Source organism: Rhinoderma darwinii, chromosome 4 (genome assembly GCF_050947455.1).
Source record: "Rhinoderma darwinii isolate aRhiDar2 chromosome 4, aRhiDar2.hap1, whole genome shotgun sequence".
NCBI lineage: Eukaryota > Metazoa > Chordata > Amphibia > Anura > Rhinodermatidae > Rhinoderma > Rhinoderma darwinii.
Genome location: NC_134690.1, coordinates 8,293,745 through 8,363,414, shown reverse-complemented (window position 1 = coordinate 8,363,414; position 69,670 = coordinate 8,293,745). Strand labels below are relative to the sequence as shown.

The following is a 69,670-nucleotide window of genomic DNA, read 5'->3' as shown; positions in this document are numbered from 1 at the left end:
TCTAACTGCACTCATGGTGGGGGGGGTCTCTGGCTGCACTCATTGTGGGGGTCTCTAGCTGCACTCATAGTGGGGGGGTCTGGCTGCACTCATGGAAGGGGGTCTCTGGCTGCACTCATAGAAGGGGGTCTCTGGCTGCACTCATGGATGGGGGTCTCTGGCTGCACTCATGGAGGGGGGGGGGTCTCTGGCTGCACTCATGGAGGGGGTCTCTAGCTGCACTCATGGAGGGGGGGGTCTCTAGCTGCACTCATGGTGGGCGGTCTCTAGCTGCATTCATGGTGGGGGTGTCTCTAGTTACAATCCTGGAGGGGGGTCTCTGGCTGCACTCATGGTGGGGGGGTCTCTAGCTGCACTCATGGAGGGGGGTCTCTGGCTGCACTCATGGAGGGGGGTCTCTAGCTGCACTCATGGATTGGGGTCTCTAGCTGCACTCATGGTGGGGGGGTCTCTGGCTGCACTCATGGAGGGGGGGGGTCTCTAGATGCACTCCTGGTGGGGGGGTCTCTGGCTGCACTCATGGTGGGGGGTCTCTGGCTGCACTCCTGGAGGGAGTCTCTGGCTGCACTCCTGGAGGGGGGTCTCTAGCTGCACTCATGGTGGGGGGTCTCTGGCTGCACTCATGGAGGGGGTCTCTAGCTGCACTCATGGTGGGGGGGTCTCTGGCTCCACTCCTGGAGGGGGGTCTCTGGCTGCAATCATGGTGGGGGGTCTCTGGCTGCACTCCTGGAGGGAGTCTCTGGCTGCACTCATGGAGGGGGGTCTCTAGCTGCACTCATGGTGGGGGGGGTCTCTGGCTGCACTCATGGAGGGGGTCTCTAGCTGCACTCATGGTGGGGGGGGTCTCTGGCTGCACTCCTGGAGGGGGGTCTCTGGCTGCACTCATGGGGGGGGTCTCTAGCTGCACTCATGGTGGGGGGGTCTCTGGCTGCACTCATGGAGGGGGTCTCTGGCTGCACTCATGGAGGGGGGTCTCTGACTGCACTCATGAAGGGGGGTCTCTAGCTGCACTCATGGAGGGGGGTCTCTGGCTGCACTCATGGAGGGGGGTCTCTGGCTGCACTCATGGAGGGGGGTCTCTAGCTGCACTCATGGATTGGGGTCTCTAGCTGCACTCATGGTGGGGGGGACTCTGGCTGCACTCATGGAGGGGGGGGTCTCTAGATGCACTCCTAGTGGGGGGGTCTCTGGCTGCACTCATGGTGGGGGGTCTCTGGCTGCACTCCTGGAGGGAGTCTCTGGCTGCACTCCTGGAGGGGGGTCTCTAGCTGCACTCATGGTGGGGGGTCTCTGGCTGCACTCATGGTGGGGGGTCTCTGGCTGCACTCATGGTGGGGGGGTCTCTGGCTGCACTCCTGGAGGGGGGTCTCTGGCTGCAATCATGGTGGGGGGTCTCTGGCTGCACTCCTGGAGGGAGTCTCTGGCTGCACTCATGGAGGGGGGTCTCTAGCTGCACTCATGGTGGGGGGGTCTCTGGCTGCACTCCTGGAGGGGGGTCTCTGGCTGCACTCCTGGAGGGGGGTCTCTGGCTGCACTCCTGGAGGGGGGTCTCTGGCTGCACTCCTGGAGGGGGGTCTCTGGCTGCACTCATGGTGGGGGGGTCTCTGGCTGCACTCCTGGAGGGGGGTCTCTGGCTGCACTCATGGAGGGGGGTCTCTAGCTGCACTCATGGTGGGGGGGTCTCTGGCTGCACTCATGGAGGGGGTCTCTAGCTGCACTCATGGAGGGGGGTCTCTGGCTGCACTCATGGAGGGGGGTCTCTGACTGCACTCATGGAGGGGGGGTCTCTAGCTGCACTCATAGAGGGGGGTCTCTGGCTGCACTCATGGAGGGGGGTCTCTAGCTGCACTCATGGTGGGGGGCTCTCTGGCTGCACTCATGGAGGGGGTCTCTAGCTGCACTCATGGAGGGGGGTCTCTGGCTGCACTCATGGAGGGGGGTCTCTGACTGCACTCATGGAGGGGGGTCTATAGCTGCACTCATGGAGGGGGGTCTCTGGCTGCACTCATGGAGGGGGGTCTCTAGCTGCACTCATGGTGGGGGTCTCTAGCTGCACTCATGGAGGGGGGTCTCTGGCTGCACTCATGGAGGGGGGGTCTCTGGCTGCACTCATGGAGGGGGTGTCTCTATCTGCACTCATGGAGGGGGGTCTCTATCTGCACTCATGGAGGGGGTCTCTAGCTGCACTCATGGAGGGGGTTCTCTGGCTGCACTCATGGAGGGGGTCTCTAGCTGCACTCATGGAGGGGGGGTCTCTGGCTGCACTCATGGGGGGGGTCTCTGGCTGCACTCATGGAGGGGGGTCTCTGGCTGAACTCATGGAGGGGGGTCTCTATCTGCACTCATGGAGGGGGTCTCTAGCTGCACTCATGGAGGGGGGTCTCTGGCTGCACTCATGGAGGGGGGTCTCTAGCTGCACACAGGAGAGGTTGGTCTCTGGCTGCACTCCTGGAGGGGGGTCTCTGGCTGCACTCATGGAGGGGGGTCTCTAGCTGCACTCATGGAGGGGGGTCTCTAGCTGCACTCATGGAGGGGGGTCTCTAGCTGCACTCATGGAGGGGGGTCTCTAGCTGCACTCATGGAGGGGGGTCTCTGGCTACACTCATGGAGAGGGGTCTCTGGCTGCACTCATGGAGGGGGGTCTCTAGCTGCACTCATGGAGGGGGGTCTCTAGCTGCACTCATGGTGGGGGTCTCTAGCTGCACTCATGGAGGGGGGTCTCTAGCTGCACAAAGGAGAGGTTGGTCTCTGGCTGCACTCCTGGTGGGGGTCTCTAGCTGCACTCATGGTGGGGGGGGTCTCTGGCTGCACTCATGGAGGGGGTCTCTAGCTGCACTCATGGAGGGGGGGTCTCTGGCTGCACTCATGGAGGGGGGTCTCTAGCTGCACTCATGGAGGGGGATCTCTAGCTGCACTCATGGAGGGGGGTCTCTAGCTGCACTCATGGAGCGGGGTCTCTAGCTGCACTCATGGAGGGGGGTCTCTAGCTGCACTCATGGTGGGGGGGTCTCTGGTTGCACTCATGGTGGGGGGGTCTCTGGCTACACTCATGGAGGGGGGTCTCTGGCTACACTCATGGAGGGGGGTCTCTGGCTGCACTCATGGAGGGGGGTCTCTGGCTGCACTCATGGAGGGGGGTCTCTGGCTGCACTCATGGAGGGGGGTCTCTGGCTGCACTCATGGAGGGGGGTCTCTGGCTGCACTCATGGAGGGAGGTCTCTGGCTGCACTCATGGAGGGGGGTCTCTGGCTGCACTCATGGTGGGGGTGTCTCTAGTTACAATCCTGCAGGGGGTCTCTGGCTGCACTCATGGAGGGGGGCCTCTGGCTGTACTTAGGGGAGAGGGGTCTCTGGCTGTACTCAGGGGAGGGGGGTCTCTGGCTGCACTCAGGGGAGGGGGGTCTCTGGCTGCACTCATGGAGGGGCGTCTCTGGCTGCACTCATGGTGGGGGAGTCTCTAGTTGCACTCATGGAGGGGGGTCTCTAGCTGCACTCATGGTGGGGGGGTCTCTAGTTGCACTCATGGAGGGGGGTCTCTAGCTGCACTCATGGAGGGGGGTCTCTAGCTGCACTCATGGAGGGGGGTCTCTAGCTGCACTCATGGAGGGGGGTCTCTAGCTGCACTCATGGAGGGGGGTCTCTAGCTGCACTCATGGTGGGGGGGGGTCTCTGGTTGCACTCATGGTGGGGGGTCTCTGGCTGCACTCCTGGAGGGAGTCTCTGGCTGCACTCCTGGAGGGGGGTCTCTGGCTGCACTCATGGAGGGGGGTCTCTAGCTGCACTCATGGTGGGGGGTCTCTGGCTGCACTCATGGAGGGGGTCTCTAGCTGCACTCATAGTGGGGGGGGTCTCTGGCTGCACTCATGGAGGGGGGTCTCTGGCTGCACTCATGGAGGGGGGTCTCTAGCTGCACTCATGGTGGGGGGGTCTCTGGCAGCACTCATGGAGGGGGGTTTCTGGCTGCACTCATGGAGAGGGTCTCTAACTGCACTCATGGTGGGGGGGGGAAACTCTGGCTGCACTCATGGTGGGGGGTCTCTGGCTGCACTCATGGAGTGGGTCTCTAGCTGCACTCATGGTGGGGGGGTCTGACTGCACTCATGGAAGGGGGTCTCTGGCTGCACTCATGGAAGGGGATCTCTGGCTGCAATCATGGATGGGGGGTCTCTGGCTGCACTCATGGAGGGGGGTCTCTAGCTGCAAACAGGGGAGGGGGGTCTCTGGCTGCACTCATGGAGGGGGTCTCTAGCTGCACTCATAGTGGGGGGGGGGGTCTCTGGCTGCACTCCTGGAGGGGGCCTCTGGCTGCACTCATGGAGGGGGGTCTCTAGCTGCACTCATGGTGGGGGGGTCTCTGGCTGCACTCATGGAGGGGGGTTTCTGGCTGCACTCATGGAGGGGGTCTCTAACTGCACTCATGGTGGGGGGGTCTCTGGCTGCACTCATTGTGGGGGGTCTCTGGCTGCACTCATGGAGTGGGTCTTTAGCTGCACTCATGGTGGGGGGGTCTGGCTGCACTCATGGAAGGGGGTCTCTGGCTGCACTCATGGAAGGGGATCTCTGGCTGCACTCATGGATGGGGGGTCTCTGGCTGCACTCATGGAGGGGGGTCTCTAGCTGCAAACAGGGGAGGGGGGTCTCTGGCTGCACTCATGGAGGGGGTCTCTAGCTGCACTCATAGTGGGGGGGGTCTCTGGCTGCACTCCTGGAGGGGGTCTCTGGCTGCACTCATGGAGGGGGGTCTCTAGCTGCACTCATGGTGGGGGGGTCTCTGGCTGCACTCATGGAGGGGGGTTTCTGGCTGCACTCATGGAGGGGGTCTCTAACTGCACTCATTGGGGGGGGTCTCTGGCTGCACTCATTGTGGGGGGTCTCTGGCTGCACTCATGGAGTGGGTCTCTAGCTGCACTCATGGTGCATGGTGGGGGGGTCTGGCTGCACTCATGGAAGGGGGTCTCTGGCTGCACTCATGGAAGGGGGTCTCTGGCTGCACTCATGGATGGGGGTCTCTGGCTGCACTAATGGAGGGGGGGGGTCTCTGGCTGCACTCATGGAGGGGGTCTCTAGCTGCACTCATGGAGGGGGGTCTCTAGCTGCAAACAGGGGAGGGGGGTCTCTGGCTGCACTCATGGAGGGGGTCTCTAGCTGCACTCATGGAGGGGGGGGTCTCTAGCTGCACTCATGGTGGGCGGTCTCTAGCTGCATTCATGGTGGGGATGTCTCTAGTTACAATCCTGGAGGGGGGTCTCTGGCTGCACTCATGGTGGGGGGGGGTCTCTAGCTGCACTCATGGAGGGGGGTCTCTGGCTGCACTCATGGAGGGGGGTCTCTAGCTGCACTCATGGATTGGGGTCTCTAGCTGCACTCATGGTGGGGGGTCTCTGGCTGCACTCATGGAGGGGGGGGGTCTCTAGATGCACTCCTGGTGGGGGGGTCTCTGGCTGCACTCATGGTGGGGGGGTCTCTGGCTGCACTCCTGGAGGGAGTCTCTGGCTGCACTCATGGAGGGGGGTCTCTAGCTGCACTCATGGTGGGGGGTCTCTGGCTGCACTCATGGAGGGGGTCTCTAGCTGCACTCATGGTGGGGGGGTCTCTGGCTGCACTCCTGGAGGGGGGTCTCTGGCTGCAATCATGGTGGGGGGTCTCTGGCTGCACTCCTGGAGGGAGTCTCTGGCTGCACTCATGGAGGGGGGTCTCTAGCTGCACTCATGGTGGGGGGGTCTCTGGCTGCACTCATGGAGGGGGTCTCTAGCTGCACTCATGGTGGGGGGGGGTCTCTGGCTGCACTCCTGGAGGGGGGTCTCTGGCTGCACTCATGGGGGGGGGTCTCTAGCTGCACTCATGATGGGGGGGTCTCTGGCTGCACTCATGGAGGGGGTCTCTAGCTGCACTCATGGAGGGGGGTCTCTGGCTGCACTCATGGAGGGGGGTCTCTGACTGCACTCATGAAGGGGGGTCTCTAGCTGCACTCATGGAGGGGGGTCTCTGGCTGCACTCATGGAGGGGGGTCTCTGGCTGCACTCATGGAGGGGGTCTCTAGCTGCACTCATGGATTGGGGTCTCTAGCTGCACTCATGGTGGGCGGGGCTCTGGCTGCACTCATGGAGGGGGGGTCTCTAGATGCACTCCTGGTGGGGGGGTCTCTGGCTGCACTCCTGGAGGGAGTCTCTGGCTGCACTCCTGGAGGGGGGTCTCTGGCTGCGCTCATGGAGGGGGGTCTCTAGCTGCACTCATGGTGGGGGGTCTCTGGCTGCACTCATGGAGGGGGTCTCTAGCTGCACTCCTGGAGGGGGGTCTCTGGCTGCACTCCTGGAGGGGGGTCTCTGGCTGCACTCATGGTGGGGGGTCTCTGGCTGCACTCATGGAGTGGGTCTCTAGCTGCACTCATGGAGTGGGTCTCTAGCTGCACTCATGGTGGGGGGGTCTGGCTGCACTCATGGAAGGGGGTCTCTGGCTGCACTCATGGAAGGGGATCTCTGGCTGCACTCATGGATGGGGGTCTCTGGCTGCACTCATGGAGGGGGGGGTCTCTGGCTGCACTCATGGAGGGGGGTCTCTAGCTGCAAACAGGGGAGGGGGGTCTCTGGCTGCACTCATGGAGGGGGTCTCTAGCTGCACTCATAGTGGGGGGGGGGTCTCTGGCTGCACTCCTGGAGGGGGGTCTCTGGCTGCACTCATGGAGGGGGGTCTCTAGCTGCACTCATGGTGGGGGGGTCTCTGGCTGCACTCATGGAGGGGGTTTTCTGGCTGCACTCATGGAGGGGGTCTCTAACTGCACTCATGGTGGGGGGGTCTCTGGCTGCACTCATTGTGGGGGTCTCTAGCTGCACTCATAGTGGGGGGGTCTGGCTGCACTCATGGAAGGGGGTCTCTGGCTGCACTCATAGAAGGGGGTCTCTGGCTGCACTCATGGATGGGGGTCTCTGGCTGCACTCATGGAGGGGGGGGGTCTCTGGCTGCACTCATGGAGGGGGTCTCTAGCTGCACTCATGGAGGGGGGTCTCTAGCTGCAAACAGGGGAGGGGGGTCTCTGGCTGCACTCATGGAGGGGGTCTCTAGCTGCACTCATGGAGGGGGGGGTCTCTAGCTGCACTCATGGTGGGCGGTCTCTAGCTGCATTCATGGTGGGGGTGTCTCTAGTTACAATCCTGGAGGGGGGTCTCTGGCTGCACTCATGGTGGGGGGGGTCTCTAGCTGCACTCATGGAGGGGGGTCTCTGGCTGCACTCATGGAGGGGGGTCTCTAGCTGCACTCATGGATTGGGGTCTCTAGCTGCACTCATGGTGGGGGGGGTCTCTGGCTGCACTCATGGAGGGGGGGGTCTCTAGATGCACTCCTGGTGGGGGGGTCTCTGGCTGCACTCATGGTGGGGGGTCTCTGGCTGCACTCCTGGAGGGAGTCTCTGGCTGCACTCCTGGAGGGGGGTCTCTAGCTGCACTCATGGTGGGGGGTCTCTGGCTGCACTCATGGAGGGGGTCTCTAGCTGCACTCATGGTGGGGGGGTCTCTGGCTGCACTCCTGGAGGGGGGTTTCTGGCTGCAATCATGGTGGGGGGTCTCTGGCTGCACTCCTGGAGGGAGTCTCTGGCTGCACTCATGGAGGGGGGTCTCTAGCTGCACTCATGGTGGGGGGGTCTCTGGCTGCACTCATGGAGGGGGTCTCTAGCTGCACTCATGGTGGGGGGGGTCTCTGGTGCACTCCTGGAGGGGGGTCTCTGGCTGCACTCATGGGGGGGTGTCTCTAGCTGCACTCATGGTGGGGGGGTCTCTGGCTGCACTCATGGAGGGGGTCTCTAGCTGCACTCATGGAGGGGGGTCTCTGGCTGCACTCATGGAGGGGGGTCTCTGACTGCACTCATGAAGGGGGGTCTCTAGCTGCACTCATGGAGGGGGGTCTCTGGCTGCACTCATGGAGGGGGGTCTCTGGCTGCACTCATGGAGGGGGGTCTCTGGCTGCACTCATGGAGGGGGGTCTCTAGCTGCACTCATGGATTGGGGTCTCTAGCTGCACTCATGGTGGGGGGGTCTCTGGCTGCACTCATGGAGGGGGGGTCTCTAGATGCACTCCTGGTGGGGGGGTCTCTGGCTGCACTCATGGTGGGGGGTCTCTGGCTGCACTCCTGGAGGGAGTCTCTGGCTGCACTCCTGGAGGGGGGTCTCTAGCTGCACTCATGGTGGGGGGTCTCTGGCTGCACTCATGGTGGGGGGTCTCTGGCTGCACTCATGGAGGGGGTCTCTAGCTGCACTCATGGTGGGGGGGTCTCTGGCTGCATTCCTGGAGGGGGGTCTCTGGCTGCAATCATGGTGGGGGGTCTCTGGCTGCACTCCTGGAGGGAGTCTCTGGCTGCACTCATGGAGGGGGGTCTCTAGCTGCACTCATGGTGGGGGGGGTCTCTGGCTGCACTCATGGAGGGGGTCTCTAGCTGCACTCATGGTGGGGGGGGTCTCTGGCTGCACTCCTGGAGGGGGTCTCTGGCTGCACTCATGGGGGGGTCTCTAGCTGCACTCATGGTGGGGGGGTCTCTGGCTGCACTCATGGAGGGGGTCTCTAGCTGCACTCATGGAGGGGGGTCTCTGGCTGCACTCATGGAGGGGGGTCTCTGACTGCACTCATGGAGGGGAGTCTCTGACTGCACTCATGGTGGGGGGGTCTCTGGCTGCACTCATGGAGGGGGTCTCTAGCTGCACTCATGGAGGGGGGGTCTCTAGCTGCACTCATGGTGGGCGGTCTCTAGCTGCATTCATGGTGGGGGTGTCTCTAGTTACAATCCTGGAGGGGGGTCTCTAGCTGCACTCATGGTGGGGTGGTCTCTAGCTGCACTCATGGAGGGGGTCTCTGGCTGCACTAATTGAGGGGGGTCTCTAGCTGCACTCATGGATTGGGGTCTCTAGCTGCACTCATGGTGGGGGGGTCTCTGGCTGCACTCATGGTGGGGGGTCTCTAGCTGCACTCATGGTGGGGGGTCTCTGGCTGCACTCATTGAGGGGTCTCTAGCTGCACTCATGGTGGGGGGGTCTCTGGCTGCACTCCTGGAGGGGGGTCTCTGGCTGCAATCATGGTGGGGGGTCTCTGGCTGCACTCCTGGAGGGAGTCTCTGGCTGCACTCATGGAGGGGGGTCTCTAGCTGCACTCATGGTGGGGGGGTCTCTGCTGCACTCATGGAGGGGGTCTCTAGCTGCACTCATGGTGGGGGGGGTCTCTGGCTGCTCTCCTGGAGGGGGGTCTCTGGCTGCACTCATGGAGGGGGGTCTCTAGCTGCACTCATGGTGGGGGGGTCTCTGGCTGCACTCATGGAGGGGGTCTCTAGCTGCACTCATGGAGCGGGGTCTCTGGCTGCACTCATGGAGGGGGGTCTCTGACTGCACTCATGGAGGGGGGTCTCTAGCTGCACTCATGGTGGGGGGGTCTCTGGCTGCACTCATGGAGGGGGTCTCTAGCTGCACTCATGGAGGGGGGTCTCTGGCTGCACTCATGGAGGGGGGTCTCTGGCTGCACTCCTGGAGGGGGTCTCTAGCTGCACTCATGGTGGGGGGTCTCTGGCTGCACTCATGGAGGGGTCTCTAGCTGCACTCATGGAGGGGGGTCTCTGGCTGCACAAATGGAGGGGGTCTCTAGCTGCACTCATGGTGGGGGGGTCTCTGGCTGCACTCATGGAGGGGGTGTCTCTGGCTGCACTCATGGAGGGGGTGTCTCTGGCTGCACTCATAAAGGGGGGTCTCTATCTGCACTCATGGAGGGGGTCTCTAGCTGCACTCATGGAGGGGGTTCTCTGGCTGCGCTCATGGAGGGGGTCTCTAGCTGCACTCATGGAGGGGGGTCTCTGGCTGCACTCATGGGGGGGTCTCTGGCTGCACTCATGGAGGGGGTTTTTGGCTGCACTCATGGAGGGGGGTCTCTATCTGCACTCATGGAGGGGGGTCTCTGGCTGCACTCATGGAGGGGGGTCTCTGGCTGCACTCATGGAGGGGGGTCTCTAGCTGCACACAGGAGAGGTTGGTCTCTGGCTGCACTCCTGGAGGGGGGTCTCTGGCTGCACTCCTGGAGGGGGGTCTCTGGCTGCACTACTGGAGGGGGTCTCTGGCTGAACTCATGGAGGGGTCTCTAGCTGCACTCATGGTGGGGGAGTCTCTAGTTGCACTCATGGTGGGGGTCTCTAGCTGCACTCATGGTGGGGGGGGTCTCTAGTTGCACTCATGGAGGGGGGTCTCTAGCTGCACTCATGGAGGGGATCTCTAGCTGCACTCATGGAGGGGGGTCTCTAGCTGCACTTATGGGAGTGGGGTCTCTAGCTGCACTTATGGAGTGGGGTCTCTAGCTGCACTCATGGAGGGGGTCTCTAGCTGCACTCATGGAGGGGGGGTCTCTGGCTACACTCATGGAGTGGGGTCTCTGGCTGCACTCATGGAGGGGAGTCTCTGGCTGCACTCATGGAGGGCGGTCTCTGGCTGCACTCATGGAGGGGGGTCTCTGGCTGCACTCATGGAGGGGGGTCTCTGGCTGCACTCATGGAGGGGGGGTCTCTGGCTGCACTCATGGAGGGGGGTCTCTGGCTGCACTCATGGAGGGGGGTCTCTGGCTGCACTCATGGAGGGGGGTCTCTGGCTGCACTCATGGAGGGGGGTCTCTGGCTGCACTCATGGAGGGGGGTCTCTGGCTGCACTCATGGAGGGGGGTCTCTGGCTGCACTCCTGGTGGGGGTGTCTCTAGTTACACTCCTGCAGGGGGTCTCTGGCTGCACTCATGGAGGGGGGGTCTCTGACTGTACTCAGGGGAGGGGGGTCTCTGGCTGGACTCAGGGGAGGGGGGTCTCTGGCTGCACTCATGGAGGGGCGTCTCGGGCTGCACTCATGGTGGGGGAGTCTCGGGCTGCACTCATGGTGGGGGAGTCTCTAGTTGCACTCATGGAGGGGGGTCTCTAGCTGCACTCATGGTGGGGGGGTCTCTAGTTGCTTTCATGGAGGGGGGTCTCTAGCTGCACTCATGGAGGGGGATCTCTAGCTGCACTCATGGAGGGGGGTCTCTAGCTGCACTCATGGAGGGGGGTCTCTAGCTGCACTCATGGAGGGGGGTCTCTAGCTGCACTCATGGAGGGGGGTCTCTAGCTGCACTCATGGAGGGGGGTCTCTGGCTGCACTCCTGGAGCGGGGTCTCTAGCTGCACTCATGGTGGGGGGGTCTCTGGCTGCACTCATGGTGGGGGGGGTCTCTGGCTGCACTCATGGAGGGGGTCTCTAGCTGCACTCATGGAGGGGGGTCTCTGGCTGCACTCAAGGAGGGGGGTCTCTGGCTGCACTCATGGAGGGGGGTCTCTGGCTGCACTCATGGAGGGGGGTCTCTGGCTGCACTCATGGAGGGGGGTCTCTAGCTGCACTCATGGAGGGGGGTCTCTAGCTGCACTCATGGTGGGGGGGGTCTCAGGCTGCACTCATGGTGGGGGGTCTCTGGCTGCACTCATGGAGGGGGACTCTAGCTGCACTCATGGTGGGGGTGTCTCTGGCTGCACTCATGGAGGGGGGTCTCTGGCTGCACTCATGGAGGGGGGTCTCTGGCTGCACTCATGGAGGGGGGTCTCTAGCTGCACTCATGGTGGGGGGGTCTCTGGCTGCACTTATGGAGGGGGGGTCTCTAGCTGCACTCATGGTGGGGGGTCTCTAGCTGTACTCATGGAGGGGGGTCTCTAACTGCACTCATGGTGGGGGGTCTTTAGTTACACTCCTGGAGGGGGGTCTCTGGCTGCACTCATGTTGGGAGGGGGGTCTCCGGCTGCACTCATGTTGGGAGGGGGGTCTCCGGCTGCACTCATGGAGGGGGTCTCTGGCTGCACTCATGGTGGGGGGTCTCTGGCTGCACTCATGGAGGGGGGTCTCTGGCTGCACTCATGGAGGGGGTCTCTAGTTACACTCATGGAGGGGGGTCTCTGGCTGCACTCATGGAGGGGGTCTCTAGTTGCACTCATGGTGGGGGTCTCTAGTTGCACTCATGGAGGGGGTCTCTAGTTGCACTCATGGAGGGGGGTCTCTGGCTGCACTCCTGGAGGGGGGTCTCTGGCTGCACTCATGGAGGGGGGTCTCTAGCTGCACTTATGGTGGGGGGGGGGTCTCTGGCTGCACTCATGGTGGGGGGTCTCTGGCTGTACACATGGAGGGGGTCTCTAGCTGCACTCATGGTGGGGGGGGTCTCTGGCTGCACTCATGAAGTGGGGTCTCTGGCTGCACTCATGGTGGGTGGGTCTCTGGCTGCAGTTATGGAGGGGTGGTCTCTAGCTGCACTCATGGTGGGGGGGTCTCTAGCTGTAGTCATGGTGGGGGGGGTCTCTGGCTGCACTCATGGAGGGGGGGTCTCTGGCTGCACTCATGGAGGGGGGTCTCTAGCTGCACTCATGGTGGGGGGGTCTCTGGCTGCACTCATGGAGGGGGTCTCTAGCTGCACTCATGGATGAGGGTCTCTGGCTGCACTCATGGAGGGGGGGTCTCTGGCTGCACTCATGGAGGGGGGTCTCTGGCTGCACTCATGGAGGGGGGTCTCTGGCTGCACTCATGGAGGGGGTCTCTAGCTGCACTCATGGAGGGCGGTCTCTAGCTGCACACAGGGGAGGGGGGTCTCTGGCTGCACTCATGGAGGGGGTCTCTAGCTGCACTCATGGAGGGGGGGTCTCTAGCTGCACTCATGGTGGGCGGTCTCTAGCTGCACTCATGGTGGGGGTGTCTCTAGTTACAATCCTGGAGGGGGGTCTCTGGCTGCACTCATGGTGGGGGGGTATCTAGCTGCACTAATGGAGGGGGGTCTCTGGCTGCACTCATGGTGGGGGGGGTCTCTGGCTGCACTCATGGAGGGGAGTCTCTAGCTGCACTAATGGAGGGGGGTCTCTAGCTGCACTCATGGTGGTGGGGTCTCTGGCTGCACTCATGTTGGGGGGTCTCTGGCTGCCCTCCTGGAGGGACTCTCTGGCTGCACTCATGGTGGGGGGTCTCTGGCTGCACTCATGGAGGGGGTCTCTAGCTGCACTCATGGTGGGAAGGTCTCTGGCTGCACTCCTGGAGGGAGTCTCTGGCTGCACTCCTGGAGGTGGGTCTCTGGCTGCACTCCTGGAGGGGGGTCTCTAGCTGCACTCATGGTGGGGGGTCTCTGGCTGCACTCATGGAGGTGGTCTCTAGCTGTACTCATGGAGGGGGGGGTCTCTAGATGCACTCCTGGTGGGGGGGGTCTCTGGCTGAACTCATGGTGGGGGGGTCTCTGGCTGCACTCATGTAGGGGGGTCTCTAGCTGCACTCATGGAGTGGGGTTTCTGGCTGCACTCATGGAGGGGGTCTCTAACTGCACTCATGGTGGGGGGGGTCTCTGGCTGCACTCATGGTGGGGGGTCTCTGGCTGCACTCATGGAGTGGGTCTCTAGCTGCACTCATGGTGGGGGGGTCTGGCTGCACTCATGGAAGGGGGTCTCTGGCTGCACTCATGGAAGGGGGTCTCTGGCTGCACTCATGGAGGGGGGTCTCTAGCTGCACACAGGGGAGGGGGGTCTCTGGCTGCACTCATGGAGGGGGTCTCTAGCTGCACTCATGGAGGGGGGGTCTCTAGCTGCACTCATGGTGGGCGGTCTCTAGCTGCATTCATGGTGGGGGTGTCTCTAGTTACAATCCTGGAGGGGGGTCTCTGGCTGCACTCATGGTGGGGGGGTCTCTAGCTGCACTCATGGAGGGGGGTCTCTAGCTGCACTCCTGGTGGGGGGTCTCTGGCTGCACTCATGGAGGGGGGGTCTCTAGATGCACTCCTGGTGGGGGGGTCTCTGGCTGCACTCATGGTGGGGGGTCTCTGGCTGCACTCCTGGAGGGAATCTCTGGCTGCACTCCTGGAGGGGGGTCTCTAGCTGCACTCATGGTGGGGGGTCTCTGGCTGCACTCATGGAGGGGGTCTCTAGCTGCACTCATGGTGGGGGGGGTCTCTGGCTGCACTCCTGGAGGGGGGTCTCTGGCTGCAATCATGGTGGGGGGTCTCTGGCTGCACTCCTGGAGGGAGTCTCTGGCTGCACTCATGGAGGGGGGTCTCTAGCTGCACTCATGGTGGGGGGGGGTCTCTGACTGCACTCATGGAGGGGGTCTCTAGCTGCACTCATGGTGAGGGGGGTCTCTGGCTGCACTCCTGGAGGGGGGTCTCTGGCTGCACTCATGGAGGGGGGTCTCTAGCTGCACTCATGGTGGGGGGGTCTCTGGCTGCACTCATGGAGGGGGTCTCTAGCTGCACTCATGGAGGGGGGTCTCTGGCTGCACTCATGGAGGGGGGTCTCTGACTGCACTCATGGAGGGGGGGTCTCTAGCTGCACTCATGGAGGGGGGTCTCTGGCTGCACTCATGGAGGGGGGTCTCTAGCTGCACTCATGGTGGGGGGCTCTCTGGCTGCACTCATGGAGGGGGTCTCTAGCTGCACTCATGGAGGGGGGGTCTCTGGCAGCACTCATGGAGGGGGGTCTCTGGCTGCACTCATGGAGGGGGGTCTCTAGCTGCACTCATGGTGGGGGTCTCTGGCTGCACTCATGGAGGGGGGGTCTCTGGCTGCACTCATGGAGGGGGGGTCTCTGGCTGCACTCATGGAGGGGGTGTCTCTATCTGCACTCATGGAGGGGGGTCTCTATCTGCACTCATGGAGGGGGGTCTCTATCTGCACTCATGGAGGGGGTCTCTAGCTGCACTCATGGAGGGGGTTCTCTGGCTGCACTCATGGAGGGGGTCTCTAGCTGCACTCATGGAGGGGGGGTCTCTAGCTGCACTCATGGAGGGGGGGTCTCTGGCTGCACTCATGGGGGGGGTCTCTGGCTGCACTCATGGAGGGGGGTCTCTGGCTGCACTCATGGAGGGGGGTCTCTATCTGCACTCATGGAGGGGGTCTCTAGCTGCACTCATGGAGTGGGGTCTCTGGCTGCACTCATGGAGGGGGGTCTCTAGCTGCACACAGGAGAGGTTGGTCTCTGGCTGCACTCCTGGAGGGGGGTCTCTGGCTGCACTCCTGGAGGGGGGTCTCTGGCTGCACTCCTGGAGGGGGGTCTCTGGCTGCACTACTGGAGGGGGGTCTCTGGCTGCACTACTGGAGGGGGGTCTCTAGCTGCACTCATGGTGGGGGAGTCTCTAGTTGCACTCATGGAGGGGGGTCTCTAGCTGCACTCATGGTGGGGGGGGTCTCTGGCTGCACTCATGGTGGGGGGTCTCTGGCTGCACTCCTGGAGGGAATCTCTGGCTGCACTCCTGGAGGGGGGTCTCTAGCTGCACTCATGGTGGGGGGTCTCTGGCTGCACTCATGGAGGGGGTCTCTAGCTGCACTCATGGTGGGGGGGGTCTCTGGCTGCACTCCTGGAGGGGGGTCTCTGGCTGCACTCATGGAGGGGGTGTCTCTATCTGCACTCATGGAGGGGGTGTCTCTATCTGCACTCATGGAGGGGGTCTCTAGCTGCACTCATGGAGGGGGTTCTCTGGCTGCACTCATGGAGGGGGTCTCTAGCTGCACTCATGGAGGGGGGGTCTCTGGCTGCACTCATGGGGGGGTCTCTGGCTGCACTCATGGAGGGGGGTCTCTGGCTGCACTCATGGAGGGGGGTCTCTAGCTGCACTCATGGAGTGGGGTCTCTAGCTGCACTCATGGAGTGGGGTCTCTAGCTGCACTCATGGAGTGGGGTCTCTAGCTGCACACAGGAGAGGTTGGTCTCTGGCTGCACTCATGGAGGGGGGTCTCTGGCTGCACTCCTGGAGGGGGGTCTCTGGCTGCACTCCTGGAGGGGGGTCTCTGGCTGCACTACTGGAGGGGGGTCTCTGGCTGCACTACTGGAGGGGGGTCTCTGGCTGCACTACTGGAGGGGGGTCTCTGGCTGCACTACTGGAGGGGGGTCTCTGGCTGCACTACTGGAGGGGGGTCTCTAGCTGCACTCATGGTGGGGGAGTCTCTAGTTGCACTCATGGAGGGGGGTCTCTAGCTGCACTCATGGTGGGGGGGTCTCAAGCTGCACTCATGGAGGGGGATCTCTAGCTGCACTCATGGAGGGGGGTCTCTAGCTGCACTCATGGAGGGGGGTCTCTAGCTGCACTCATGGAGGGGGGTCTCTAGCTGCACTCATGGAGGGGGTCTCTAGCTGCACTCATGGAGGGGGTCTCTAGCTGCACTCATGGAGGGGGGTCTTTGGCTACACATGGAGAGGGGTCTCTGGCTGCACTCATGGAGGGGGTCTCTAGCTGCACTCATGGAGGGGGGTCTCTGGCTACACTCATGGAGAGGGGTCTCTGGCTGCACTCATGGAGGGGGGGTCTCTGGCTGCACTCATGGAGGGGGGGTCTCTGGCTGCACTCATGGAGGGGGGGTCTCTGGCTGCACTCATGGAGGGGGTCTCTAGCTGCACTCATGGAGGGGGGTCTCTGGCTGCACTCATGGAGGGGGTCTCTAGCTGCACTCATGGAGGGGGGTTCTCTAGCTGCACTCATGGTGGGCGGTCTCTAGCTGCACTCATGGTGGGGGTGTCTCTAGTTACAATCCTGGAGGGGGGTCTCTGGCTGCACTCATGGTGGGGGGGTATCTAGCTGCACTCATGGAGGGGGGTCTTTAGCTGCACACAGGGGAGGGGGGTCTCTAGCTGCACTCATGGAGAGGGTTCTGGCTGCACTCATGGTGCGGGGGTCTCTAGCTGCACTCATGGAGGGGGGTCTCTTGCTGCACTCATGGAGGGGGGTCGCTAGCTGCACTCATGGTGGGGGGTCTCTAGCTGCACTCATGGAAGGGGGTCTCTAGCTGCACTCATGGTGGGGGGGTCTCTGGCTGCACTCATGGAGGGGGGACTCTGGCTGCACTTATGGAGGGGGGTCTCTGGCTGCACTCATGGAGGGGGGTCTCTAGCTGCACTCATGGAGGGGGATCTCTAGCTGCACTCATGGTGGTGGGGTCTCTGGCTGCACTCATGTTGGGGGGTCTCTGGCTGCACTCCTGGAGGGAGTCTCTGGCTGCACTCATGGTGGGGGGTCTCTGGCTGCACTCATGGAGGGGGTCTCTAGCTGCACTCATGGTGGGGGGGTCTCTGGCTGCACTCCTGGAGGGAGTCTCTGGCTGCACTCCTGGAGGTGGGTCTCTGGCTGCACTCCTGGAGGGGGGTCTCAAGCTGCACTCATGGTGGGGGGTCTCTGGCTGCACTCATGGAGGTGGTCTCTAGCTGTACTCATGGAGGGGCTCTCTAGCTGCACTCACGGAGGGGGGTCTCTAGTTGCCCTCATGGAGGAGAGTCTCTGGCTGCACTCATGGAGGGGGGTCTCTGGCTGCACTCATGGAGGGGGGTCTCTAGTTTCACTCACGGAGGGGGGTCTCTGGCTGCACTCATGGAGGGGGGTCTCTGGCTGCACTCCTGGAGGGAATCTCTGGCTGCACTCCTGGAGGGGGGTCTCTAGCTGCACTCATGGTGGGGGGTCTCTGGCTGCACTCATGGAGGGGGTCTCTAGCTGCACTCATGGTGGGGGGGGTCTCTGGCTGCACTCCTGGAGGGGGGTCTCTGGCTGCACTCATGGAGGGGGTGTCTCTATCTGCACTCATGGAGGGGGTGTCTCTATCTGCACTCATGGAGGGGGTCTCTAGCTGCACTCATGGAGGGGGTTCTCTGGCTGCACTCATGGAGGGGGTCTCTAGCTGCACTCATGGAGGGGGGGTCTCTGGCTGCACTCATGGGGGGGTCTCTGGCTGCACTCATGGAGGGGGGGTCTCTGGCTGCACTCATGGAGGGGGGTCTCTAGCTGCACTCATGGAGTGGGGTCTCTAGCTGCACTCATGGAGTGGGGTCTCTAGCTGCACTCATGGAGTGGGGTCTCTAGCTGCACACAGGAGAGGTTGGTCTCTGGCTGCACTCCTGGAGGGGGGGTCTCTGGCTGCACTCCTGGAGGGGGGTCTCTGGCTGCACTCCTGGAGGGGGGTCTCTGGCTGCACTCCTGGAGGGGGGTCTCTGGCTGCACTACTGGAGGGGGGTCTCTGGCTGCACTACTGGAGGGGGGTCTCTGGCTGCACTACTGGAGGGGGGTCTCTGGCTGCACTACTGGAGGGGGGTCTCTGGCTGCACTACTGGAGGGGGGTCTCTAGCTGCACTCATGGTGGGGGAGTCTCTAGTTGCACTCATGGAGGGGGGTCTCTAGCTGCACTCATGGTGGGGGGGTCTCAAGCTGCACTCATGGAGGGGGATCTCTAGCTGCACTCATGGAGGGGGGTCTCTAGCTGCACTCATGGAGGGGGGTCTCTAGCTGCACTCATGGAGGGGGTCTCTAGCTGCACTCATGGAGGGGGTCTCTAGCTGCACTCATGGAGGGGGGTCTTTGGCTACACATGGAGAGGGGTCTCTGGCTGCACTCATGGAGGGGGTCTCTAGCTGCACTCATGGAGGGGGGTCTCTGGCTACACTCATGGAGAGGGGTCTCTGGCTGCACTCATGGAGGGGGGGTCTCTGGCTGCACTCATGGAGGGGGGGTCTCTGGCTGCACTCATGGAGGGGGTCTCTAGCTGCACTCATGGAGGGGGGTCTCTGGCTGCACTCATGGAGGGGGTCTCTAGCTGCACTCATGGAGGGGGGTTCTCTAGCTGCACTCATGGTGGGCGGTCTCTAGCTGCACTCATGGTGGGGGTGTCTCTAGTTACAATCCTGGAGGGGGGTCTCTGGCTGCACTCATGGTGGGGGGGTATCTAGCTGCACTCATGGAGGGGGGTCTTTAGCTGCACACAGGGGAGGGGGGTCTCTAGCTGCACTCATGGAGAGGGTTCTGGCTGCACTCATGGTGCGGGGGTCTCTAGCTGCACTCATGGAGGGGGGTCTCTTGCTGCACTCATGGAGGGGGGTCGCTAGCTGCACTCATGGTGGGGGGTCTCTAGCTGCACTCATGGAAGGGGGTCTCTAGCTGCACTCATGGTGGGGGGGTCTCTGGCTGCACTCATGGAGGGGGGACTCTGGCTGCACTTATGGAGGGGGGTCTCTAGCTGCACTCATGGAGGGGGATCTCTAGCTGCACTCATGGTGGTGGGGTCTCTGGCTGCACTCATGTTGGGGGGTCTCTGGCTGCACTCCTGGAGGGAGTCTCTGGCTGCACTCATGGTGGGGGGTCTCTGGCTGCACTCATGGAGGGGGTCTCTAGCTGCACTCATGGTGGGGGGGTCTCTGGCTGCACTCCTGGAGGGAGTCTCTGGCTGCACTCCTGGAGGTGGGTCTCTGGCTGCACTCCTGGAGGGGGGTCTCAAGCTGCACTCATGGTGGGGGGTCTCTGGCTGCACTCATGGAGGTGGTCTCTAGCTGTACTCATGGAGGGGCTCTCTAGCTGCACTCACGGAGGGGGGTCTCTAGTTGCCCTCATGGAGGAGAGTCTCTGGCTGCACTCATGGAGGGGGGGTCTCTGGCTGCACTCATGGAGGGGGGTCTCTAGTTTCACTCACGGAGGGGGGTCTCTGGCTGCACTCATGGAGGGGGGTCTCTGGCTGCACTCATGGTGGAGGGGGTCTCTAGCTGCACTCCTGGAGGGGGGTCTCTGGCTGCACTCCTGGAGGGGGGTCTCTGGCTGCACTCCTGGAGGGGGGTCTCTGGCTGCACTCCTGGAGGGGGGTCTCTGGCTGCACTCCTGGAGGGGGGTCTCTGGCTGCACTCCTGGAGGGGGGTCTCTGGCTGCACTCCTGGAGGGGGGTCTCTGGCTGCACTCCTGGAGGGGGGTCTCTGGCTGCACTCCTGGAGGGGGGTCTCTGGCTGCACTCCTGGAGGGGGAGTCTCTAGTTGCACTCATGGAGGGGGTCTTTAGCTGCACTTATGGAGTGGGATCTCTAGCTGCACTCATGGAGGGGGGTCTCTAGCTGCACTCATGGAGGGGGGTCTCTAGCTGCACTCATGGAGGGGGGTCTCTAACTGCACTCATGGAGGGGGGGTCTCTAGCTGCACTCATGGTGTGGGGGTCTCTGGCTGCACTCATGGAGGGGGGTCTCTGGCTACACTCATGGAGGGGGGTCTCTGGCTGCACTCATGGAGGGGGGTCTCTGGCTGCACTCATGGAGGGGGGTCTCTGGCTGTACTCATGGTGGGGGTGTCTCTAGTTACACTCCTGCAGGGGGTCTCTGGCTGCACTCATGGTGGGGGTGTCTCTAGTTACACTCCTGCAGGGGGTCTCTGGCTGCACTCATGGAGGGGGGTCTCTGGCTGTACTCAGGGGAGGGTGGTCTCTTGCTGTACTCAGGGGAGGGGGGTCTCTGGCTGCACTCATGGAGGTGGGTCTCTGGCTACACTCATGGAGGGGGGTCTCTGGCTGCACTCATGGAGGGGGGTCTCTGGCTGCACTCATGGTGGGGGAGTCTCTAGCTGCACTCATGGTGGGGGGTCTCTAGTTGCACTCATGGAGGGGGGTCTTTAGCTGCACTCATGGAGTGGGATCTCTAGCTGCACTCATGGAGTGGGATCTCTAGCTGCACTCATGGAGGGGGGTCTCTAGCTGCACTCATGGAGGGGGGTCTCTAGCTGCACTTTTGGGCGGGATCTCTAACTGCACTCATGGAGGGGGGTCTCTAGCTGCACTCATGGTGTGGGGGTCTCTGGCTACACTCATGGAGGGGGGTCTCTGGCTGCACTCCTGGAGGGGGGTCTCTGGCTGCACTCCTGGAGGGGGAGTCTCTGGCTGCACTCAGGGGAGGGGGGTCTCTGGCTGCACTCATGGAGGTGGTCTCTAGCTGTACTCATGGAGGGGCTCTCTAGCTGCACTCACGGAGGGGGGTCTCTAGTTGCCCTCATGGAGGAGAGTCTCTGGCTGCACTCATGGAGGGGGGTCTCTGGCTGCACTCATGGAGGGGGGTCTCTAGTTTCACTCACGGAGGGGGGTCTCTGGCTGCACTCATGGAGGGGGGTCTCTGGCTGCACTCATGGTGGAGGGGGTCTCTAGCTGCACTCCTGGAGGGGGGTCTCTGGCTGCACTCCTGGAGGGGGGTCTCTGGCTGCACTCCTGGAGGGGGGTCTCTGGCTGCACTCCTGGAGGGGGGTCTCTGGCTGCACTCCTGGAGGGGGGTCTCTGGCTGCACTCCTGGAGGGGGGTCTCTGGCTGCACTCCTGGAGGGGGGTCTCTGGCTGCACTCCTGGAGGGGGGTCTCTGGCTGCACTACTGGAGGGGGGTCTCTGGCTGCACTACTGGAGGGGGGTCTCTGGCTGCACTACTGGAGGGGGGTCTCTGGCTGCACTCCTGGAGGGGGGTCTCTGGCTGCACTCCTGGAGGGGGGTCTCTGGCTGCACTCCTGGAGGGGGGTCTCTGGCTGCACTCCTGGAGGGGGGTCTCTGGCTGCACTCCTGGAGGGGGGTCTCTGGCTGCACTCCTGGAGGGGGTCTCTGGCTGCACTCCTGGAGGGGGGTCTCTGGCTGCACTCCTGGAGGGGGGTCTCTGGCTGCACTCCTGGAGGGGGGGTCTCTGGCTGCACTCCTGGAGGGGGGGTCTCTGGCTGCACTCCTGGAGGGGGGGTCTCTGGCTGCACTCCTGGAGGGGGGGTCTCTGGCTGCACTCCTGGAGGGGGGGGTCTCTGGCTGTACTCAGGGGAGGGGGTCTCTGGCTACACTCATGGAGGGGCGTCTCTGGCTGCACTCATGGTGGGGGAGTCTCTAGTTGCACTCATGGAGGGGTGTCTCTAGCTGCACTCATGGTGGGGGGGGTCTCTAGTTGCACTCATGGAGGGGGTCTTTAGCTGCACTTATGGAGTGGGATCTCTAGCTGCACTCATGGAGGGGGGTCTCTAGCTGCACTCATGGAGGGGGGTCTCTAGCTGCACTCATGGAGGGGGGTCTCTAACTGCACTCATGGAGGGGGGTCTCTAGCTGCACTCATGGTGTGGGGGTCTCTGGCTGCACTCATGGAGGGGGGTCTCTGGCTGCACTCATGGAGGGGGGTCTCTGGCTGCACTCATGGAGGGGGGTCTCTGGCTGCACTCATGGAGGGGGGTCTCTGGCTGTACTCATGGAGGGGGGTCTCTGGCTGCACTCATGGTGGGGGTGTCTCTAGTTACACTCCTGCAGGGGGTCTCTGGCTGCACTCATGGTGGGGGTGTCTCTAGTTACACTCCTGCAGGGGGTCTCTGGCTGCACTCATGGAGGGGGGTCTCTGGCTGTACTCAGGGGAGGGTGGTCTCTTGCTGTACTCAGGGGAGGGGGGTCTCTGGCTGCACTCATGGAGGTGGGTCTCTGGCTACACTCATGGAGGGGGGTCTCTGGCTGCACTCATGGAGGGGGGTCTCTGGCTGCACTCATGGTGGGGGAGTCTCTAGCTGCACTCATGGTGGGGGGTCTCTAGTTGCACTCATGGAGGGGGGTCTTTAGCTGCACTCATGGAGTGGGATCTCTAGCTGCACTCATGGAGTGGGATCTCTAGCTGCACTCATGGAGGGGGGTCTCTAGCTGCACTCATGGAGGGGGGTCTCTAGCTGCACTCATGGAGGGGGGTCTCTAACTGCACTCATGGAGGGGGGTCTCTAGCTGCACTCATGGTGTGGGGGTCTCTGGCTACACTCATGGAGGGGGGTCTCTGGCTGCACTCATGGAGGGGGGTCTCTGGCTGCACTCCTGGAGGGGGAGTCTCTGGCTGCACTCAGGGGAGGGGGGGTCTCTGGCTGTACTCAGGGGAGGGGGTCTCTGGCTGCACTCATGGAGGGGCGTCTCTGGCTGCACTCATGGTGGGGGAGTCTCTAGTTGCACTCATGGAGGGGTGTCTCTAGCTGCACTCATGGTGGGGGGGTCTCTAGTTGCACTCATGGAGGGGGTCTTTAGCTGCACTCATGGAGGGGGTCTTTAGCTGCACTTATGGAGTGGGATCTCTAGCTGCACTCATGGAGGGGGGTCTCTAGCTGCACTCATGGAGGGGGGTCTCTAGCTGCACTCATGGAGGGGGGTCTCTAACTGCACTCATGGAGGGGGGTCTCTAGCTGCACTCATGGTGTGGGGGTCTCTGGCTGCACTCATGGAGGGGGGTCTCTGGCTGCACTCATGGAGGGGGGTCTCTGGCTGCACTCATGGAGGGGGTCTCTAGCTGCACTCATGGAGGGGGGTCTCTGGCTGCACTCATGGAGGGGGGGGTCTCTGGCTGCACTCATGGAGGGGGGGTCTCTGGCTGCACTCATGGAGGGGGGTCTCTATCTGCACTCATGGAGGGGGTCTCTGGCTGCACTCATGGAGGGGGGTCTCTGGCTGCACTCATGGAGGGGGGTCTCTGGCTGCACTCATGGAGGGGGTGTCTCTGGCTGCACTCATGGAGGGGGTCTCTAGATGCACTCATGGTGGGGGGGGTCTCTGGCTGCACTCATGGAGGGGCTCTCTAGCTGCACTCATGGAGGGGGGTCTCTAGTTGCACTCATGGAGGGTGGTCTCTGGCTGCACTCATGGTGGGGGTCTCTAGCTGCACTCATGGAGGGGGTCTCTAGCTGCACTCATGGAGGGGGGGTCTCTGGCTGCACTCATGGAGGGGCTCTCTAGCTGCACTCATGGAGGGGGGTCTCTGGCTGCACTCATGGAGGAGAGTCTCTGGCTGCACTCATGGAGGGGGGTCTCTGGCTGCACTCATGGAGGGGGGTCTCTAGTTTCACTCATGGTGGGGGTGTCTCTAGTTACACTCCTGCAGGGGGTCTCTGGCTGCACTCATGGAGTGGGGGTCTCTAGCTGCACTCATGGTGGGGGGGGGGTTTCTAGCTGCACTCATGGTGGGGGGTCTCTGGCTGCACTCATGGAGGGGGGTCTCTAGCTGCACTCATGGTGGGGGGGTCTCTGGCTGCACTCATGGAGGGGCTCTCTAGCTGCACTCATGGTGGGGGGTCTCTAGTTGCACTCATGGAGGGTGGTCTCTGGCTGCACTCATGGTGGGGGTCTCTAGTTGCACTCATGGAGGGGGTCTCTAGCTGCACTCATGGAGGGGGGGTCTCTGGCTGCACTCATGGAGGGGCTCTCTAGCTACACTCATGGAGGGGGTCTCTAGTTGCACTCATGGAGGAGAGTCTCTGGCTGCACTCATGGAGGGGGGTCTCTGGCTGCACTCATAGAGGGGGGTCTCTAGTTTCACTCATGGTGGGGGTGTCTCTAGTTACACTCCTGCAGGTGGTCTCTGGCTGCACTCATGGAGGGGGGGGTCTCTGGCTGCACTGATGGTGGGGGGTCTCTGGCTGCACTCATGGAGGGGGGTCTCTGGCTGCACTCATGGAGGGGGGTCTCTAGTTGCACTCATGGAGGGGGTGTCTCTGGCTGCACTCATGGAGGGGGGTCTCTAGTTGCACTCATGGAGGGGGGGGTCTCTGGCTGCACTCATGGAGGGGGGTCTCTAGTTGCACTCATGGAGGGGGGTCTCTGGCTGCACTCATGGTGGGGGGGTCTCTGGCTGCACTCATGGAGGGTGGTCTCTGGCTGCACTCATGGAGGATGGTCTCTGGCTGCACTCATGGAGGGGCTCTCTAGCTACACTCATGGAGGGGGTCTCTAGTTGCACTCATGGAGGAGAGTCTCTGGCTGCACTCATGGAGGGGGGTCTCTGGCTGCACTCATGGAGGGGGGTCTCTGGCTGCACTCATGGAGGGGGGTCTCTGGCTGCACTCATAGAGGGGGGTCTCTAGTTTCACTCATGGTGGGGGTGTCTCTAGTTACACTCCTGCAGGTGGTCTCTGGCTGCACTCATGGAGGGGGGTCTCTAGCTGCACTCATGGTGGGGGGGTCTCTGGCTGCACTGATGGTGGGGGGTCTCTGGCTGCACTCATGGAGGGGGGTCTCTGGCTGCACTCATGGAGGGGGGTCTCTAGTTGCACTCATGGAGGGGGGGTCTCTGGCTGCACTCATGGAGGGGGGTCTCTAGTTGCACTCATGGAGGGGGGTCTCTGGCTGCACTCATGGAGGGGGGTCTCTAGTTGCACTCATGGAGGGGGGTCTCTGGCTGCACTCATGGTGGGGGGTCTCTGGCTGCACTTATGGAGGGGGGGTCTCTAGCTGTACTCATGGAGGGGGTCTCTAGCTGCACTTATGGTGGGGGGGGTCTCTGGCTGCACTCATGGAGGGGCTCTCTAGCTGCACTCATGGTGGGGGGTCTCTAGCTGCACTCATGGTGGGGGGTCTCTGGCTGCACTCATGGAGGGGGTCTCTGGCTGCACTCATGGAGGGGGTCTCTGGCTGCACTCATGGAGGGGGTCTCTGGCTGCACTCATGGAGGGGGGTCCCTGGCTGCACTCATGGAGGGGGGTCCCTGGCTGCACTCATGGAGGGGGGTCCCTGGCTGCACTCATGGAGGGGGGTCCCTGGCTGCACTCATGGAGGGGGGTCCCTGGCTGCACTCATGGAGGGGGGTCCCTGGCTGCACTCATGGAGGGGGGTCCATGGCTGCACTCATGGAGGGGGGTCTCTGGCTGCACTCATGGAGGGGGTCTCTAGATGCACTCATGGTGGGGGGTCTCTGGCTGCACTCATGGAGGGGGGTCTCTGGCTGCACTCATGGTGGGGGGGTCTCTGGCTGCACTCATGGTGGGGGGGTCTCTGGCTGCACTCATGGTGGGGGGGGTCTCTGGCTGCACTCCTGGAGGGGGGTCTCTGGCTGCACTCCTGGAGGGGGGTCTCTGGCTGCACTCCTGGAGGGGGGTCTCTGGCTGCACTCCTGGAGGGGGGTCTCTGGCTGCACTCCTGGAGGGGGGTCTCTGGCTGCACTCCTGGAGGGGGGTCTCTGGCTGCACTCCTGGAGGGGGGTCTCTAGTTTCACTCATGGTGGGGGTGTCTCTAGTTACACTCCTGCAGGGGGTCTCTGGCTGCACTCATGGAGTGGGGGTCTCTAGCTGCACTCATGGTGGGGGGGGGGGTTTCTAGCTGCACTCATGGTGGGGGGTCTCTGGCTGCACTCATGGAGGGGGGTCTCTAGCTGCACTCATGGTGGGGGGGTCTCTGGCTGCACTCATGGAGGGGCTCTCTAGCTGCACTCATGGTGGGGGGTCTCTAGTTGCACTCATGGAGGGTGGTCTCTGGCTGCACTCATGGTGGGGGTCTCTAGTTGCACTCATGGAGGGGGTCTCTAGTTGCACTCATGGAGGGGGTCTCTAGCTGCACTCATGGAAGGGGGGTCTCTGGCTGCACTCATGGAGGGGGTCTCTAGTTGCACTCATGGAGGAGAGTCTCTGGCTGCACTCATGGAGGGGGGTCTCTGGCTGCACTCATAGAGGGGGGTCTCTAGTTTCACTCATGGTGGGGGTGTCTCTAGTTACACTCCTGCAGGTGGTCTCTGGCTGCACTCATGGAGGGGGGTCTCTAGCTGCACTCATGGTGGGGGGGGTCTCTGGCTGCACTGATGGTGGGGGGTCTCTGGCTGCACTCATGGAGGGGGGTCTCTGGCTGCACTCATGGAGGGGGGTCTCTGGCTGCACTCATGGAGGGGGGTCTCTAGTTGCACTCATGGAGGGGGTGTCTCTGGCTGCACTCATGGAGGGGGGTCTCTAGTTGCACTCATGGAGGGGGGGTCTCTGGCTGCACTCATGGAGGGGGGTCTCTAGTTGCACTCATGGAGGGGGGTCTCTAGTTGCACTCATGGAGGGGGGTCTCTGGCTGCACTCATGGTGGGGGGGGTCTCTGGCTGCACTCATGGAGGGTGGTCTCTGGCTGCACGCATGGTGGGGCTCTCTAGCTACACTCATGGAGGGGGTCTCTAGTTGCACTCATGGAGGAGAGTCTCTGGCTGCACTCATGGAGGGGGGTCTCTGGCTGCACTCATGGAGGGGGGTCTCTGGCTGCACTCATAGAGGGGGGTCTCTAGTTTCACTCATGGTGGGGGTGTCTCTAGTTACACTCCTGCAGGTGGTCTCTGGCTGCACTCATGGAGGGGGGTCTCTAGCTGCACTCATGGTGGGGGGGGTCTCTGGCTGCACTGATGGTGGGGGGTCTCTGGCTGCACTCATGGAGGGGGGTCTCTGGCTGCACTCATGGAGGGGGGTCTCTAGTTGCACTCATGGAGGGGGGGTCTCTGGCTGCACTCATGGAGGGGGGTCTCTAGTTGCACTCATGGAGGGGGGGTCTCTGGCTGCACTCATGGAGGGGGGTCTCTAGTTGCACTCATGGAGGGGGGTCTCTGGCTGCACTCATGGTGGGGGGGTCTCTGGCTGCACTTATGGAGGGGGGGTCTCTAGCTGTACTCATGGAGGGGGTCTCTAGCTGCACTCATGGAGGGTGGTCTCTGGCTGCACGCATGGTGGGGCTCTCTAGCTACACTCATGGAGGGGGTCTCTAGTTGCACTCATGGAGGAGAGTCTCTGGCTGCACTCATGGAGGGGGGTCTCTGGCTGCACTCATGGAGGGGGGTCTCTGGCTGCACTCATAGAGGGGGGTCTCTAGTTTCACTCATGGTGGGGGTGTCTCTAGTTACACTCCTGCAGGTGGTCTCTGGCTGCACTCATGGAGGGGGGTCTCTAGCTGCACTCATGGTGGGGGGGGTCTCTGGCTGCACTGATGGTGGGGGGTCTCTGGCTGCACTCATGGAGGGGGGTCTCTGGCTGCACTCATGGAGGGGGGTCTCTAGTTGCACTCATGGAGGGGGGGTCTCTGGCTGCACTCATGGAGGGGGGTCTCTAGTTGCACTCATGGAGGGGGGGTCTCTGGCTGCACTCATGGAGGGGGGTCTCTAGTTGCACTCATGGAGGGGGGTCTCTGGCTGCACTCATGGTGGGGGGGTCTCTGGCTGCACTTATGGAGGGGGGGTCTCTAGCTGTACTCATGGAGGGGGTCTCTAGCTGCACTTATGGTGGGGGGGGTCTCTGGCTGCACTCATGGAGGGGCTCTCTAGCTGCACTCATGGTGGGGGGTCTCTAGCTGCACTCATGGTGGGGGGTCTCTGGCTGCACTCATGGAGGGGGTCTCTGGCTGCACTCATGGAGGGGGTCTCTGGCTGCACTCATGGAGGGGGTCTCTGGCTGCACTCATGGAGGGGGGTTCCTGGCTGCACTCATGGAGGGGGGTCCATGGCTGCACTCATGGAGGGGGGTCTCTGGCTGCACTCATGGAGGGGGTCTCTAGATGCACTCATGGTGGGGGGTCTCTGGCTGCACTCATGGAGGGGGGTCTCTGGCTGCACTCATGGAGGGGGGTCTCTGGCTGCACTCATGGTGGGGGGGTCTCTGGCTGCACTCATGGTGGGGGGGTCTCTGGCTGCACTCATGGTGGGGGGGGTCTCTGGCTGCACTCCTGGAGGGGGGGTCTCTGGCTGCACTCCTGGAGGGGGGTCTCTGGCTGCACTCCTGGAGGGGGGTCTCTGGCTGCACTCCTGGAGGGGGGTCTCTGGCTGCACTCCTGGAGGGGGGTCTCTGGCTGCACTCCTGGAGGGGGGTCTCTGGCTGCACTCCTGGAGGGGGGTCTCCGGCTGCACTCCTGGAGGGGGGTCTCTGGCTGCACTCCTGGAGGGGGGTCTCTGGCTGCACTCCTGGAGGGGGGTCTCTGGCTGCACTCCTGGAGGGGGGTCTCTGGCTGCACTCCTGGAGGGGGTCTCTGGCTGCACTCCTGGAGGGGGTCTCTGGCTGCACTCCTGGAGGGGGTCTCTGGCTGCACTCCTGGAGGGGGGTCTCTGGCTGCACTCCTGGAGGGGGGTCTCTGGCTGCACTCCTGGAGGGGGGTCTCTGGCTGCACTCCTGGAGGGGGTCTCTGGCTGCACTCCTGGAGGGGGTCTCTGGCTGCACTCATGGAGGGGGGTCTCTGGCACGAGGCTGTATGGTCTGTAGTTTCTCATCGTGTCTTGAGGACGTTATCAAAACTGGAGATGAAGCTCTGATCTTGGGGGGGGGGGGCGGGGGTCTCCGCAGTCACTTAGACCATTGATTATCACTTCAATCAGCCTCTGTCCTGTCTGAAATGGCTGATAGCAGGGAGTAATAGATGGTGAACAACTGCACAGATGTGAAGAGAAACTTAACTGCAGGTGTACTGTCCCTTTAAGTGCACGTCATTCTGGACCTCAAATATAATCTGGTGTGGGTACACATTCATATAGGGGACCCCCTGTCAGATGAATTCCTGCATTTCCGGGGAGGAGTGTGATGATCAGGTAGACGGTCACATGTGCTGAGTAACATCATGGAAGGAAAAGGGTCCTCAGCAGCACAGAGTATTTCAGCGGATGAGTGTGCCTATCTTGCGGGGGTCAGTGAGGACGGGGCTGCAGGTGACAGGGCCCATGTGATGATTATGATATAAAACAAAAACCTCCACCTTGTGCTCCCTGTGCCACCCAAATCTGATAGATGCACCCCCAGCCTGGAGTACAACCGTGAGAAGAGGTTGTCAGAGTTTGAGCCTGTAGCTTATCTTGTTAGACAGGATTTAGGCTGAGGCCTGACAACCTTGTTCCCATGCTCCAGCTGCTGATCCTGGAACTAGGCTGAGGCCTGACAACTATTTTCACATGCTCCAGCTGCTGATCGTAGGACTAGACTGCAGCCTGACAACCTTGTTCCCATGCTCCAGCAGCTGATCCTGCGACTAGGCTGAGGCCTGACAACCTTGTTTCAAGGCTCCAGCTTCTGATCTGGGGTAAGTAAAACCTTTCTGTGGGTGGAATATGCTCGGTGTGCTGACTTAACACCTCCTCGACGTAGCCCGGCCCCTGCGGTAGCGTCCGGCGCCACGTTGTGGGTCTGCGGCTCATGTACACCACAATGTAAGAGCTGAATCTATTTATTAAAAATAAATAAAGAAAGTTTCTGACAAATATTATAGACATGCATTACGGGAGCCGCGCCGCGTGGGCACATGGCCGCCATCTTGACTATCTCTTGTATGGCCGGCTACTCCACTAATATTGTCCTTGCTCTCAGGGGGGCGGCACCGACACGTTTGCCCATGTCGTGGGTCTTCTCGTGCACCTTCAGATGATACTTGATGCTGTAGCTCCTGGGACACCGGTTACATTTGTAGGGTCTCTCCCCGGTGTGGATGCGGTTGTGGATCTTCAGGGTGTAGGCCTTAGTGAAGCTCTTGTCACAGACCTCGCACTTGTACGGCCTGGCGCCACTGTGGTTCCTGCGGTGTTCTACGTAAGAGGAGCAGTCGCTGAAGGCCCGGTTGCATTCGTCGCACTTGTAAGGCCGCTCGCCGGTGTGGGTACGCTTGTGGACCGTCAGGTGGGACTTCTCCCGGAAACTCTTGTTGCAGATAGTGCAGAGGTACGGCTTGGCACCTGAGTGCACCCTCGTGTGCCGCACCATGGAGGAATAGTCGCTGAAGCTTTTGGAGCACTCTGTGCACTTGTACGGCCGCTCTCCCGTGTGGGTCCTCCGGTGGACGCGGAGGTGCGAGATGACGCTGAAGCTCTTGGGACACTCGACGCATTGATAAGGTCTCTCTCCACTGTGGATCCTCTTGTGGACGGTCAGCAGGTTGTTCTTGGAGAAGCATTTCTGGCATTCCTGGCACTGGTAGGGTTTCTCCCCAGTGTGGATCCTCAGATGGACTTTGAGGGTGTAGGACTTGCCGAAACTCTTCTCGCAGACGTGACACTTGTGGATCCTCTCGGGGGGAGCGGCAGGCTTGGCTCTCCTGAATCGGCCGGCTTCGTGTGCCCACTCCTCGTGCGTGGTCTTGTGGATCTTCAGCCGGATGTTCTGGGAGAAGCACTTGTCGCACTTGGGACACTGGTAGGGCTTCTCTCCCGTGTGGATTCTCCGGTGGACTTTGAGGTTGTAGGATTTGCTGAAGCCTTTCTTGCACACGTCGCACATGTGCAGCTTTTTGGGGGGAGGGAGACGGACAACGGCGTCCGGCTGCAGGAGGCGTCTCACCTCCTTCAGCCTTCGGTCCAGCCGGTTGTGTTGGACCCTCAGGTGCTTCCTCATGGTCACTTTATCTTGGAAACCTTTGTCGCAATCGGGGCACTTGTATGGATTCTCCTCGGTGTGTAGCCGGCGGTGAGACTTCAGGTAGTCTGAGCGGGAGAAGCCCTTACCACAGTCACGGCATATATATGGCTTCTCCCCGGTATGAACACGAGAGTGTATCCGGAGACGATAGCGGCTGGGGAAGGTTTTCTTGCAGACGTTACAGGGGAAGGCGGAGTCCGATTGGCGCTGCTTACGGTAACCTCCCAGCAGCACGGACGCCGACTTTCGTTTCATGAAGATCTTGTTCTGGGACGAGGCGTCTAGGCTGCGGAGCAGGGACGAGGTGCCAACCAATGAGGGGAGGTTCAGCCAATCATCGGATTCTTCTTTCTTGACCGGTTTGAGGCGCTCGGTGACCGCCAGGCAGGACCGCCCTCGTAGTCGTCTTCTCTTCCTGTTACGGTGAGGATCATGGGATACGGGTGGAGGAGAAGCGGATTCTTCCTTTACGATGACTGTTCTGATGGACTCCATAGATGTGGAATCTACAAGAAGAGGCACAAGTGAGGACCAGGGAGGGTGGAGGAGACCACAAGGTGAGATCTTCGGGACTCAAAGCCTAAATCCAAACTCGCGTGGGCCGACATTAAAGGGGACCGGCCCCGCCTCACATATCGTTTCTCTTTTTTTTTTACTAGTCCTGCACACACAGCTGAGGGGTTGTTACAATGTATCAGTGTAGACAATAGCCTGTGAGCTAAACACAGCAAAAGTACAAATCTCTGTCCTGTGTCCAGGCAGATAGCTCTGAACTAGGCTGATACATTGTAACAAACCCTCAGCTGTGTGAGCAGGACTAGAACAGGATGGGTTTTCAGCCTTTGGATGTAAACAATGAATGTTTTCATTCACTGAGAGCAAGCAAAGTTCTTGAAAATGGGGAGAAATTAAAACACAACGTTTATTACAAACTTTTTTTTTTTTACTTTTAGACAATTTTCGTTTTTTCCTTCCGGGAGTTGTAACTTTTTATTTTTCCCTGGAGGTGGCGGTGCGGGGGCTTGTTATTTGCGGGACGGGATGTCGTTTTTCATGGCACCGTTTCATGTATCGCAGTAATATCGACGCGGTAACTTTGTTCTGGGGGTCGACTCAATTACGGGGACACCAAATTTAGGTTGTTTTTTATCTTTTTACTACTTTAAAAATATAAAAACGAATTAAATTTTTTAAAAAAAAGTAAAGTTTGATTTGTGCCGCCATTTCCTGACCGCCGCAACTTTTTTATTTTTTCGTGGATGGAGCCGTGTGTGGGGGGGGGAGGGGGGTTTGATTTTTGCAGGACGAGCGCTGCTTTATATTGGTGCCCTACGTTTTTTTCATCACTTCTTAATAAATTTTTGGGGGGAAGTGAAGAGACCACACAAGCAGCGATTCCGGCATCGTCCATCTTTTTACCTCCGGCGTTCATCCGCGCGGTAAATACGGAGACATTTCCCTACTTCAGACTTTTAAAGATACAGCGACACCAATTCATTAGCATTTTTTTATTTCTTACATATTTTTGGGTGAAAAATGGAAAAAGGCATATTTTTTTTTAACTTTATATTTTAACCCCTTGGCGACATCCGACGTACCATTCCTGAGATGCTCAGCGGGTGACGGCCGTGTCATACAGCCGACACCCCACTCCAACGGGCGGAATCAAACACCACTTTGATTCCGCCCGTTTAACACCTTAAATGCCGCGGCATTAAAGTTGTCAGAATCAGGTGGACACCCCCTCAAACACGCCGTCACCCCCCTACCGCCAGGCAAGCGGCCGGTGACGACTGTTGTCATGGCAACCTGGGGGCCTGACGAGGGCCCCCAGCTCTGAGATCTTTGCCTCCAGCAGGGCTTCAAAGGAGACTGTCCATATCACGATATACTGCAATACGTGAGTATTACAGTATATCATGCAAGCGATCCAACGATCGCATGTTCAAGTCCCCGAGGGGGGACTAATAAAAAAAGTAAAAAAACAGTTACAGGTTTTTTTTTCCATAACCGGTATAGCCGCGTCCGTAAAAGTCCGAACTATCACAATATAGCGCTGTATAACCCGCACGGTGAATGACGTAAAAATATATAAAACACGCAAATTGCTGTTTTTTGGTCACCTTTACCCTTAAAAAAAAATGGAACAACAAGTCGCATCTACCCCAAAATGGTGAAAACGACAGCTCGCCGCGCAAAAACTACGCCCTCACATCGCTAAATGAACGGAAAAATGGAAAAACGACGACTTACCCCGCAAAAAAACAACCAGCCCTCGTGTGGCGATATAGACGGAAAAACAAAGAGGCGAGAAAAAACAAAAATAAAAAAAACTCACATTGGCCGCGTCTCCAAGGGGTTAAAAAAAGTTTATGAATTTTTTTCCTCCATTTTCTTTAGTCACGGAGCAATCGTGGTGCGAGCGGCCGGGGGGGGGGGGGGAGATGATGTGATCTGGGCTCTACTATCCAGCCTTAATCATCAAGCACAGAGGGTTGTCATGGCAACTGATTGTCACCCCTCCCAATGTCTCACCCCTCTTATTCCGGCCGCTCACCCCTCAGGTGCCACTATGGGGAAGACGTTGTCGGACGGTCTCCAGATTTGCGGCGTGCTTTGATTTCTCGCCATTATCGGGAGTCGTCTGTAACTTTGTGAAACATTGCGGTGACGGTGGAGCCCCAGCACGCCATGATCCCGCCACCTACACGACACCCCCACCACTTACCGCGCTCCTGATTGATGAAAGACGGCGATCTCCTGGCGCCTCGGACCAGCAGGACGTCGCATCTCTGTGGCGGGAAACCTGAAATGACAACCGGTAATGTCCCGTCACCAAAACTGACGATCCCGCAGGGGTGGAGCTTATCACAACCTCAACCAATGAAAGGTCCAGAAAACCTCATCACAACCAATGGGAACACAGCTCAGGAGGAGAGGCACAATGATAGGTTATTCACTAACTCCACCCACCCCACATCTGACCAATGAGACACCAGCTCAGGAGGAGAGGCACAACGATAGGTTATTCACTAACTCCACCCACCCCACATCTGACCAATGAGACACCAGCTCAGGAGGAGAGGCACAATGATAGGTAATTCACTAACTCCACCCACCCCACATCTGACCACAGCTCAGGAGGAGAGGCACAGTGATAGGTTATTCACTAACTCCACCCACCCCACATCTGACCAATGAGACACCAGCTCAGGAGGAGAGGCACAATGATAGGTAATTCACTAACTCCACCCACCCCACATCTGACCACAGCTCAGGAGGAGAGGCACAGTGATAGGTCATTCACTAACTCCGCCCACCCCACATCTGACCAATGAGACACCAGCTCAGGAGAGGCACAATGATAGCTCCACCCCCCTGATCTGACCAATGAGCTGTCAGGTTTCCTCACCTGTCTGCCGCACGTCCCCCAGCCATGACACGGTCTCGTAGTTGTCCCTCATCACCGTCCGGTACAGCTCCTTCTGCCAGTCCTGCAGCCACTGCCACTCCCCCGCCGAGAAATGCACCGCCACGTCCTCAAATGTGACTGGACCCTGAGGATGGGGGAGGGGCGGTTAGTGACGGGGCCCCGGACAGGACATCTCATCATGTCTCCACTGTCTGCTGCGCTGCATTGTGGGAGATGTAACACTTACCACGTCAGAGACGTCTTCCAGCTCCATGTCCCCCTGATATCAGGGACCCTACAGGAAAGCAAGACACAGTGACGCCGGCAGAGGCGGATGATGAGAGGTGTAGTGATGGCAACAGGATGAGGAGTGTAGTGATGTGGACATGGGGATGTTGGGAGGTGTAGTGATACATTATGGAGATGATGGGAGGTGTAGTGATGCGCACATGCTGATGACAGTGATTAGTACATGAAGATGTTAAGAGGTGTAGTTATGTGTAGTACTTAAGGGCTTACGGGTGATAACTACAGACATGTGACGTCATCATCGCTCACCTCCCGGTGTTAGCAGCTGACTGGTGACGTCATGGCCCAGTATTAACACAGGGTGACGTCACCGCCGGAGTTCTGTGAAAAGATGACCTCGCCAGCTGTCTACAGCCCGGAGCCTCTGCCGGAAGTGACGTCACGGGGTGCCGATGAGGGCTTACATACTGTCAGGCTACAACAACATGGCTCCGCTGCGATCTCACTACGCGTCTCCTATATACACCGGACCACCGCAAAATGGCCGCCGCCTGATCCGCGGACACTCATGAACCACGTGATCACCGAGTTTACGGCACCTGCGCGAGTGACTGGCGCCTGCGCAGTGACCCGTCCGTCGCTGTGTTGCTTAGAGAAGAAGCGGAGGTGACCGGTGAGAGCTGGGACGTGTCCGGGTGCCGCGCTGCATTGTGGGGTTGACCATATTCTAGTGTACGGCGGTACTGTTAGCTGTAAGGGGCACGTGGCTCCAGGATGTGATCATGTGACCAGTAGGGGGCGCTGTAAGTAACGTCCCATATACTGAATCTCATGTCACCTGACTGCGGTGCGGCGTCTGCGTCAGTAAATCACGAGGCGTCGTTTAATGGCACGCTTAACTCTTGTCGTATTTTCTTAAACGTGGTTTTGTCACGTGACCGGTCATACGGTTTCATATTTTACTATAAACGTCACGTGACCTGGTCGCAGTTCTGCCGTTGTCACCCGTGGCCCCGGCCCTGTAATACGTTTGTGCGCCTGAAACGGTAACATGGCTGACCGTCAGTGACAGGGCCGCGGTCCTATGGCGATGGCGGCCCTTGGGATTAATCTCGCTATGACTCGATTATTTCTGGAAGCTTCTGCCAGGCACATTTTCCGCCATTAAGACGCGAGCGCGGGGAATGACGAGGACTGTGACGACCGCCATTGGGTAATAATACATGTGACGCCCTCATTACAGCTGAGCTGTCGTTCCTCTCTGTCCACCAGGTGGAGCTGTCAGCCGCCCGGACTTTGTCCTGTATTCTCCATTCTGACCACAAGAGGGCAGTGAAGATGAACGCGCCTGAGCGGGTAGGTCACCCTGCAGCGGGATAACAGGGCGGGGCTTATTTCTGTTGTGTTCACATCAATAAACTTTATTGACACAATGTGTGGTGACCCGGAGTCCGGCAGGAGTGTTCATGATGAGGATCATTGGGCGTCTCTCTTCCTCTCCAGGCCGCGGTGTCGTTCGCTGATGTGGCCGCCTCGTTCTCGGAGGAGGAGTGGGACGTCCTGGAGGAGTGGCGGCGAGATCTGTACGGGAAGGTGATGCGCGACATCCACACCGTGCTGCTCCATCTAGGTCGGTGTCGTCCAGAGACAGTTTTCTTCTGCAACCAATCAGATCGCTGCTTTTATAGCCCATCCCTTACTAGAGCAACGGTTGCATGTTTGACACTAGAGACTTTATTTAAAGGGGAACTTCACACACAGGTGATGTAAGGAGTAAACTTAAAGCAACTGAACCCCTGAAAATGTTCCTACACCCCACTAGTGGTAGCATCAGAAAAGTCAGGGTTGCGTTCCCCTTTAACTCTTTTCCTGCCAAGGACCAATCTCATCCGTCCGGCAGGGAGGCACTTCAGTAGACACGACGTGTCAGGTACTCCCCGGCTACTACCGGCTGTGATCCGGGGCTGGCTGGAAAGCTGTGGCCTGGCCTTTGTTAGAGCAAGCTGAAGCGGGAGATGCACATGTTTGTAGTTCTCACTTCAGCCTGTGTGGAGGAGCAGAGGAGGGATGTGCTGGCATCCTGCAGGGACAGGAGGAGGAGCTGTGATTCTCCTCCCGTCCCTGTATGGCTGTAGATGATGGGGAACATGAACTATTCGTCATGTCATCACCCCCCTCTGATTGCCACGTATGGCGGTGTCTTTTACGCTGACCTTTTTCTTTCCGTACGCCATCTTTAGCGTAACAGATCGATACCCATTACACGCTACAGTCACGGCCATGTTGTTTTTCACTAGAGTGGAATGTCTAATACACGTCTGATGGATGGAGAAGATTTCCGTCCGTCAGATAAGACCTCTTCATCCAGTGACGGTCGCCATTAAATCTCGTTTCCGACTATTTCCACTAAGGCCTCATCCGCACGGCCGTGATTTTCGGGTCGGCCTGGGCATGGGCCCATAGAAAGGAATGGGGCCGCAATTCGGCCGTGGATTTTCGGGGGAATTGCGGTCTCAAAACCACGTTAGTGTGCACGAGGCCTAAATAATCCGCATTAGTTATTGCATTACAGTTTACGACGATTGATTATTTTTGGGCTGTCAGACCGTTCTATTCTGAATTATGAGGGTTTGAAGGCCCGGTTTTCTGCGGCTGTTGGGGCATGCTGGGAGTTGTAGTTCCCCAGCAGCGGAGGTGGCGGTGTGCTATTCTAGTCTGTAGCTTGCAGATTTCGACTCCTCCCCCCCTGACCATGCGGTTTGTCTTCTCAGGCTATCGCATTGAGAACTCGGATGTCCTGTTCCGAATTATGGGCGCGGAGGAAAGCAGCCGGCGCGGTCACTCTCCGGAAGGTAGCCGTCACTCCTCCATGTTTGTTGCTTGTAAACTTCAGAAATAGTGAGAAAGGGGGGGGGGGGGGGGGTTTGCAGCTGTGACTGTGAGAAGGGAGGCAGCAGATTGGTCAGGTCACACCAGTATAACCTGTGGGAGCGCCTGCACTGTCCCCTTGTGGTCCCTGTGTGTACTGCACCACCTGCACCTTGTGTATTTTCCCCTAGAATCGCTATTACAGCCATGAGACAGGACTGGTGAGGGCTGCCCTGGGTAATAAATGGCTCCTGATTGGAAGACCCCCACTGTATGACATATAAAGACCCCATAGAGGACAGGACACTTTCAGCAGTAAGGTCCCGGCACGTGGTGCTCGCGGTTGGGTGCCAGAGTTCAAAGCCAACCAGGGGCCCCCTCTGCGGGAGGTTGTGATCCCCGGGCCTCTCATAGAATGACCCTCCTAGGGACAGGGACCCTGCACAGCGCTGAGAAGTCGTGGTTTCCCTGCCCACAGAACCCCTGCTGATAAGTCCAGGAAGCCCCAGACTGCCCGGTACAAACTCCACAGAGTGAAGACTTCTCACCAGCTCGTTGTCTTCCGTTGCTCTCTGTTATCAGCTCTCTTGTGTCTCCATCTCTTTATATTTGTGTCTTGGACTTTGCAGGGTTGGGGCCGGATATCATGTTGCGGATAAATTATCAGGGGCCCGGGGCCAATGAGGAGGAGGAGGAGGATTCTGAGCAGTGGGTTATAAAGACTGAGCCAGGTGAGCGGAGCTGCTGCCTTCCTGTTAGCTCTCGAGCTCCAGGACGGGGCCCCTGGTAACACCTGCATTCTGTATCGTTCTGACAGATTTCCTGCCCACGATTAAGCAGGAAGAAGATCTCTCTGAGGCGGGCGTGGCCAACACGTGCCAGGACCGGAGCCAAACCTCAAGCCCAGGTACCCGCCCCCACTCCCAGCATGCCGTGCACGGACTCCGGGGCGTGTTATAGTCCATCCCACCCACCATATGTGCACCCACTATCTCTGACCCCCCCTTAGAAGTACCTAGAAGTATTTATACACCCCCCCTATGTGCCCCCTTTCTCTATGTACCACATGAGCAGTCTTCACCCCCCATGTGCCCCCTTTCTCTCTCTGCCCCGCAGGTCCTGCGCTTGACTCCCATAACTCTCTGGCAGTTAAGGAGGAGGTCGGAGGTGGCGGCGGTGGAGACTTTCTTGGTAAGCCGACAGCAGACTCTATGATCACATTCTAGATTCAGCCTCGGTGTAGTGTATGTAGCAGTGCTGTGTGGATATGATGACGGTGCAGAGAAGATAATCCATTGTATTCTGTTTTATATCATTCTACTCCATTCACAACCAAAGCTGCATCCCGTTATGCTCTTTTTCTTTTCTCTTACTGCGCCCCCTTCTGGTTCAGTGGCTGTACTGAGCGAGCCCTGTAACAGCGCAGTGTGAAACGTGCCGGTACCCGGTATCTTTTCTAGGAAACGCTACATCTCTTGAAATGCAATTCAGCGGGGCTCAGTGGGATTTAAGTACTCGGCTGTCAGGGGTTTGTCCTGCACCCAGTAGGATTGTTTTTGCAGCTCTGGATGTGACTAGAGTGTATTTTAACTTCTAGTGAATATTTTTATTTTTTTCCACTTTTTGTATCAGAAACCAACAGCGAGTGGTCAGTGAATAAAACCAGACCGCCATGTACGAACCGGACAACCGGAGCCCCCGAGCAGACCTGCAGGGATCGGAGACGGAAGGGGATCGCCCGGCCCGTCAAGTCTGTGGTCGCTTTACATGACTCCGATCTAAACAAACAGACTGAACCCAAAGAGAAGGAGGCGCCGCGGTTCCTGACGGAGGGCAGCTTCACGGGTAAAACGTTCCCTGACGAACACCCGGCGGCTGAGGCCTGTCCTATCGGCTTCCACCAGCGGGGGCAGACCTTCATCATCTGCAGCGTGTGCGGGAAGACGTTCTGCAACAACTCCAGCTTCCAGATGCACATGAGGACGCACACGGGGGAGCGGCCCTACAAGTGCAGCCACTGCGACAAGAGCTTCATCCGCAGGTCCCACCTCAAGATCCACCTGCGCACGCACACGGGAGAGAGGCCCTACAAGTGCCGCCAGTGCGACAAGAGCTTCCGGGACAACTCCTGCTTCGCCCGGCACCAGAGAATCCACACCGGGGAGAAGCCCTACCAATGCTCCACCTGCGGGAAGCACTTCCGGAAAAAGTCCAACCTGAAGGATCATCAGAGGACGCACACGGGGGAGAGGCCGTACAAGTGCAAGCACTGCGACAAGAGCTTCCACCAGAGGTCCAACCTGCGGGTCCACGAAAGAAGCCTCCACAGAGACAGCTGAGCACGACACCGTCTGTGGGGGAGAGCGGGACGGCAGCGGGGGGGGGGGAACCTCAATAATGGACTGGTCCAAACTGCTGATCTGAAGGAGGCCGGGAAAAAAACTTTTTATTATTCTTGATTTTTTTAAATAAAGTATAAACAAAAATAATGATGTGTTTAACCCCTTAATAATGGCCTTTACAGCGCTGTAGATCAGTCCTGCTCGGGTCTAATTACCGCTTAGATCCGGCTCCCCCAATAATCAAATGGGAAGGTCACTGATCATGCCGCAGAGATCAAAGTGTTAAAACGTCCAGGAACGGAGGTTCCTCCAATCCTGGCTGTTTAACCCTTTGATCAGAGCAGTTATAGTGATCGCAGCATGATCAAAGCGCTCTCCCCTTTGGGTCACCGGGCCACTGTTTTAAAGTCAGCTCTGGGGACCTAGAAATGACCCCGGGGCTGTCTGTACACTGCTGTTGGGGGAATGCGGAGGGTTAGCAACAGCCCAAGTCATAATGAGTCTGTTCTTGAAGTTGATGTTGGAAGCAGAAAAATTGGAGAAGTGTAAAGATCTGAGTGACTGTGACAAGCGCCAAACTGTGATGTGTAGACGACCGGGTCAGATCATCTCCAGAACGACCGGCGGGGGTGTGTCGGGCCCGGCGGGGGTGTGTCGGGCCCGGCGGGGTGTGCCCGGCCTGGTGGGGTGTTTTAGTACCACCCACAAGTGCTCCAAGTAAGAAAGACCGGTGAGAAGGTCATGGACTCTCAGGTCTATATAATGTGCGGGGGAGGGGAGGCGAGCCCGTCTGGTCTGATCCTACAGAAGATTTGCTGTACCACAAATTACTGATAGTTACTGCTGACTGTGATAGAAAGATGTCAGGACACGCAGAACATTGCAGCTCGCTGTATATGAGGCTGTGTAGCTGCAGACCGGTCAGAGCGCCCCCTGCTGACCCCTGTCCACTGCCGAAACTGCCTACAATTGGCACGTGAGCATCAGAATCGGACTATGGATCAGTGGAATCACGTGTTACGTCATGTTGCCAACATTTGGACATTTTTTACAGGGACACTTTGGTTATGAAGACGGATTGAGGCAGATTGGTAAGTGTGTCTTTTGGGGGCACGGTTGATCTCGTGGGCGTGGCTAGCAGGCGTGGCTAGTGGGCGTGGTTTTCTTCACAGAATTTCTGCATTCAAATAAATTATCAAAAATGTCTGCACTAGTTTGGCTGACGACTCCGGTGGCCGGTGCCTCGCTCTGGTTGTTCACAGGCAGGTGATGTCTCACTTTATCATTAGGGTCTCGGAAAACTTTGTGACCTCTATGGGAACTTAGTGGCGGCCGTATTAGCTGTCACTCAGCTGTCCCAGAGATGGATATAACTGGGCAAAGGCTGAAAAGAACTTGAAAGACGGCGACATCTCAAGGTCCTATAATAGGAGCCGTATCTTCTATAAATATGACCAGTCTTTACCCGCAACTCGGCTGCTACAATTGATACAGGACTGAGAAACCGTGGCCACGGATAAAGAGAATAATAAGGAAGGAATACGAATGACTAGTTGTGACACACATGCTAAGAACGTCCGGTCCCACCCGTGAGAAGACATAATTCACGCCATTTCTCACAATTACCACAAAGCAAGAAGCTCGGAGGCAGTAAATAAGTCAGTATCGTTATATGGACCAGTCAGTATATTGCGGGGGGCTTCTCACCTCCATATCATCCGCTGCTCTCTCCTTTCAGGCGGTGAACTGTACACCGGGGAACGCAGCGGTCTATTGTTATGCAAGTTTTGCCCCGCCCCCGAGGGGCCGTCATGCCTAAAGACTCGTCACTTTAATCTGTCCTAGCAACTGCTCCCCGATAAACGCTGGATTCTGAAAGGGGGGTTTCCATACGCAGACTTTTCAAACCAAGTTATTTTCCCCACGCTCCCGCTATCCTCTTCTTACGCTACGAGTATTGGTCTGCACATATCCACCAGCCGAGCCCGTTATATTACAAGCTCTAATAAAAAAAAAAAAATAGGTGATGTGTGCTGACCACTGCTGGTGAGGGTTCATGCATGCGACCGTAGCAGTGGGCCGGCCCGTGATTGCGGCACGGACGACAGGGGAGTGTCATCCATGGGCCGCCTGCAAATCATGGACCGTGCGCACAGTGATTTCAATGAGCCCGCACCGCAAATGAGGCCCGTATAATGACATGACCTACCTTTTTGTGGTCTGGGCCCCTGGCCATTGCACGGACCGTGGAAACCATGGTCGTGGGTCGTATGCATGAGGCCATGGAAATGCATGGGTCCGCAATTCACCCGCAAATTTGCGGGTGAATTGTGGCTGCAAAAACACGATCGTGTGCATGAGGCCTCAGGGTTGCACGATACATTGAAATATCGATACGGTTCAGTACCGTTAATTCATCTTTTTCGATTCTAAGCTGTGTGGCCGCAGTGTTGTAATACATGATTGTAGTCAGAGCGGGGCTGCGGCTGTGTAGTACATGAGTGTAGTCAGAGCGGGGCTGCGACTGTGTAGTACATGAGTGTAGTCAGCGCGGGGCTGTGGCTGTGTAATACATGAGTGTAGTCAGCGGGGCTGCGGCTGTGTAGTACATGAGTGTAGTCAGAGCGGGGCTGCGGCTGTGTAGTACATGAGTGTAGTCAGAGCGGGGCTGCGGCTGTGTAGTACATGAGTGTAGTCAGAGCGGGGCTGCGGCTGTGTAGTACATGAGTGTAGTCAGAGCGGGGCTGTGGCTGTGTAATACATGAGTGTAGGCAGAGCGGGGCTGCGGCTGTGTAGTACATGAGTGTATTCAGAGCGGGGCTGCGACTGTGTAATACATGATTGTAGTCAGTGCGGGGCTGCGGCTGTGTAGTACATGATTGTAGTCAGAGCGGGGCTGCGACTGTGTAGTACTTGAGTGTAGTCAGCGCGGGGCTGTGGCTGTGTAATACATGAGTGTAATCAGAGCGGGGCTGCGGCTGTGTAGTACATGAGTAGTCAGCGCGGGGCTGTGGCTGTGTAATACATGAGTGTAATCAGAGCGGGGCTGCGGCTGTGTAGTACATGAGTGTAGTCAGCGGGGCTGCGGCTGTGTAGTACATGAGTGTAGTCAGCGCGGGGCTGTGGCTGTGTAATACATGAGTGTAATCAGAGCGGGGCTGCGGCTGTGTAGTACATGAGTGTAGTCAGCGCGGGGCTGTGGCTGTGTAGTACATGAGTGTATTCAGAGCGGGGCTGCGGCTGTGTAGTACATGAGTGTAGTCAGAGCGGGGCTGCGGCTGTGTAGTACATGATTGTAGTCAGAGCGGGGCTGCGGCTGTGTAGTACATGATTGTAGTCAGAGCGGGGCTGCGGCTGTGTAGTACATGAGTGTAGGCAGAGCGGGGCTGCGGCTGTGTAGTACATGAGTGTAGTCAGCGCGGGGCTGTGGCTGTGTAATACATGAGTGTAGTCAGCGGGGCTGCGGCTGTGTAATACATGAGTGTATTCAGAGCGGGGCTGCGACTGTGTAATACATGAGTGTAATCAGAGCGGGGCTGCGGCTGTGTAGTACATGATTGTAGTCAGAGCGGGGCTGCGGCTGTGTAATACATGATTGTAGTCAGAGCGGGGCTGCGACTGTGTAATACATGAGTGTAGTCAGAGCGGGGCTGCGGCTGTGTAGTACATGATTGTAGTCAGAGCGGGGCTGCGACTGTGTAGTACATGATTGTAGGCAGAGCGGGGCTGCGACTGTGTAGTACATGAGTGTAGGCAGAGCGGGGCTGCGGCTGTGTAATACATGTGTAGTCAGAGCGGGGCTGCGGCTGTGTAGTACATGAGTGTAGTCAGCGCGGGGCTGTGGCTGTGTAATACATGAGTGTAGTCAGCGGGGCTGCGGCTGTGTAATACATGAGTGTAGTCAGAGCGGGGCTGCGACTGTGTAGTACATGAGTGTAATCAGAGCGGGGCTGCAGCTGTGTAGTACATGAGTGTAGTCAGAGCGGGGCTGCGGCTGTGTAGTACATGAGTGTAGTCAGAGCGGGGCTGCGGCTGTGTAGTACATGAGTGTAGTCAGAGTGGGGCTGCGGCTGTGTAGTACATGACTGTAGTCAGAGCGGGGCTGTGGCTGTGTAATACATGAGTGTAATCAGAGCGGGGCTGTGGCTGTGTAGTACATGAGTGTAGTCAGAGCGGGGCTGTGTCTGTAGTACATGATTGTAGTCAGAGCGGGGCTGAGGCTGTGTAGTACATGAGTGTAGTCAGAGCGGGGCTGCGGCTGTGTAGTACATGAGTGTAATCAGAGCGGGGCTGCAGCTGTGTAGTACATGATTGTAGTCAGAGCGGGGCTGCGGCTGTGTAGTACATGAGTGTAGTCAGAGCGGGGCTGCGGCTGTGTAGTACATGAGTGTAATCAGAGCGGGGCTGCAGCTGTGTAGTACATGAGTGTAGTCAGAGCGGGGCTGCGGCTGTGTAGTACATGATTGTAGTCAGAGCGGGGCTGCGGCTGTGTAGTACATGAGTGTAGTCAGCGGGGCTGCGGCTGTGTAATACATGAGTGTAGTCAGAGCGGGGCTGCGACTGTGTAGTACATGAGTGTAATCAGAGCGGGGCTGCAGCTGTGTAGTACATGAGTGTAGTCAGAGCGGGGCTGCGGCTGTGTAGTACATGAGTGTAGTCAGAGCGGGGCTGCGGCTGTGTAGTACATGAGTGTAGTCAGAGTGGGGCTGCGGCTGTGTAGTACATGACTGTAGTCAGAGCGGGGCTGTGGCTGTGTAATACATGAGTGTAATCAGAGCGGGGCTGTGGCTGTGTAGTACATGAGTGTAGTCAGAGCGGGGCTGTGTCTGTAGTACATGATTGTAGTCAGAGCGGGGCTGAGGCTGTGTAGTACATGAGTGTAGTCAGAGCGGGGCTGCGGCTGTGTAGTACATGAGTGTAATCAGAGCGGGGCTGCAGCTGTGTAGTACATGATTGTAGTCAGAGCGGGGCTGCGGCTGTGTAGTACATGAGTGTAGTCAGAGCGGGGCTGCGGCTGTGTAGTACATGAGTGTAATCAGAGCGGGGCTGCAGCTGTGTAGTACATGAGTGTAGTCAGAGCGGGGCTGCGGCTGTGTAGTACATGATTGTAGTCAGAGCGGGGCTGCGGCTGTGTAGTACATGAGTGTAGTCAGAGCGGGGCTGTGGCTGTGTAATACATGAGTGTAATCAGAGCGGGGCTGCGGCTGTGTAGTACATGAGTGTAGGCAGAGCGGGGCTGCGGCTGTGTAATACATGAGTGTAATCAGAGCGGGGCTGCGGCTGTGTAGTACATGATTGTAGTCAGAGCGGGGCTGCGGCTGTGTAATACATGATTGTAGTCAGAGCGGGGCTGCGACTGTGTAATACATGAGTGTAGTCAGAGCGGGGCTGCGGCTGTGTAGTACATGATTGTAGTCAGAGCGGGGCTGCGACTGTGTAATACATGAGTGTAATCAGAGCGGGGCTGCGGCTGTGTAATACATGATTGTAGTCAGAGCGGGGCTGCGACTGTGTAGTACATGAGTGTAGTCAGAGCGGGGCTGCGGCTGTGTAGTACATGATTGTAGTCAGAGCGGGGCTGCGACTGTGTAATACATGAGTGTAATCAGAGCGGGGCTGCGGCTGTGTAGTACATGAGTGTAGTCAGCGCGGGGCTGCGGCTGTGTAGTACATGAGTGTAGTCAGAGCGTGGCTGCGGCTGTGTAATACATGAGTGTAATCAGAGCGGGGCTGCGGCTGTGTAGTACATGAGTGTAGTCAGCGGGGCTGCGGCTGTGTAATACATGAGTGTAGTCAGAGCGGGGCTGTGGCTGTGTAATACATGATTGTAGTCAGAGCGGGGCTGCGGCTGTGTAGTACATGAGTGTATTCAGAGCGGGGCTGCGACTGTGTAATACATGATTGTAGTCAGAGCGGGGCTGTGGCTGTGTAGTACATGAGTGTAGTCAGCGCGGGGCTGCGGCTGTGTAGTACATGATTGTAGTCAGAGCGGGGCTGCGACTGTGTAGTACTTGAGTGTAGTCAGCGCGGGGCTGTGGCTGTGTAATACATGAGTGTAATCAGAGCGGGGCTGCGGCTGTGTAGTACATGAGTGTAGTCAGCGCGGGGCTGTGGCTGTGTAGTACATGAGTGTAGTCAGAGCGGGGCTGCGGCTGTGTAATACATGAGTGTATTCAGAGCGGGGCTGTGGCTGTGTAGTACATGAGTGTAGTCAGAGCGGGGCTGCTGCTATGTAGTACATGATTGTAGTCAGAGCGGGGCTGCGGCTGTGTAGTACATGAGTGTAATCAGAGCGGGGCTGTGGCTGTGTAGTACATGAGTGTAGGCAGAGCGGGGCTGCGGCTGTGTAGTACATGAGTGTAGTCAGCGGGGCTGCGGCTGTGTAATACATGAGTGTATTCAGAGCGGGGCTGCAGCTGTGTAGTACATGAGTGTAGTCAGAGCGGGGCTGCGGCTGTGTAGTACATGATTGTAGTCAGAGCGGGGCTGCGGCTGTGTAGTACATGAGTGTAGTCAGAGCGGGGCTGTGGCTGTGTAATACATGAGTGTAATCAGAGCGGGGCTGCGGCTGTGTAGTACATGAGTGTAGGCAGAGCGGGGCTGCGGCTGTGTAATACATGAGTGTAATCAGAGCGGGGCTGCGGCTGTGTAGTACATGATTGTAGTCAGAGCGGGGCTGTGGCTGTGTAATACATGATTGTAGTCAGAGCGGGGCTGCGACTGTGTAATACATGAGTGTAGTCAGAGCGGGGCTGCGGCTGTGTAGTACATGATTGTAGTCAGAGCGGGGCTGCGACTGTGTAATACATGAGTGTAATCAGAGCGGGGCTGCGGCTGTGTAATACATGATTGTAGTCAGAGCGGGGCTGCGACTGTGTAGTACATGAGTGTAGTCAGAGCGGGGCTGCGGCTGTGTAGTACATGATTGTAGTCAGAGCGGGGCTGCGACTGTGTAATACATGAGTGTAATCAGAGCGGGGCTGCGGCTGTGTAGTACATGAGTGTAGTCAGCGCGGGGCTGCGGCTGTGTAGTACATGAGTGTAGTCAGAGCGTGGCTGCGGCTGTGTAATACATGAGTGTAATCAGAGCGGGGCTGCGGCTGTGTAGTACATGAGTGTAGTCAGCGGGGCTGCGGCTGTGTAATACATGAGTGTAGTCAGAGCGGGGCTGTGGCTGTGTAATACATGATTGTAGTCAGAGCGGGGCTGCGGCTGTGTAGTACATGAGTGTATTCAGAGCGGGGCTGCGACTGTGTAATACATGATTGTAGTCAGAGCGGGGCTGTGGCTGTGTAGTACATGAGTGTAGTCAGCGCGGGGCTGCGGCTGTGTAGTACATGATTGTAGTCAGAGCGGGGCTGCGACTGTGTAGTACTTGAGTGTAGTCAGCGCGGGGCTGTGGCTGTGTAATACATGAGTGTAATCAGAGCGGGGCTGCGGCTGTGTAGTACATGAGTGTAGTCAGCGCGGGGCTGTGGCTGTGTAGTACATGAGTGTAGTCAGAGCGGGGCTGCGGCTGTGTAATACATGAGTGTATTCAGAGCGGGGCTGTGGCTGTGTAGTACATGAGTGTAGTCAGAGCGGGGCTGCTGCTATGTAGTACATGATTGTAGTCAGAGCGGGGCTGCGGCTGTGTAGTACATGAGTGTAATCAGAGCGGGGCTGTGGCTGTGTAGTACATGAGTGTAGGCAGAGCGGGGCTGCGGCTGTGTAGTACATGAGTGTAGTCAGCGGGGCTGCGGCTGTGTAATACATGAGTGTATTCAGAGCGGGGCTGCGACTGTGTAGTACATGAGTGTAGTCAGAGCGGGGCTGTGGCTGTGTAGTACATGAGTGTAGTCAGAGCGGGGCTGTGTCTGTAGTACATGATTGTAGTCAGAGCGGGGCTGTGGCTGTGTAGTACATGAGTGTAGTCAGCGCGGGGCTGCGGCTGTGTAATACATGAGTGTAGTCAGAGCGGGGCTGTGGCTGTGTAATACATGATTGTAGTCAGAGCGGGGCTGCGGCTGTGTAGTACATGAGTGTATTCAGAGCGGGGCTGCGACTGTGTAATACATGATTGTAGTCAGAGCGGGGCTGTGGCTGTGTAGTACATGAGTGTAGTCAGCGCGGGGCTGCGGCTGTGTAGTACATGATTGTAGTCAGAGCGGGGCTGCGACTGTGTAGTACTTGAGTGTAGTCAGCGCGGGGCTGTGGCTGTGTAATACATGAGTGTAATCAGAGCGGGGCTGCGGCTGTGTAGTACATGAGTGTAGTCAGCGCGGGGCTGTGGCTGTGTAATACATGAGTGTAATCAGAGCGGGGCTGCGGCTGTGTAGTACATGAGTGTAGTCAGCGCGGGGCTGTGGCTGTGTAGTACTTGAGTGTAGTCAGAGCGGGGCTGTGTAATACATGAGTGTATTCAGAGCGGGGCTGTGGCTGTGTAGTACATGAGTGTAGTCAGAGCGGGGCTGCGGCTATGTAGTACATGATTGTAGTCAGAGCGGGGCTGCGGCTGTGTAGTACATGAGTGTAATCAGAGCGGGGCTGCGGCTGTGTAGTACATGAGTGTAGTCAGCGGGGCTGCGGCTGTGTAATACATGAGTGTATTCAGAGCGGGGCTGCGACTGTGTAGTACATGAGTGTAGTCAGAGCGGGGCTGTGGCTGTGTAGTACATGAGTGTAGTCAGAGCGGGGCTGCGGCTGTGTAGTACATGAGTGTAATCAGAGCGGGGCTGCGGCTGTGTAGTACATGAGTGTAGTCAGAGCGGGGCTGTGGCTGTGTAGTACATGAGTGTAGTCAGAGCGGGGCTGCGACTGTGTAGTACATGAGTGTAGTCAGAGCGGGGCTGTGGCTGTGTAGTACATGAGTGTAGTCAGCGCGGGGCTGCGACTGTGTAATACATGAGTGTAATCAGAGCGGGGCTGCAGCTGTGTAGTACATGAGTGTAGTCAGAGCGGGGCTGCGGCTGTGTAGTACATGATTGTAGTCAGAGCGGGGCTGCGGCTGTGTAGTACATGAGTGTAGTCAGAGCGGGGCTGCGGCTGTGTAGTACATGAGTGTAGTCAGAGCGGGGCTGTGGCTGTGTAATACATGAGTGTAATCAGAGCGGGGCTGCGGCTGTGTAGTACATGAGTGTAATCAGAGCGGGGCTGCGGCTGTGTAGTACATGAGTGTAGTCAGCGCGGGGCTGCGGCTGTGTAATACATGATTGTAGTCAGAGCGGGGCTGCGACTGTGTAATACATGAGTGTAGTCAGAGCGGGGCTGCGGCTGTGTAGTACATGATTGTAGTCAGAGCGGGGCTGCGACTGTGTAATACATGAGTGTAATCAGAGCGGGGCTGCGGCTGTGTAATACATGATTGTAGTCAGAGCGGGGCTGCGACTGTGTACTACATGAGTGTAGTCAGAGCGGGGCTGCGACTGTGTAATACATGAGTGTAATCAGAGCGGGGCTGCGGCTGTGTAGTACATGAGTGTAGTCAGCGCGGGGCTGTGGCTGTGTAGTACATGAGTGTAGTCAGAGCGTGGCTGCGGCTGTGTAGTACATGATTGTAGTCAGAGCGGGGCTGCGGCTGTGTAGTACATGAGTGTAGTCAGAGCGGGGCTGCGGCTGTGTAGTACATGAGTGTAGTCAGAGCGGGGCTGTGGCTGTGTAGTACATGATTGTAGTCAGAGCGGGGCTGCGGCTGTGTAATACATGAGTGTAATCAGAGCGGGGCTGCGGCTGTGTAGTACATGAGTGTAGGCAGAGCGGGGCTGCGGCTGTGTAATACATGTGTAGTCAGAGCGGGGCTGCGGCTGTGTAGTACATGAGTGTAGTCAGCGCGGGGCTGTGGCTGTGTAATACATGAGTGTAGTCAGCGGGGTTGCGGCTGTGTAATACATGAGTGTAGTCAGAGCGGGGCTGCGACTGTGTAGTACATGAGTGTAATCAGAGCGGGGCTGCAGCTGTGTAGTACATGAGTGTAGTCAGAGCGGGGCTGCGGCTGTGTAGTACATGATTGTAGTCAGAGCGGGGCTGCGGCTGTGTAGTACATGATTGTAGTCAGAGCGGGGCTGTGGCTGTGTAGTACATGAGTGTAATCAGAGCGGGGCTGCGGCTGTGTAGTACATGAGTGTAGGCAGAGCGGGGCTGCGGCTGTGTAGTACATGAGTGTAGTCAGAGCGGGGCTGCGGCTGTGTAGTACATGAGTGTAGTCAGAGCGGGGCTGTGGCTGTGTAGTACATGAGTGTATTCAGAGCGGGGCTGCGACTGTGTAGTACATGAGTGTAGTCAGAGTGGGGCTGTGGCTGTGTAGTACATGAGTGTAGTCAGAGCGGGGCTGTGTCTGTGTAGTACATGATTGTAGTCAGAGTGGGGCTGTGGCTGTGTAGTACATGAGTGTAGTCAGCGCGGGGCTGCGGCTGTGTAGTACATGAGTGTAGTTAGCGGGGCTGCGGCTGTGTAGTACATGAGTGTAGTCAGAGCGGGGCTGTGGCTGTGTAATACATGAGTGTAATCAGAGCGGGGCTGCGGCTGTGTAGTACATGAGTGTAGGCAGAGCGGGGCTGGGGCTGTGTAGTACATGAGTGTATTCAGAGCGGGGCTGTGGCTGTGTAATACATGATTGTAGTCAGAGCGGGGCTGTGGCTGTGTAGTACATGAGTGTAGTCAGAGCGGGGCTGTGGCTGTGTAGTACATGAGTGTATTCAGAGCGGGGCTGTGTCTGTGTAGTACATGATTGTAGTCAGAGTGGGGCTGTGGCTGTGTAGTACATGAGTGTAGTCAGCGCGGGGCTGCAGCTGTGTAGTACATGAGTGTAGTCAGCGGGGCTGCGGCTGTGTAGTACATGAGTGTAGTCAGAGCGGGGCTGCGACTGTGTAATACATGAGTGTAATCAGAGCGGGGCTGCGGCTGTGTAGTACATGAGTGTAGTCAGCGCGGGGCTGTGGCTGTGTAGTACATGAGTGTAGTCAGAGCGGGGCTGTGTAGTACATGAGTGTAGTCAGAGCGGGGCTGCGGCTGTGTAGTACATGAGTGTAGTCAGCGCGGGGCTGTGGCTGTGTAATACATGAGTGTAATCAGAGCGGGGCTGCGGCTGTGTAGTACATGAGTGTAGTCAGCGCGGGGCTGTGGCTGTGTAGTACATGAGTGTAGTCAGAGCGGGGCTGTGTAATACATGAGTGTATTCAGAGCGGGGCTGTGGCTGTGTAGTACATGAGTGTAGTCAGAGCGGGGCTGCGGCTATGTAGTACATGATTGTAGTCAGAGCGGGGCTGCGGCTGTGTAGTACATGAGTGTAATCAGAGCGGGGCTGCGGCTGTGTAGTACATGAGTGTAGTCAGCGGGGCTGCGGCTGTGTAATACATGAGTGTATTCAGAGCGGGGCTGCGACTGTGTAGTACATGAGTGTAGTCAGAGCGGGGCTGTGGCTGTGTAGTACATGAGTGTAGTCAGAGCGGGGCTGCGGCTGTGTAGTACATGAGTGTAATCAGAGCGGGGCTGCGGCTGTGTAGTACATGAGTGTAGTCAGAGCGGGGCTGTGGCTGTGTAGTACATGAGTGTAGTCAGAGCGGGGCTGCGACTGTGTAGTACATGAGTGTAGTCAGAGCGGGGCTGTGGCTGTGTAGTACATGAGTGTAGTCAGCGCGGGGCTGCGACTGTGTAATACATGAGTGTAATCAGAGCGGGGCAGCAGCTGTGTAGTACATGAGTGTAGTCAGAGCGGGGCTGCGGCTGTGTAGTACATGATTGTAGTCAGAGCGGGGCTGCGGCTGTGTAATACATGAGTGTAATCAGAGCGGGGCTGCGGCTGTGTAGTACATGAGTGTAGGCAGAGCGGGGCTGCGGCTGTGTAATACATGTGTAGTCAGAGCGGGGCTGCGGCTGTGTAGTACATGAGTGTAGTCAGCGCGGGGCTGTGGCTGTGTAATACATGAGTGTAGTCAGCGGGGTTGCGGCTGTGTAATACATGAGTGTAGTCAGAGCGGGGCTGCGACTGTGTAGTACATGAGTGTAATCAGAGCGGGGCTGCAGCTGTGTAGTACATGAGTGTAGTCAGAGCGGGGCTGCGGCTGTGTAGTACATGATTGTAGTCAGAGCGGGGCTGCGGCTGTGTAGTACATGATTGTAGTCAGAGCGGGGCTGTGGCTGTGTAGTACATGAGTGTAATCAGAGCGGGGCTGCGGCTGTGTAGTACATGAGTGTAGGCAGAGCGGGGCTGCGGCTGTGTAGTACATGAGTGTAGTCAGAGCGGGGCTGCGGCTGTGTAGTACATGAGTGTAGTCAGAGCGGGGCTGTGGCTGTGTAGTACATGAGTGTATTCAGAGCGGGGCTGCGACTGTGTAGTACATGAGTGTAGTCAGAGTGGGGCTGTGGCTGTGTAGTACATGAGTGTAGTCAGAGCGGGGCTGTGTCTGTGTAGTACATGATTGTAGTCAGAGTGGGGCTGTGGCTGTGTAGTACATGAGTGTAGTCAGCGCGGGGCTGCGGCTGTGTAGTACATGAGTGTAGTTAGCGGGGCTGCGGCTGTGTAGTACATGAGTGTAGTCAGAGCGGGGCTGTGGCTGTGTAATACATGAGTGTAATCAGAGCGGGGCTGCGGCTGTGTAGTACATGAGTGTAGGCAGAGCGGGGCTGGGGCTGTGTAGTACATGAGTGTATTCAGAGCGGGGCTGTGGCTGTGTAATACATGATTGTAGTCAGAGCGGGGCTGTGGCTGTGTAGTACATGAGTGTAGTCAGAGCGGGGCTGTGGCTGTGTAGTACATGAGTGTATTCAGAGCGGGGCTGTGTCTGTGTAGTACATGATTGTAGTCAGAGTGGGGCTGTGGCTGTGTAGTACATGAGTGTAGTCAGCGCGGGGCTGCAGCTGTGTAGTACATGAGTGTAGTCAGCGGGGCTGCGGCTGTGTAGTACATGAGTGTAGTCAGAGCGGGGCTGCGACTGTGTAATACATGAGTGTAATCAGAGCGGGGCTGCGGCTGTGTAGTACATGAGTGTAGTCAGCGCGGGGCTGTGGCTGTGTAGTACATGAGTGTAGTCAGAGCGGGGCTGTGTAGTACATGAGTGTAGTCAGAGCGGGGCTGCGGCTGTGTAGTACATGAGTGTAGTCAGCGCGGGGCTGTGGCTGTGTAATACATGAGTGTAATCAGAGCGGGGCTGCGGCTGTGTAGTACATGAGTGTAGTCAGCGCGGGGCTGTGGCTGTGTAGTACATGAGTGTAGTCAGAGCGGGGCTGTGTAATACATGAGTGTATTCAGAGCGGGGCTGTGGCTGTGTAGTACATGAGTGTAGTCAGAGCGGGGCTGCGGCTATGTAGTACATGATTGTAGTCAGAGCGGGGCTGCGGCTGTGTAGTACATGAGTGTAATCAGAGCGGGGCTGCGGCTGTGTAGTACATGAGTGTAGTCAGCGGGGCTGCGGCTGTGTAATACATGAGTGTATTCAGAGCGGGGCTGCGACTGTGTAGTACATGAGTGTAGTCAGAGCGGGGCTGTGGCTGTGTAGTACATGAGTGTAGTCAGAGCGGGGCTGCGGCTGTGTAGTACATGAGTGTAATCAGAGCGGGGCTGCGGCTGTGTAGTACATGAGTGTAGTCAGAGCGGGGCTGTGGCTGTGTAGTACATGAGTGTAGTCAGAGCGGGGCTGCGACTGTGTAGTACATGAGTGTAGTCAGAGCGGGGCTGTGGCTGTGTAGTACATGAGTGTAGTCAGCGCGGGGCTGCGACTGTGTAATACATGAGTGTAATCAGAGCGGGGCAGCAGCTGTGTAGTACATGAGTGTAGTCAGAGCGGGGCTGCGGCTGTGTAGTACATGATTGTAGTCAGAGCGGGGCTGCGGCTGTGTAGTACATGAGTGTAGTCAGAGCGGGGCTGCGGCTGTGTAGTACATGAGTGTAGTCAGAGCGGGGCTGTGGCTGTGTAATACATGAGTGTAATCAGAGCGGGGCTGCGGCTGTGTAGTACATGAGTGTAATCAGATCGGGGCTGCGGCTGTGTAGTACATGAGTGTAGTCAGCGCGGGGCTGCGGCTGTGTAATACATGATTGTAGTCAGAGCGGGGCTGCGACTGTGTAATACATGAGTGTAGTCAGAGCGGGGCTGCGGCTGTGTAGTACATGATTGTAGTCAGAGCGGGGCTGCGACTGTGTAATACATGAGTGTAATCAGAGCGGGGCTGCGGCTGTGTAATACATGATTGTAGTCAGAGCGGGGCTGCGACTGTGTAGTACATGAGTGTAGTCAGAGCGGGGATGCGACTGTGTAATACATGAGTGTAATCAGAGCGGGGCTGCGGCTGTGTAGTACATGAGTGTAGTCAGCGCGGGGCTGTGGCTGTGTAGTACATGAGTGTAGTCAGAGCGTGGCTGCGGCTGTGTAGTACATGATTGTAGTCAGAGCGGGGCTGCGGCTGTGTAGTACATGAGTGTAGTCAGAGCGGGGCTGCGGCTGTGTAGTACATGAGTGTAGTCAGAGCGGGGCTGTGGCTGTGTAGTACATGATTGTAGTCAGAGCGGGGCTGCGGCTGTGTAATACATGAGTGTAATCAGAGCGGGGCTGCGGCTGTGTAGTACATGAGTGTAGGCAGAGCGGGGCTGCGGCTGTGTAATACATGTGTAGTCAGAGCGGGGCTGCGGCTGTGTAGTACATGAGTGTAGTCAGCGCGGGGCTGTGGCTGTGTAATACATGAGTGTAGTCAGCGGGGCTGCGGCTGTGTAATACATGAGTGTATTCAGAGCGGGGCTGCGGCTGTGTAGTACATGAGTGTAGTCAGAGCGGGGCTGTGGCTGTGTAGTACATGATTGTAGTCAGAGCGGGGCTGCGACTGTGTAGTACATGAGTGTAATCAGAGCGGGGCTGCAGCTGTGTAGTACATGAGTGTAGTCAGAGCGGGGCTGCGGCTGTGTAGTACATGATTGTAGTCAGAGCGGGGCTGCGGCTGTGTAGTACATGATTGTAGTCAGAGCGGGGCTGTGGCTGTGTAGTACATGAGTGTAATCAGAGCGGGGCTGCGGCTGTGTAGTACATGAGTGTAGGCAGAGCGGGGCTGCGGCTGTGTAGTACATGAGTGTAGTCAGAGCGGGGCTGCGGCTGTGTAGTACATGAGTGTAGTCAGAGCGGGGCTGTGGCTGTGTAGTACATGAGTGTATTCAGAGCGGGGCTGCGACTGTGTAGTACATGAGTGTAGTCAGAGTGGGGCTGTGGCTGTGTAGTACATGAGTGTAGTCAGAGCGGGGCTGTGTCTGTGTAGTACATGATTGTAGTCAGAGTGGGGCTGTGGCTGTGTAGTACATGAGTGTAGTCAGCGCGGGGCTGCGGCTGTGTAGTACATGAGTGTAGTCAGCGGGGCTGCGGCTGTGTAGTACATGAGTGTAGTCAGAGCGGGGCTGTGGCTGTGTAATACATGAGTGTAATCAGAGCGGGGCTGCGGCTGTGTAGTACATGAGTGTAGGCAGAGCGGGGCTGCGGCTGTGTAATACATGAGTGTAATCAGAGCGGGGCTGCGGCTGTGTAGTACATGAGTGTATTCAGAGCGGGGCTGTGGCTGTGTAATACATGATTGTAGTCAGAGCGGGGCTGTGGCTGTGTAGTACATGAGTGTAGTCAGAGCGGGGCTGTGGCTGTGTAGTACATGAGTGTATTCAGAGCGGGGCTGTGTCTGTGTAGTACATGATTGTAGTCAGAGTGGGGCTGTGGCTGTGCAGTACATGAGTGTAGTCAGCGCGGGGCTGCAGCTGTGTAGTACATGAGTGTAGTCAGCGGGGCTGCGGCTGTGTAGTACATGAGTGTAGTCAGAGCGGGGCTGCGACTGTGTAATACATGAGTGTAATCAGAGCGGGGCTGCGACTGTGTAGTACATGAGTGTAGTCAGAGCGGGGCTGCGGCTGTGTAATACATGATTGTAGTCAGAGCGGGGCTGCGACTGTGTAGTACATGAGTGTAGTCAGAGCGGGGCTGCGGCTGTGTAGTACATGATTGTAGTCAGAGCGGAGCTGCGACTGTGTAATACATGAGTGTAATCAGAGCGGGGCTGTGGCTGTGTAGTACATGAGTGTAGTCAGCGCGGGGCTGCGGCTGTGTAGTACATGATTGTAGTCAGAGCGGGGCTGCGACTGTGTAGTACTTGAGTGTAGTCAGCGCGGGGCTGTGGCTGTGTAATACATGAGTGTAATCAGAGCGGGGCTGCGGCTGTGTAGTACATGAGTGTAGTCAGCGCGGGGCTGTGGCTGTGTAATACATGAGTGTAATCAGAGCGGGGCTGCGGCTGTGTAGTACATGAGTGTAGTCAGCGCGGGGCTGTGGCTGTGTAGTACATGAGTGTAGTCAGAGCGGGGCTGCGGCTGTGTAATACATGAGTGTATTCAGAGCGGGGCTGTGGCTGTGTAGTACATGAGTGTAGTCAGAGCGGGGCTGCGGCTATGTAGTACATGATTGTAGTCAGAGCGGGGCTGCGGCTGTGTAGTACATGAGTGTAATCAGAGCGGGGCTGTGGCTGTGTAGTACATGAGTGTAGGCAGAGCGGGGCTGCGGCTGTGTAGTACATGAGTGTAGTCAGCGGGGCTGCGGCTGTGTAATACATGAGTGTATTCAGAGCGGGGCTGCGACTGTGTAGTACATGAGTGTAGTCAGAGCGGGGCTGTGGCTGTGTAGTACATGAGTGTAGTCAGAGCGGGGCTGTGTCTGTAGTACATGATTGTAGTCAGAGCGGGGCTGTGGCTGTGTAGTACATGAGTGTAGTCAGCGCGGGGCTGCGACTGTGTAATACATGAGTGTAATCAGAGCGGGGCTGCAGCTGTGTAGTACATGAGTGTAATCAGAGCGGGGCTGCGGCTGTGTAGTACATGATTGTAGTCAGAGCGGGGCTGCGGCTGTGTAGTACATGAGTGTAGTCAGAGCGGGGCTGCGGCTGTGTAGTACATGAGTGTAGTCAGAGCGGGGCTGTGGCTGTGTAATACATGAGTGTAATCAGAGCGGGGCTGCGGCTGTGTAGTACATGAGTGTAATCAGAGCGGGGCTGCGGCTGTGTAGTACATGAGTGTAGTCAGCGCGGGGCTGCGGCTGTGTAATACATGATTGTAGTCAGAGCGGGGCTGCGACTGTGTAATACATGAGTGTAGTCAGAGCGGGGCTGCGGCTGTGTAGTACATGATTGTAGTCAGAGCGGGGCTGCGACTGTGTAATACATGAGTGTAATCAGAGCGGGGCTGCGGCTGTGTAATACATGATTGTAGTCAGAGCGGGGCTGCGACTGTGTAGTACATGAGTGTAGTCAGAGCGGGGCTGCGGCTGTGTAGTACATGAGTGTAATCAGAGCGGGGCTGCGGCTGTGTAGTACATGAGTGTAGTCAGAGCGGGGCTGCGACTGTGTAGTACATGAGTGTAGTCAGAGCGGGGCTGCGACTGTGTAATACATGAGTGTAATCAGAGCGGGGCTGCGGCTGTGTAGTACATGAGTGTAGTCAGCGCGGGGCTGTGGCTGTGTAGTACATGAGTGTAGTCAGAGCGTGGCTGCGGCTGTGTAGTACATGATTGTAGTCAGAGCGGGGCTGCGGCTGTGTAGTACATGAGTGTAGTCAGAGCGGGGCTGCGGCTGTGTAGTACATGAGTGTAGTCAGAGCGGGGCTGTGGCTGTGTAGTACATGATTGTAGTCAGAGCGGGGCTGCGGCTGTGTAATACATGAGTGTAATCAGAGCGGGGCTGCGGCTGTGTAGTACATGAGTGTAGGCAGAGCGGGGCTGCGGCTGTGTAATACATGTGTAGTCAGAGCGGGGCTGCGGCTGTGTAGTACATGAGTGTAGTCAGCGCGGGGCTGTGGCTGTGTAATACATGAGTGTAGTCAGCGGGGCTGCGGCTGTGTAATACATGAGTGTAGTCCGAGCGGGGCTGCGACTGTGTAGTACATGAGTGTAATCAGAGCTGGGCTGCAGCTGTGTAGTACATGAGTGTAGTCAGAGCGGGGCTGCGGCTGTGTAGTACATGATTGTAGTCAGAGCGGGGCTGCGGCTGTGTAGTACATGAGTGTAATCAGAGCGGGGCTGCGGCTGTGTAGTACATGAGTGTAGGCAGAGCGGGGCTGCGGCTGTGTAGTACATGAGTGTAGTCAGAGCGGGGCTGCGGCTGTGTAGTACATGAGTGTAGTCAGAGCGGGGCTGTGGCTGTGTAGTACATGAGTGTATTCAGAGCGGGGCTGCGACTGTGTAGTACATGAGTGTAGTCAGAGCGGGGCTGTGGCTGTGTAGTACATGAGTGTAGTCAGAGCGGGGCTGTGTCTGTGTAGTACATGATTGTAGTCAGAGTGGGGCTGTGGCTGTGTAGTACATGAGTGTAGTCAGCGCGGGGCTGCGGCTGTGTAGTACATGAGTGTAGTCAGCGGGGCTGCGGCTGTGTAGTACATGATTGTAGTCAGAGCGGGGCTGCGGCTGTGTAGTACATGAGTGTAATCAGAGCGGGGCTGCGGCTGTGTAGTACATGAGTGTAATCAGAGCGGGGCTGCGGCTGTGTAGTACATGAGTGTAGTCAGCGCGGGGCTGCGGCTGTGTAATACATGATTGTAGTCAGAGCGGGGCTGCGACTGTGTAATACATGAGTGTAGTCAGAGCGGGGCTGCGGCTGTGTAGTACATGATTGTAGTCAGAGCGGGGCTGCGACTGTGTAATACATGAGTGTAATCAGAGCGGGGCTGCGGCTGTGTAATACATGATTGTAGTCAGAGCGGGGCTGCGACTGTGTAGTACATGAGTGTAGTCAGAGCGGGGCTGCGACTGTGTAATACATGAGTGTAATCAGAGCGGGGCTGCGGCTGTGTAGTACATGAGTGTAGTCAGCGCGGGGCTGTGGCTGTGTAGTACATGAGTGTAGTCAGAGCGTGGCTGCGGCTGTGTAGTACATGATTGTAGTCAGAGCGGGGCTGCGGCTGTGTAGTACATGAGTGTAGTCAGAGCGGGGCTGCGGCTGTGTAGTACATGAGTGTAGTCAGAGCGGGGCTGTGGCTGTGTAGTACATGATTGTAGTCAGAGCGGGGCTGCGGCTGTGTAATACATGAGTGTAATCAGAGCGGGGCTGCGGCTGTGTAGTACATGAGTGTAGGCAGAGCGGTGCTGCGGCTGTGTAATACATGTGTAGTCAGAGCGGGGCTGCGGCTGTGTAGTACATGAGTGTAGTCAGCGCGGGGATGTGGCTGTGTAATACATGAGTGTAGTCAGCGGGGCTGCGGCTGTGTAATACATGAGTGTAGTCAGAGCGGGGCTGCGACTGTGTAGTACATGAGTGTAATCAGAGCGGGGCTGCAGCTGTGTAGTACATGAGTGTAGTCAGAGCGGGGCTGCGGCTGTGTAGTACATGATTGTAGTCAGAGCGGGGCTGCGGCTGTGTAGTACATGATTGTAGTCAGAGCGGGGCTGTGGCTGTGTAGTACATGAGTGTAATCAGAGCGGGGCTGCGGCTGTGTAGTACATGAGTGTAGGCAGAGCGGGGCTGCGGCTGTGTAGTACATGAGTGTAGGCAGAGCGGGGCTGCGGCTGTGTAGTACATGAGTGTAGTCAGAGCAGGGCTGCGGCTGTGTAGTACATGAGTGTAGTCAGAGCGGGGCTGTGGCTGTGTAGTACATGAGTGTATTCAGAGCGGGGCTGCGACTGTGTAGTACATGAGTGTAGTCAGAGTGGGGCTGTGGCTGTGTAGTACATGAGTGTAGTCAGAGCGGGGCTGTGTCTGTGTAGTACATGATTGTAGTCAGAGTGGGGCTGTGGCTGTGTAGTACATGAGTGTAGTCAGCGCGGGGCTGCGGCTGTGTAGTACATGAGTGTAGTCAGCGGGGCTGCGGCTGTGTAGTACATGAGTGTAGTCAGAGCGGGGCTGTGGCTGTGTAATACATGAGTGTAATCAGAGCGGGGCTGCGGCTGTGTAGTACATGAGTGTAGGCAGAGCGGGGCTGCGGCTGTGTAATACATGAGTGTAATCAGAGCGGGGCTGCGGCTGTGTAGTACATGAGTGTATTCAGAGCGGGGCTGTGGCTGTGTAATACATGATTGTAGTCAGAGCGGGGCTGTGGCTGTGTAGTACATGAGTGTAGTCAGAGCGGGGCTGTGGCTGTGTAGTACATGAGTGTAGTCAGAGCGGGGCTGTGGCTGTGTAGTACATGAGTGTATTCAGAGCGGGGCTGTGTCTGTGTAGTACATGATTGTAGTCAGAGTGGGGCTGTGGCTGTGTAGTACATGAGTGTAGTCAGCGCGGGGCTGCAGCTGTGTAGTACATGAGTGTAGTCAGCGGGGCTGCGGCTGTGTAGTACATGAGTGTAGTCAGAGCGGGGCTGCGACTGTGTAATACATGAGTGTAATCAGAGCGGGGCTGCGACTGTGTAGTACATGAGTGTAGTCAGAGCGGGGCTGCGGCTGTGTAATACATGATTGTAGTCAGAGCGGGGCTGCGACTGTGTAGTACATGAGTGTAGTCAGAGCGGGGCTGCGGCTGTGTAGTACATGATTGTAGTCAGAGCGGAGCTGCGACTGTGTAATACATGAGTGTAATCAGAGCGGGGCTGTGGCTGTGTAGTACATGAGTGTAGTCAGCGCGGGGCTGTGGCTGTGTAATACATGAGTGTAATCAGAGCGGGGCTGCGGCTGTGTAGTACATGAGTGTAGTCAGCGCGGGGCTGTGGCTGTGTAGTACATGAGTGTAGTCAGAGCGTGGCTGCGGCTGTGTAGTACATGATTGTAGTCAGAGCGGGGCTGCGGCTGTGTAGTACATGATTGTAGTCAGAGCGGGGCTGCGGCTGTGTAGTACATGATTGTAGTCAGAGCGGGGCTGCGACTGTGTAATACATGAGTGTAATCAGAGCGGGGCTGCGGCTGTGTAATACATGATTGTAGTCAGAGCGGGGCTGCGACTGTGTAGTACATGAGTGTAGTCAGAGCGGGGCTGCGACTGTGTAATACATGAGTGTAATCAGAGCGGGGCTGCGGCTGTGTAGTACATGAGTGTAGTCAGCGCGGGGCTGTGGCTGTGTAGTACATGAGTGTAGTCAGAGCGTGGCTGCGGCTGTGTAGTACATGATTGTAGTCAGAGCGGGGCTGCGGCTGTGTAGTACATGAGTGTAGTCAGAGCGGGGCTGCGGCTGTGTAGTACATGAGTGTAGTCAGAGCGGGGCTGTGGCTGTGTAGTACATGATTGTAGTCAGAGCGGGGCTGCGGCTGTGTAATACATGAGTGTAATCAGAGCGGGGCTGCGGCTGTGTAGTACATGAGTGTAGGCAGAGCGGTGCTGCGGCTGTGTAATACATGTGTAGTCAGAGCGGGGCTGCGGCTGTGTAGTACATGAGTGTAGTCAGCGCGGGGATGTGGCTGTGTAATACATGAGTGTAGTCAGCGGGGCTGCGGCTGTGTAATACATGAGTGTAGTCAGAGCGGGGCTGCGACTGTGTAGTACATGAGTGTAATCAGAGCGGGGCTGCAGCTGTGTAGTACATGAGTGTAGTCAGAGCGGGGCTGCGGCTGTGTAGTACATGATTGTAGTCAGAGCGGGGCTGCGGCTGTGTAGTACATGATTGTAGTCAGAGCGGGGCTGTGGCTGTGTAGTACATGAGTGTAATCAGAGCGGGGCTGCGGCTGTGTAGTACATGAGTGTAGGCAGAGCGGGGCTGCGGCTGTGTAGTACATGAGTGTAGGCAGAGCGGGGCTGCGGCTGTGTAGTACATGAGTGTAGTCAGAGCAGGGCTGCGGCTGTGTAGTACATGAGTGTAGTCAGAGCGGGGCTGTGGCTGTGTAGTACATGAGTGTATTCAGAGCGGGGCTGCGACTGTGTAGTACATGAGTGTAGTCAGAGTGGGGCTGTGGCTGTGTAGTACATGAGTGTAGTCAGAGCGGGGCTGTGTCTGTGTAGTACATGATTGTAGTCAGAGTGGGGCTGTGGCTGTGTAGTACATGAGTGTAGTCAGCGCGGGGCTGCGGCTGTGTAGTACATGAGTGTAGTCAGCGGGGCTGCGGCTGTGTAGTACATGAGTGTAGTCAGAGCGGGGCTGTGGCTGTGTAATACATGAGTGTAATCAGAGCGGGGCTGCGGCTGTGTAGTACATGAGTGTAGGCAGAGCGGGGCTGCGGCTGTGTAATACATGAGTGTAATCAGAGCGGGGCTGCGGCTGTGTAGTACATGAGTGTATTCAGAGCGGGGCTGTGGCTGTGTAATACATGATTGTAGTCAGAGCGGGGCTGTGGCTGTGTAGTACATGAGTGTAGTCAGAGCGGGGCTGTGGCTGTGTAGTACATGAGTGTAGTCAGAGCGGGGCTGTGGCTGTGTAGTACATGAGTGTATTCAGAGCGGGGCTGTGTCTGTGTAGTACATGATTGTAGTCAGAGTGGGGCTGTGGCTGTGTAGTACATGAGTGTAGTCAGCGCGGGGCTGCAGCTGTGTAGTACATGAGTGTAGTCAGCGGGGCTGCGGCTGTGTAGTACATGAGTGTAGTCAGAGCGGGGCTGCGACTGTGTAATACATGAGTGTAATCAGAGCGGGGCTGCGACTGTGTAGTACATGAGTGTAGTCAGAGCGGGGCTGCGGCTGTGTAATACATGATTGTAGTCAGAGCGGGGCTGCGACTGTGTAGTACATGAGTGTAGTCAGAGCGGGGCTGCGGCTGTGTAGTACATGATTGTAGTCAGAGCGGAGCTGCGACTGTGTAATACATGAGTGTAATCAGAGCGGGGCTGTGGCTGTGTAGTACATGAGTGTAGTCAGCGCGGGGCTGTGGCTGTGTAATACATGAGTGTAATCAGAGCGGGGCTGCGGCTGTGTAGTACATGAGTGTAGTCAGCGCGGGGCTGTGGCTGTGTAGTACATGAGTGTAGTCAGAGCGTGGCTGCGGCTGTGTAGTACATGATTGTAGTCAGAGCGGGGCTGCGGCTGTGTAGTACATGATTGTAGTCAGAGCGTGGCTGCGGCTGTGTAGTACATGATTGTAGTCAGAGCGGGGCTGCGGCTGTGTAATACATGAGTGTAATCAGAGCGGGGCTGCGGCTGTGTAGTACATGAGTGTAGGCAGAGCGGGGCTGCGGCTGTGTAGTACATGAGTGTAGTCAGAGCGGGGCTGCGGCTGTGTAATACATGTGTAGTCAGAGCGGGGCTGCGGCTGTGTAGTACATGAGTGTAGTCAGCGCGGGGCTGTGGCTGTGTAATACATGAGTGTAGTCAGCGGGGCTGCGGCTGTGTAATACATGTGTAGTCAGAGCGGGGCTGCGGCTGTGTAGTACATGAGTGTAGTCAGCGCGGGGCTGTGGCTGTGTAATACATGAGTGTAGTCAGCGGGTCTGCGACTGTGTAATACATGAGTGTAATCAGAGCGGGGCTGTGGCTGTGTAGTACATGAGTGTAGTCAGAGCGGGGCTGCGGCTGTGTAGTACATGATTGTAGTCAGAGCGGGGCTGCGGCTGTGTAGTACATGAGTGTAGTCAGAGCGGGGCTGCGGCTGTGTAGTACATGATTGTAGTCAGAGCGGGGCTGCGGCTGTGTAATATATGACTGTAGTCAGAGCGGGGCTGTGGCTGTGTAGTACATGAGTGTATTCAGAGCGGGGCTGTGGCTGTGTAATACATGATTGTAGTCAGAGCGGGGCTGTGGCTGTGTAATACATGAGTGTAGTCAGAGCGGGGCTGTGGCTGTGTAATACATGAGTGTAGTCAGAGCGGGGCTGCGGCTGTGTAGTACATGAGTGTAGTCAGAGCGGGGCTGTGGCTGTGTAATACATGAGTGTAGTCAGAGCGGGGCTGCGGCTGTGTAGTACATGATTGTAGTCAGATCGGGGCTGCGGCTGTGTAGTACATGAGTGTATTCAGAGCGGGGCTGCGACTGTGTAATACATGAGTGTAGTCAGAGCGGGGCTGTGGCTGTGTAATACATGAGTGTAATCAGAGCGGGGCTGCGGCTGTGTAGTACATGAGTGTAGTCAGATTGGGGCTGCGGCTGTGTAGTACATGAGTGTAGTCAGAGCGGGGCTGTGTCTGTGTAGTACATGAGTGTAGTCAGCGCGGGGCTGCGGCTGTGTAGTACATGAGTGTAGTCAGAGCGGGGCTATGGCTGTGTAATACATGAGTGTAGTCAGAGCGGGGCTGCGGCTGTGTAATACAACCATTCCTCCGCCCCTGACAGCAAGTGCGCACGCGGTCAGCATGATGTGATGCGGCCAGCGCTGCACTAATGACCGCCGGCACTGAAGAAAGAGAACATGGCGGGCGCACTACAAAACACCCCCATGTTCTGTCTGCAGTGCCGGCCACAACACCTCATGCTGACCGTGCGCGCACTCTTGTTGTCAGGAGCGGGCCAATGCCTGTTTTACAATCCTTGTGATGCGATCAAGGGACATACCATATATGAAAGAACCCAGGACTGTCTGACCATATTTCCTGTTGATAGGTCTGTCCTAACAACTGCCTGTGTGCTATCAGTATATAGATATATGCCTGTGTGCTATCAGTATATAGATATATGCCTGTGTGCTATCAGTATATAGATATATGCCTGTGTGCTATCAGTATATAGATATATGCCTGTGTGCTATCAGTATATAGATATATGCCTGTGTGATATCAGTATATAGATATATGCCTGTGTACTATCAGTATATAGATATATGCCTGTGTGCTATCAGTATATAGATATATGCCTGTGTGCTATCAGTATATAGATATATGCCTGTGTGATATCAGTATATAGATATATGCCTGTGTGCTATCAGTATATAGATGTATGCCTGTGTGCTATCAGTATATAGATATATGCCTGCGTGCTATCAGTATATAGATATATGCCTGTGTGCTATCAGTATATAGATATATGCCTGTGTGATATCAGTATATAGATATATGCCTGTGTGCTATCAGTATATAGATGTATGCCTGTGTGCTATCAGTATATAGATATATGCCTGTGTACTATCAGTATATAGATATATGCCTGTGTACTATCAGTATATAGATATATGCCTGTGTACTATCAGTATATAGATATATGCCTGTGTGCTATCAGTATATAGATATATGCCTGTGTACTATCAGTATATAGATATATGCCTGTGTGCTATCAGTATATAGATATATGCCTGTGTGCTATCAGTATATAGATATATGCCTGTGTACTATCAGTATATAGATATATGCCTGTGTACTATCAGTATATAGATATATGCCTGTGTGCTATCAGTATATAGATATATGCCTGTGTGCTATCAGTATATAGATATATGCCTGTGTACTATCAGTATATAGATATATGCCAGTGTACTATCAGTATATAGATATATGCCTGTGTGCTATCAGTATATAGATGTATGCCTGTGTGCTATCAGTATATAGATATATGCCTGTGTGCTATCAGTATATAGATATATGCCTGTGTGCTATCAGTATATAGATATATGCCTGTGTGCTATCAGTATATAGATATATGCCTGTGTGATATCAGTATATAGATATATGCCTGTGTACTATCAGTATATAGATATATGCCTGTGTGATATCAGTATATAGATATATGCCTGTGTGCTATCAGTATATAGATATATGCCTGTGTACTATCAGTATATAGATATATGCCTGTGTGCTATCAGTATATAGATATATGCCTGTGTGCTATCAGTATATAGATATATGCCTGTGTACTATCAGTATATAGATATATGCCTGTGTACTATCAGTATATAGATATATGCCTGTGTGCTATCAGTATATAGATATATGCCTGTGTACTATCAGTATATAGATATATGCCTGTGTGCTATCAGTATATAGATATATGCCTGTGTACTATCAGTATATAGATATATGCCTGTGTACTATCAGTATATAGATATATGCCTGTGTGCTATCAGTATATAAATATATATGCCTGTGTGCTATCAGTATATAGATATATGCCTGTGTGCTATCAGTGTATAGATATATGCCTGTGTACTATCAGTATATAGATATATGCCTGTGTGATATCAGTATATAGATATATGCCTGTGTACTATCAGTATATAGATATATGCCTGTGTACTATCAGTATATAGATATATGCCTGTGTGCTATCAGTATATAGATATATGCCTGTGTACTATCTGTATATAGATATATGCCTGTGTACTATCAGTATATAGATATATGCCTGTGTGCTATCAGTATATAGATATATGCCTGTGTACTATCAGTATATAGATATATGCCTGTGTGATATCAGTATATAGATATATGCCTGTGTACTATCAGTATATAGATATATGCCTGTGTGCTATCAGTATATAGATATATGCCTGTGTACTATCAGTATATAGATATATGCCTGTGTGCTATCAGTATATAGATATATGCCCGTGTACTATCAGTATATAGATATATGCCTGTGTGCTATCAGTATATAGATATATGCCTGTGTGCTATCAGTATATAGATATATGCCTGTGTGCTATCGGTATATAGATATATGCCTGTGTGCTATCGGTATATAGATATATGCCTGTGTGCTATCAGTATATAGATATATGCCTGTGTGCTATCGGTATATAGATATATGCCTGTGTACTATCGGTATATAGATATATGCCCGTGTACTATCAGTATATAGATATATGCCTGTGTACTATCAGTATATAGATATATGCCTGTGTGCTATCAGTATATAGATATATGCCTGTGTACTATCGGTATATAGATATATGCCTGTGTACTATCAGTATATAGATATATGCCTGTGTGCTATCAGTATATAGATATATGCCTGTGTGCTATCAGTATATAGATATATGCCTGTGTGCTATCAGTATATAGATATATGCCTGTGTGCTATCAGTATATAGATATATGCCTGTGTGCTATCAGTATATAGATGTATGCCTGTGTGCTATCAGTATATAGATGTATGCCTGTGTGCTATCAGTATATAGATATATGCCTGTGTGCTATCAGTATATAGATATATGCCTGTGTGCTATCAGTATATAGATATATGCCTGTGTGCTATCAGTATATAGATATATGCCTGTGTGCTATCAGTATATAGATATATGCCCGTGTACTATCAGTATATAGATATATGCCTGTGTGCTATCAGTATATAGATATATGCCTGTGTGCTATCAGTATATAGATATATGCCTGTGTGCTATCAGTATATAGATATATGCCTGTGTACTATCAGTATATAGATATATGCCTGTGTACTATCAGTATATAGATATATGCCTGTGTGCTATCAGTGTATAGATATATGCCTGTGTGCTATCAGTATATAGATATATGCCTGTGTACTATCAGTATATATATATATATGCCTGTGTGCTATCAGTATATAGATATATGCCTGTGTACTATCAGTATATAGATATATGCCAGTGTACTATCAGTATATAGATATATGCCTGTGTGCTATCAGTATATAGATATATGCCTGTGTACTATCAGTATATAGATATACGCCTGTGTACTATCAGTATATAGATATATGCCTGTGTACTATCTGTATATAGATATATGCCTGTGTGCTATCAGTATATAGATATATGCCTGTGTGCTATCAGTATATAGATATATGCCTGTGTACTATCAGTATATAGATATATGCCTGTGTGCTATCAGTATATAGATATATGCCTGTGTACTATCAGTATATAGATATATGCCTGTGTACTATCAGTATATAGATATATGCCTGTGTACTATCAGTATATAGATATATGCCTGTGTGCTATCAGTATATAGATATATGCCTGTGTACTATCAGTATATAGATATATGCCTGTGTAGTATCAGTATATAGATATATGCCTGTGTACTATCAGTATATAGATGTATGCCTGTGTACTATCAGTATATAGATATATGCCTGTGTACTATCAGTATATAGATGTATGCCTGTGTGCTATCAGTATATAGATATATGCCTGTGTGCTATCAGTATATAGATATATGCCTGTGTAGTATCAGTATATAGATATATGCCTGTGTGCTATCAGTATATAGATATATGCCTGCGTGCTATCAGTATATAGATATATGCCTGCGTGCTATCAGTATATAGATATATGCCTGTGTGCTATCAGTATATAGATATATGCCTGTGTACTATCAGTATATAGATATATGCCTGTGTGCTATCAGTATATAGATATATGCCTGTGTGCTATCAGTATATAGATATATGCCTGTGTACTATCAGTATATAGATATATGCCCGTGTGCTATCAGTATATAGATATATGCCCGTGTGCTATCAGTATATAGATATATGCCTGTGTGCTATCAGTATATAGATATATGCCCGTGTGCTATCAGTATATAGATATATGCCTGTGTACTATCAGTATATAGATATATGCCTGTGTACTATCAGTATATAGATATATGCCTGTGTACTATCAGTATATAGATATATGCCTGTGTGATATCAGTATATAGATATATGCCTGTGTGCTATCAGTATATAGATATATGCCCGTGTGCTATCAGTATATAGATATATGCCCGTGTGCTATCAGTATATAGATATATGCCTGTGTGCTATCAGTATATAGATATATGCCTGTGTACTATCAGTGTATAGATATATGCCTGTGTACTATCCGTATATAGATATATGCCTGTGTACTATCAGTATATAGATATATGCCTGTGTACTATCAGTATATAGATATATGCCTGTGTGATATCAGTATATAGATATATGCCTGTGTGCTATCAGTATATAGATATATGCCTGTGTGCTATCAGTATATAGATATATGCCTGTGTGCTATCAGTATATAGATATATGCCTGTGTACTATCAGTATATAGATATATGCCTGTGTGCTATCAGTATATAGATGTATGCCTGTGTGCTATCAGTATATAGATATATGCCTGTGTACTATCAGTATATAGATATATGCCTGTGTGCTATCAGTGTATAGATATATGCCTGTGTGCTATCAGTATATAGATATATGCCTGTGTGCTATCAGTATATAGATATATGCCTGTGTGCTATCAGTATATAGATATACGCCTGTGTGCTATCAGTGTATAGATATATGCCTGTGTGCTATCAGTGTATAGATATACGCCTGTGTGCTATCAGTATATAGATATACGCCTGTGTGCTATCAGTATATAGATATATGCCTGTGTGCTATCAGTGTATAGATATATGCCTGTGTACTATCAGTATATAGATATATGCCTGTGTGATATCAGTATATAGATATATGCCTGTGTGCTATCAGTATATAGATATATGCCCGTGTGCTATCAGTATATAGATATATGCCCGTGTGCTATCAGTATATAGATATATGCCTGTGTGCTATCAGTATATAGATATATGCCTGTGTACTATCAGTGTATAGATATATGCCTGTGTACTATCCGTATATAGATATATGCCTGTGTACTATCAGTATATAGATATATGCCTGTGTACTATCAGTATATAGATATATGCCTGTGTGATATCAGTATATAGATATATGCCTGTGTGCTATCAGTATATAGATATATGCCTGTGTGCTATCAGTATATAGATATATGCCTGTGTGCTATCAGTATATAGATATATGCCTGTGTGCTATCAGTGTATAGATATATGCCTGTGTACTATCAGTATATAGATGTACGCCTGTGTACTATCAGTATATAGATATATGCCTGTGTGCTATCAGTATATAGATGTATGCCTGTGTGCTATCAGTATATAGATATATGCCTGTGTACTATCAGTATATAGATATATGCCTGTGTGCTATCAGTGTATAGATATATGCCTGTGTGCTATCAGTATATAGATATATGCCTGTGTGCTATCAGTATATAGATATATGCCTGTGTGCTATCAGTATATAGATATACGCCTGTGTGCTATCAGTGTATAGATATATGCCTGTGTGCTATCAGTGTATAGATATACGCCTGTGTGCTATCAGTATATAGATATACGCCTGTGTGCTATCAGTATATAGATATATGCCTGTGTGCTATCAGTGTATAGATATATGCCTGT

At 55.9% G+C, this 69,670-nt stretch overlaps 2 protein-coding genes across 4 annotated transcripts; one reads left to right on the top strand and one right to left on the bottom strand.

Moving 5' to 3' along the window:
- Nucleotides 1-29,645: 29,645 nt before the first annotated feature.
- Nucleotides 29,646-34,942, bottom strand: LOC142759004 (uncharacterized). Its single transcript, XM_075860789.1, has 5 exons — nucleotides 34,813-34,942; nucleotides 34,502-34,549; nucleotides 34,255-34,399; nucleotides 33,571-33,648; nucleotides 29,646-31,348 (listed from the first exon to the last, which is right to left on the bottom strand). Exons 2-5 carry the CDS (start codon nucleotides 34,526-34,528, stop codon nucleotides 29,772-29,774), a joined length of 1,827 nt encoding a protein of 608 aa, XP_075716904.1. The 5' UTR covers nucleotides 34,529-34,549; nucleotides 34,813-34,942; the 3' UTR covers nucleotides 29,646-29,771.
- Nucleotides 34,279-39,860, top strand: LOC142759007 (zinc finger protein 212-like). Of its 3 annotated transcripts, none has more exons than XM_075860797.1 (8): nucleotides 34,279-34,598; nucleotides 35,776-35,859; nucleotides 36,007-36,133; nucleotides 37,275-37,355; nucleotides 38,001-38,102; nucleotides 38,189-38,278; nucleotides 38,488-38,562; nucleotides 39,004-39,860. In XM_075860797.1, exons 2-8 carry the CDS (start codon nucleotides 35,842-35,844, stop codon nucleotides 39,708-39,710), a joined length of 1,200 nt encoding a protein of 399 aa, XP_075716912.1. In that variant the 5' UTR covers nucleotides 34,279-34,598; nucleotides 35,776-35,841; the 3' UTR covers nucleotides 39,711-39,860. The 3 variants fall into 3 exon arrangements, with proteins under 3 accessions (XP_075716912.1, XP_075716909.1, XP_075716911.1); XM_075860794.1 differs by lacking the exon at nucleotides 34,279-34,598 and adding an exon at nucleotides 35,072-35,176; XM_075860796.1 differs by lacking the exon at nucleotides 34,279-34,598 and adding an exon at nucleotides 35,187-35,306.
- Nucleotides 39,861-69,670: the final 29,810 nt, after the last annotated feature.

Bases quoted from the DNA above. Each gene is read 5' to 3' on its own strand.
- LOC142759004 (XM_075860789.1), bottom strand. From the start codon at position 34,528: ATGGAGCTGGAAGACGTCTCTGACGTG. The intron at 34,400-34,501 runs GTAAGTGTTACA...CCCCATCCTCAG, and splicing joins TGGAAGACGTCTCTGACGTG to GGTCCAGTCACATTTGAGGA. The intron at 31,349-33,570 runs GTAAGTGGTGGG...CTCTTCTTGTAG, and splicing joins TTTCATCAATCAGGAGCGCG to ATTCCACATCTATGGAGTCC.
- LOC142759007 (XM_075860797.1), top strand. The intron at 37,356-38,000 runs GTAGCCGTCACT...TGGACTTTGCAG, and splicing joins GCGCGGTCACTCTCCGGAAG to GGTTGGGGCCGGATATCATG. The intron at 38,563-39,003 runs GTAAGCCGACAG...TTTTTGTATCAG, and splicing joins CGGCGGTGGAGACTTTCTTG to AAACCAACAGCGAGTGGTCA.